This window comes from Magnolia sinica, chromosome 19 (assembly GCF_029962835.1).
Source record: "Magnolia sinica isolate HGM2019 chromosome 19, MsV1, whole genome shotgun sequence".
NCBI classification, from domain to species: Eukaryota; Viridiplantae; Streptophyta; class Magnoliopsida; order Magnoliales; family Magnoliaceae; genus Magnolia; species Magnolia sinica.
The window spans coordinates 1285866-1346813 of record NC_080591.1 but is presented as its reverse complement, the minus strand read 5'-3'; the positions used below and the strand labels follow the sequence as shown (position 1 = coordinate 1346813).

The following is a 60948-nucleotide window of genomic DNA, read 5'->3' as shown; positions in this document are numbered from 1 at the left end:
GGGCCCAGAGCATTTTCCCAGGCGTGCACTGTTTAGCTCCATCCCCAAACAACAATGAAAAACAGCACACGTGTACCAGATCCTGACCGTTCATGATTCGTTGGATGGAGCATGCCCTCATCCAGATATCATGCCAACAAACTCATTGGATGGACCAACATGTATGGGGAAAAAAAAAAAACAAGGTAATAAAGAAACGAGCAGAGGTTTCTATTTAATAAAAACATGTGGCCCACCTGCTAAGCAAACCAGCCCGATCTGTCCCGCACATTGCACAAATCCCCTTAGCTTTCTTCATTGTCTATCAGGTCCGACTAATGTCCACAAATCCATAAAAAGGGGGGCCACAATATTGGGGAATGCCCTGTAATCCGTCCAGAATGTTGTATTTTCTTTTCTTAGCTCTCTGTTTGTAGGTCGATGATTGAAAGATTAGGATCTTTCAATCTAAAGTCATTGTAGGGCATGCCCCATCAACAGATCCTATCAGATCAACAGTCAAACTCGGCGAACAAAGGGCCCCACTTGTACAGACCGGCGCATCAGGAAGCAAAAGAGTATATAGAACTCATGGAAGCCCATTCGAACCGCCAAAATAGGACCCAACGTAGCAGACCTTAATGTTAACAGTACATTAAACTAAGATCTGATGACAGTAAACAAGAAATAGAGATCCAAATTCAACAAACAAGAATAGGGTCCCTTCTACAGCGAGTCCCACTATTTGGGCAGCTCAGTTTCAGCACTCGACTCAACAACTTTCAACCCGATGGGATTTGCTTGCCGACCCCACTCGAGGTATCCCTGATGACCCGACTCTTATGGGGTCCACCATGATGTATGTGCTTTATCCTTGCTGTCCATCCCTTTTGCTGGCTTATTTTAAGGCATGATCCCCAAAATAAAGCAGTTCCAAAGCTAAGTAGACCACACAACTGGAAACAGTGGGGTTGAAACCTTCCCCAGGGCCCACTAAGATGTTTACATGCCATGCAACCTGTTCATAAGGTTACACAGACCGGGATGAATGGAAAAGGAAAACACATCCAAAACTAGTGGTCCTCCTTAAGTTTTCGACAGTAGACATTCAATCCACACAATTTCCTGTGGTGTGGTCCACTTGAATAGTTGCACATGCTTCAATTTTGGGCTCGTTCCCTAAAAGAATCTGGCAAAACAGATGGACGGCTTGGATTAAACACATACATCATGGTGGGCCACACGTCCAGCCACCCCGCAATCTGCGTCCATATTATACACCCCGTCCTCTCTCTCTCTCTCTCTCTCACACACACACACACACAATGGAAATCACAACCATGACCCATGCCATGCAACTCCACGCCCAGATAATCAAAACGGGAAAAAATGACGAAAACACCCCTGCACTTAGCAAGCTCTTTACCTTCTCTGCCCTGTCCATTTCAGGAAACCTCACCTACGCTCGTTCCATCTACAATTCCCTGCACAACCCAAACTCCTATTTCTCCAACACCATGCTCAGAGCCTACTCAAGAAGCCCAGACCCGAACCAGGCCCTGCTCTTCTTCCTGGCATTGCAACAAAACCAGCAGCAACAAGACAAATTCACCTACCCTTTCCTCCTCAAATCCTGCAGCCATCTGCGTGCCGTCCATGAGGGCAAGCAGCTGCATGCGCTCGTCTGCAAGGCCGGCCTCCAAGCCGACTGCTTCATTCAGAATTCCCTCATCCATATGTACTCGAGCTGTGGGGAATTGGATAATGCAACGCGGGTGTTTGACAGAATGGCCAACAGAGATGTCATCTCATGGACTTCAATCATCAACGGCTATGTTGATAGTGACCGATCAGTTGAGGCACTGCATCTGTTTGAACGGATGCAAGATGATGGTGTTGCACCTAATGATGCAACCATGGTTTCCATTTTGAGAGCTTGTGCAGATTCAGGAGCAGTTAGCATCGGGCAGAGAATTCATCAGATCATTGAGCGGAACAAGCTCGATTCAAGGGCTAATGTTGTTACGGCTCTGATAGATATGTATGCCAAATGTGGGTGCATAGAAAATGCTCAACAGTTGTTTGATAAAATTGTTGCAAAAGATGTTTTTGCATGGACAGCAATGATTGCTGCCCTTGCCAGCCATGGGCAGTGTAAAAAGGCAATCGATTTGTTCCATCAAATGCAAGCGCTCAACATACCACCAGATGAGCGGACCATTACTGGGGTTTTATCTGCTTGTCGAAATTCTGGATGGGTCAGCGAGGGCTACTATTTTTTCAACAATATGGAGAAGAACTTTGGGATACAGCCCAGGATTCAACACTATGGTTGCATGGTGGATCTACTTGCACGAACAGGACGTCTAGATGAAGCAGAGGCGTTCATCAAAAGGATGCCAATTGAACCGGATGAAGTTCTATGGCGCATGCTGATCTGGGCATGCAAGATTCATGGAGACACCATTCGTGGTGAACATTTGATGAATCAGCAGCTTCTAAATATGGATTCTAATGATAGTGGGAGCTATGTTCTTCTCGGAAATGTTTATGCATCAGCAGGGAAATGGCATGAGAAGGCAAGAGTAAGGAGGTTGATGACTCAAAGAAGAAAAGAGAAATCACCAGGGTGTAGTATGATTGAGGTAAATGGAATTGTACATGAATTTGTAGCAGGGGATTCAGGTCATCCGGAAGCAGAGAGGATCTACAGAAAATTGGATGATATTGCAGAGAAATTGTGGGTAGAAGGTTACCAACCAAAATTATCAGAGGTCTTGCTTGACATTAAGGAGGATGAGAAAGCTTCCCAACTGTGGCACCACAGCGAGAAACTAGCTGTTGCATTTGGGTTAATCAGCACAAGCCCCGGGACCAAAATCTTGGTTGTAAAGAACTTGCGGTCTTGTGAGGACTGCCACTCCACAATGAAATTCATCTCTAAGATCTTTCAGCGGGAGATAATCATCAGGGATCGAATTCGATTCCACCACTTCAAAGATGGGTTCTGTTCTTGTGGAGATTACTGGTGACGGAAGGATGGTTCTATGCAGAAGGGTTCAAACACTCGAAGAAAATTTGAGAGCTTAGAAGATCTCAATTGCTCAAACAGCAGAGAGGAATTTGCAGCCAAACCAAAAAACAAAACAAAAAAAGAGGAAGAAGAAAAAAACAAAGTGGACTAATCATTCCATATGAAACATGGGATATTTGCCATTTCTCATATATGGTCAATGGATTTCTAATTTTCTATTACCTATCCATGGATGACAACAGTAATCCTTGCATAAAAGAACACGATCGAGGCAATCCTTCCTGTGCTGATTTCAGGGACTCGATCAATTCCTTTATTTGACATTGCATCATGTATGCCTCATCAGCATGATTCTTGGTTGCCCATTCCGCTATTTTCCTGCACCAGTTAATAAGAAACTTATGTGAGATACCCATCAGGTTTGCTGTTTCATGAGAGATGTCATTCGAATCTGATCACTATTCAATAGCAGATCACTGATTGTTTTACACATCCACAGAACAAACAATATATAATCATCCTCCATTCAATAAACATGCAAGTGCAAAGCAAAAACAGAAGCACTCACAAAGTTGACTAACCTTGATTCAGCTTCTGTGGCATTACTACAGTCAGAAAACACCACTTTCACGACAGGGTGAAGATCTATCTTAGAACCAGGTCCGGTTCCATTTTCGGTATCCAAGCAATAGCCAGTGCAGGACCAGGCTTTTGAATTCAGAACAACAATTTGCAGCATCGGGCTCTTGGTTCTCAGATCCCTAACCACTGTTCGGAATGATAATTCATCAGCAGCACTTTCCAGCAGCTGATTCACAAACACCCTTTGCAATGTATGTTTCCTGTTCATAGTCAGATTAGTTCAGAGATTAAATTTTATGTTGGCATCGTAGGGGTAATTCAATCCTTTAACACTTTACATACTAGCCAGTCCAACGAGATATGATGTGAGATACTCAGACACATATTCTATTAGAATTTAGAAACCTAATATGGCAATAATAATAATAATAATAATAAATAAATAAATAAATAAATAACTGCAATCGAGTTCCTCAGAGAATGGATGATACTTGGTTATTGAATAATTAGAAACAAGGAGGCCCTAGTCTCATAAGATGAAGTTATGGCATGCGATTCCTCCAAATGTTATAGAAAAAGTAACAAGACCGGATTCATATTACTGGAATAAGAATCGGGCTGAGCTAAGAAGCTCCAAATTGTGACAGAATGTTGATAGAGCTACTTAAAATCACACTTCATTGTAAGGGAAAGTATCATTTGAATAATTAGACCAAAGCATTTAATGTGGATGCCTACTGTTTTCTGACCTGAATATGTCACCCGGCCCACCAACAGGCAAGCTAGTGGAAATGCAGCACTTGAACAACCGAACGCCACCATCGATTGGGGTGTGACCATCTTTAACAGAGGGATATGATCCAAGGAGAGACGAGCACTGGCAGCACTGAAATTCAACCCACTTTATATCATTTGAAAGATTGGCACTTCTAACCATAAAGCCACTCCCAATAGCACCGATTTGGAGCTGCTTCTGATTTGCCCAGAGCTTGGTACTTTCCGTAGACAAAATGGAAACACCATGAGAATATCTTTCATCAGCATGATTTAATGCAGAATTTATTTCAGCAACACAGTAACAGTCCTTCGTGGAGAGTCCATTGGTGGGTGAGCTTGGACAGGATTTCTCACCGTCACCAGAAGTAAGCTTTGACTCATACTCCAAGAAATTTGCATCATTCACACAACATGTCTTATTTTCCATGAAGCAGTGAATTGTTCCTTGTGCCACCTTTTCAGAGTGATTAGGACTTGAAAAGGGCATGAAAAATGAAGAATTCTGCGATCTTGATCTTTCCTCTTTATGACATGAACTACTCAATGTACCAGAAACATCAGCAATTCCCTCGTGTCCATTCACACAACATACGCCTCCTCTTCCTTTACTCCCAGAATCTATGACAGTATCAGTTAAATCATCTTTGCCAACAAGATTGAGTTCGGAATCATGTCTTGAGTTTCCATCAGAGAAGTCTCGAAATTCGCATTCTGCAAGGTCATCCTTGCAAATAATAACAGATGTGCCATCTAGCAGACATGCACCCTCTGCACAAATATAAGAATTAACATAATCCAATACCAATTTCTCACTTATACCTCCAAATGAGCAGCAGCATGCCCCAAACCAATTATCAGCCACCTCACGCCAGTTCACTGATGGCATTTCTACAAAAGATCTGTAAAGAGAAGTGCTTTCAAAGTTACTTCAGTTGGCTGCATCCAAAATTAACAGATCAAAGTGAAATGAAAAAAAACTCCATAACCAACTTAAATAATAGTCGCATAAAAATCTCAAATTCACATACGCAGCTGTCATGAGCTAACAGAAATAAAAAGCAAAGACACTAGAGCAACTAGAGGAGAAGGGTAACTAGAAGCAAATAAAAGTAACTTGAAGTAAAATAAATTGCAGTAAAAAATAAGACATGTAATTAGAGATCCAAAAGGAAAAGGGCCAATGGCTACCTGAGAGGTTTCCTTGTTAATTTTGTTGAACAAACTCTGCAATAAAATTGCACCCCTTGTCCAGAAGAAAGACTCTTTAAATCTGAACAAATCAAACAACGGAAGCATAAAAATAAAAATCATAAAAAATGCAATTGATCTCTTAATTTAAAGACCCACATCCAAAACCTAGGGTTGTGACTTCAACTCCATAGAAACTAGACTATGGCGCTTGACCTCAATTTATCACTATTTAACCCAGAAACGCCAATACCACGACAATGGAAACTGACTCTAGTTATAGTTAATGAGTTTGGATCCAGTACAAAGTTTTCTGGGTTAACCTTAACCTACGAAGTGCATCCAAGTGTGTCTAAGTCCATCTAAGTTCATCTAAATGCATCCAAGTTCTTCGTTTGCTAATACAAAGCATTGTATTGGGTCCGGGTAGATTTAAAGAACTAGCATGTTGTCCTTGTAAAAATTCAGTAGTTACTAAAGAAGCCACTATTTACACCCATGTTTCTGTTCATGCACACCTATTTCTAGTTTGGTCATACTATGGAAGTACAAAAAATAGAGCAAATTAGGAATATATGCATAAAAGGCAGGGGTGCAAGTAGTAGCATCCATTTTCAAACTGTAATACAAAAAATCAAACAACATTCATTACAATTGATTTCAGTGGCTAATTCAAGTGCACGAATAAAAAAAATTCATCACATAAGATACAATGATCATTAAACTCATGACAATTACACAAACTAAATACACTGATAATCTCATCCTTATCACCGTCATCATCAAAGCCGTATCCCAACTAATTGGGGTCGGCTAAACGAATCCTGTTCCACCTTTCTCACTATTGGCTTAAATAAATCTAACGAACTTTAGATTTCCAATAAAGAAAAGAAAAAACAGGACTGGTTTAGCAGTCCACAGGACCACCCATAAGTTTGGTCTTCATCATCTCCCCCATACATGGAATCCACCCTTGATGATTGCAACCATTAATCTGTCAGGCCACAGTGCAAAAATTGCACCCACCAGACACTCTGATAAGCAGTGGGCATTTGCTCATTGATTATGGGCTACTGGATTTTTTTCATTCCAACCAATGCCCTGTGGGACACTGTGGCTCACTGAATCATCCATCACTGAGATTATATTTTTTCTCTCTTTGCACGGGACCATCCACGGTTTGCCCTCCGAGGATATGGCTTTAAATCACATACGGTTGGTGTGCTGTGGAGGTCTAGAGGACAATGATTTTGCATGGTCCCTGGATTATCCAAAATTTGTAACCAGTGGGGCCCACCAACCAACACCTAGCTACTCTATGTAATTAGAACCATTCATCCAGTGGATCCGACCATGATCGCCTGAATTACCTGACATTATAGCCTGTGGGGTACTGTACTGCACACGGAGCCACTCCACATGATCAGTTTTATAGGATACATGTACATGCTATCTATAGCATGTACATGTATCCTAATTCCTATGCTAACAATCAGAACCATTCATCCAGTGAGTCACACCATAGACGGTGCCAGGTGAAAATTCCCAACCATGTAGCGGGCCCCACTGTGGCCTGCAGCAAACAAAGAGTTAAAAAGCTAAAGAGGCCAATGGCTCACAATCCACAAACAAACGGTCCAAATTTTTGAAGTGGACCAAACACAACGATGCCAATTGCCAAGAGAGGAACACTTCAGGATGGGTCCCTGTAATGTGATTGCCAGCGGACTACAATTTCGTGCCGTCCCGCGGCGTAGCAAAAGACACCCTAGTTCCAGCTCTCACCACTCACCAGAATCTAAAGAAAGCGGCAGCAACCGATCGGAAATACACCTCTGCCTTCCAAAACCCTCGTCTTCACCCAAATCCAATATTGACTCGAAACCCGCAGCAACGAGCGGATGATCGACCGGGAGAAGAAGGGCCAGCTTGACCTCGATATGATCCTCGTTCGCACTGGAATCGACGGGAGAAGCTGGATCGATCAGAACCCTAGGAACAGGGACCCTGAGTAGAAAATCAATGGAGCCGTGACCATCTCCGTCGATTTCTTCGATCCAAGCGACGAAGAGCAGCGATTGCTCGAAATCGAGAGAAGAACTGAAGTTCTTGCATTGGGTTGACGGGTTGAGATAGGGATTGAAGAGGAAGAGACGAAGGGTTGGGATGTGCGTCAGGGTTTCCCAAGTGAAACGCCATTTTCTAGGGTTAGGGTTCTGTGGAGAAGAAGAAGACATTTCCATCTCTCTCCCGCCCAAATGTTAGAGGTTTTCTCGGCGCCGAATAATGAGCAGATCGGAGGGAACGAGGATTTCCTGCGAAAGCCTTTCGCTGGAAGTTCCTACGCTGGGAACCCATGTGGGACCTACTGCGATGTTTGTGCGAAATCCTCCCCGTCCATCCGTTTTTTGAGTTCATTTGAGGACATGAGGCTAAAAATGAACCGTATCCAATGCTCAAGTTAGCCGAAAAAGTGGGGCGCGGATTGGATACTGGTCAGTAGCGAAATCGCTACTAAAGTGACGTCACCCAGCTCTATGGACTCATCATGAATTCATGATGCATGTGTTGTATCCATACCGTCCAACCATTTTTAGAAATCGTTTTATGACATTACAAAGAGAACGAGATGGATCTAAAGTTCAAGTGGACCCCACCATAGAAAATAGTGGGGACAATGACATCCACCGTTCAAAACTTCTTAGAGGCCACAGAAATTACCGACGAAGATGATATATATATATTTTTTCACTTCATTTATCCCTATATTAACTTATGAATAGAATGGATCTCAAAAATACATCACTGCGGCCTTATAAATGTTTCAACTGTGGGTCCACTTGAAATTTAGATCTATCTCATTCTCTTTATAATACCATAAAATGATCTCTAAAAATGGTTGGACAATATGTATACAATGCATCATGGTGGGGTCCACAGAACTTAGTTACGACACTTCAGTAGCAATTTGGCTACTAAACCCTAAACCTTGTCAGTATCCAATCTCCTCCTGAAAAAGTGATAATTGATCGTTGACAGTTGAAATATTCATGGGGCCACAAAAGTTTTGAATCATAATTGTTTTTTCAGTTCATCTAAGTAGGAATGATGTTATTAACAGTATGAATGTCATGTATACAGCATTGACGAACCCTCAGAGGTTTCAACTGTAGGAATTTACCTAACCAACTTTTCCTTTAATACGGCCCACTTAAGTCTTGGATCCTGCTTACTTTTGGTCTAATTTTCTAACATGATCTCAAAAAATGGATGAACAGAGTGGATTCCTGACAAACATCACGGTGGGCCTCACCTGATATCTCAGCACAGCAACTTCATAGGAAATCCGCGTCCGATTAGAGGGTTGTCAACGGGGGAAACAGATTGGTTACTCCCCAGCCACCTGCCACGGGGCTGGTGGTCGGTGCTCCGTGGGCCCACCATGATGTATGTGTTTAATCCATTCCATTCCGTTCATCCATTTTTAAAGATCATTTCAGGGGTTGTTCCCAAAGATGAGAGGGATATAAATCTCAGGTGAACCACACCATAGGAAAACAATAGTGAATGGATATCCACAATTAAAATCCTCCTAAGGCCCAATGTACTGTTTATTTGAAATCCAATATGTTGATTAGGTCATACAGGTCCAGATGAATGGAAAAACCATAGTTCGGATTGATCCAAAACTTTTATGGCCCCCAAAAGGTTTTTAATGGTAGACACTCATTCAACACTGTTTCCTGTAATGTGTTCCACTTGAGATTTGGATATACCTCATTTTTTTGTCTCATACCATAAAATGATATAGAAAAATAGATGGACGGCATGGATGAAACATATACATCATGTTGGGGCCCATAGAGCACCGACCATGAGCCATTGGCTGGTCGCAGGGGAAGTAGCCAATCCGTTCTCGTCAAAGGTCGGGTCCGATAGCGGATTGGCTGATGACCCGATCACCAGGAACACCCTAATGACCTGACTCTGTGAGGCCCAACGTGATTATATATTTTATCCACACCATTCATCCGTCTTTCCATCTCATTTTAAGGCATGAGCCCAAACATTAAGAATATCAAACACACAAGTGGACCACACAAAAGGAAGCAGTGGAGATATTGACACCCACCGTTAAAGCCTTCTAAGGCTTACCATGATTATTATTGGATACCAAACCTACTCATCAGGTCACCCAGACATAGACAAAGCCAAAACACAAACATCAGCTTGATCCAAGACTTCTGTAGCTCCAAGAAGTTTTGGATAGTAATCATTAAAACTCTGTATGATACACTTGAGCTTTGCCTCTGTTAAAATTTTGGATTCATGCCTCAAAATGAACTAGCAAAACACGTAAATAATGTGCATAAAACACATATATTATGGTGGGCCTCACAGGGTTAGGCCACCCATGGTGACCACTTATCAATTAATACATGCATGCCCTCTACTATTTATGCTAAGACTAATCAGATTTGGGTCTTCCTACTTTAATTTTTTTTTGAGTGCGGGTCTAAATCACCTTGGAGGCTTGGACTTGAATCCAATTGGGTTTGTTAACCCGTCGGCTCATTAAATCTAAATTTCTAATTGGGTTTGAAAAAATTACATCAATAGGGCCTATTGATGGATGGATTAATTCACACAAAGTGCTACATTAACATTGCATAGCGTATAAACCCATTAATTATGTTAAAATAATCAATGCCTATAAGTACATAATTTCATATTAAAAGTACCTAGAACCCATCAAAACCCAAGTAGACTAGACCTTCCTTGAGTTTAACCTATGTCCATGTGATGGACTTGACATAACTCCGATATGACCTGATTTTAAACCAAGTCCAAGAGGTGTGACCCCAATACTCAAATCTCTTAACAGGTCTGATAAATGGGACCCGAGCACATTGACAACAAATTAGTTCTTTGGGTACCCATTAACAGCCAGCTTAGGAGGAGTCATTTCACTACCTTATTGATATTTGCATTTGCCTGTACAGGTTTTATAAGTTATAAGTATATTACAACTGCGGAGCTTTTACGAAAAAGTCATATTTCAGATTATAAGAAGAGTTTTTGCAGCTAAAATGATATTATACATATACTCTTGATGTTGTGAGTCTACCAACGAAGCATGAGTAAGGATCCCACAACCCTTGCGTGCATCATCAATCCCGACCGCGCAAATGATTCTCTGCTCAAGGCTACTAATCTCAAAGGCCAAAATGGGCTTGTGGGCTTGATACGTGGGTCCTGATTAGTTAGATTCAAACCTGGGCCATACTGGGCCCATCATGTCAGCGCAATAAACAACACCAACCAAAGATGCGATTCTGTTTTAACGTGGAAAATGCTCAGGGGGAGAGGATTCTTTCAGGCCGTGACTGTGGGGCCCACATTGATGTATCTGTTGTATATCCACATCGTGGACCTGTTTTGCCGGATCATTCTATGGAATGAGCCCAAAATTGAAGAAGACCCAAATTTCAGGTGGACCACACCACAAGAAATAGTGGTGATTGAATGCTTACCATGAAAAACTTCCAAGGGCCGGCCGTAATGTTTATTTCCCACCCAGCCTGTTGATAAGGTCACAAAGATCTGGATGAAAGGAAAACATAAATATCAACTTTATCTAAAAAATTTGTGGCCTTCAATAAGTTTTTAATGGCAGGCGTTCAATCATCACTGTTCCTGTAGTGTGGCCCACCTGAGATTTGGATATGTTTCATTTTTAGTACCATAATATAAAATGAACTGGAAAAACTGATGGATGGCGTGGATATACAACATATACATCAAGGTGGGCCCCACGGTCACAGCCCGACCGAACTCTGTGTTACCCCGACCTGATCGGATCCGCTCCTCCGAGATGGAAAGCTTGTGCAGGACTGCAGCATTCATCAGGTGGGCCCATTTTGATATATAAAAAAAGCCCTGCCCGATAAAGTTAGGTTTCTCCATGAAGTGGTCCACATGCCCAAGTTGGTCATTTCTCTTTCAAGCCATCTGTTTTTCTCGTACATGAGTGGTCCATCAGGTGACTGTGAGGTCCATTCAGACCGTCTATGCTTATTACTGTAAAATGCAATTTCTAGTGTTTTTTTTCTTTCCTCCAACGTTCCTTTATATGGGCCGTTCATTTCCTGTCCATACTTAATCCCAGCCCATCATCAATTGTGTTGTGCTGGCAACATGGAGAGACTTATAAATTGGTAGTATTTTGACACTATCGTACGAAGTGGTTTTGCTGATTGACACGTGGATCTAACACCCATCGACAATTGCCTTGAATGGCCTAGATATGGTGATCAAACTAAATAAATGAAAGTGGATCCAAGAGAAAAGGATGTCTAAGATCAACCAGAGCTGTCAACGGGCCGGGCTTGGGCTGGTTCCCAAGGGCCTATCTCGGGTCCAAAATTCAAGCCCATTTGTTAATGGGCTGAGCTTAAGCTATGTCTGGCCAGTTTATGGTTTAAAGGGTATTTTAGAGTATGTACATGGGCTTACAATTGTGGGCCCGTCTCGTGTGACTAGTCCGAGTTGACTCGGAGTTGTTTGACCAAACCTTCTTGACACAACGAGTCACCCCCGACTCAGGTGAGTGACGACTCAAACAAAAGTCTAGACGAGTTGGTCCGAGTCGATGAGTGTTTTAACCATGCATCACACACACCTTTTTACAAATGGCTGACTTTACACACAAGTGCGTGCATCTGTCGGCATGAACTCGGGCGGCCCATCATAGGGCCAAGCTGGTTCTCAGACCTAGGCTTTACTTTGTGGGCTGGACTTGGACATGACTCTCGTGGGCCCTAGCCCAGCTTGATAACAGCCTAAGTGGTCCAAATCTTATAAAAATGCGTCCAAAATTCTCACTTCATTTAGCATGATAAGATACAGGTAACTTTCTTCTTATGTGTAGCATATATCATATCATCTTGATTTTGTCACAATGCATGCTGTGAGAAGTACCACCTTTTGAACGGTTTAGATCTTTCACAAACTTTCGGCACACATAGGTTATCCATCTCCATGTGCATGGGCACATCCACAAGGTTTACTACTGGTTCAACAAAGATTTATGGTCCACTTATGATCAGCATATAATATTTTATCCTATTATGAAAGATGTCTGTATTTCACATAATCGTACGGTCCAAGTGCTTTTGCACTGTAATGGGAGTTTAGGGGTGGCACTCCTAACTTGAATGGTATGTGACCCGACTCTACTAAAATATGACGTTTTAAATATTTTCATGTATTTGATACAAATATTACTTGCACCGCATGAGGTCGAGGGTGCCTTGACTCAAATGGAATGAAACCTAACTCTGCCAACAGATGATATTTTGAATATTTTCATGTTTGAGATATAAATATTGCTTATGGAGTTGAATTATGGCTACGCAAGAAATTCTTTTCTAATTTTTGAGGTTAGAATATTATTAGGGTTGTAATTATCTTGACAATAGCACATAGTTCAATCAAAGTCTGCCACGTGTTGGGGCACTTTGAACTTTTGTGGTGGTGGGGTCACCATGAAATCCGCCACCTAGCATTAGAATCGAGTGTAGTTGTAAGAGTCGGTGACTTGACTTGAACTCAGCCAAGTAACCTAGGCTCAACAAGATTTTTGAGCTGGGTCAGTGAAAAACAAACTGGCGAGCATGGTTCAATCCTACTCTGAGCATGGTTCTGACCACCTTTCACACACATGCTCATATTTGCTCATGTTTGGAAATATGAACCGTTACCAAAATCTCTATTACAAGTACACATAGCCAGATGAAATTTCATGCCATCTAGATATTTGGGTGGTCCACAATCTTAGGTTTTTATCAATGGCTGGTATGCTTTCAACAAGCGTACAGGGATACTGTTGTCCGTGGCTGTTGGCGTCAAAACACATTTTTAGTGGCATCGAAGCACGCCCTCTCTCCCTCTCTGGTTTCCTTTTTTTTAATCTCTTGGGTAAGGCGCCTGACAGTCCACCCACAGAATCTTCGATACTATAATGGAGTACAATGTTTTCATACACAGGCACTTAAAATTTATGCATGGCTTACTTCTAGTTAAACCGCTCGAAGTAGGTGGCCGACACTAGACGGGCCACGGTCCAAAATTTAGACTGAAATGAACACCCATACTGGCTATTTGATCAACATTGAAAGATGAATTACTACCCATGATCTAAATTCCATAAAAATTGACAAAATCAGAAAACACAAAACAGAATACTACAAACACAAGAAGAATGTTTGTGGTGAATTTTTTTGCCCTCAACTGAGAGCTTTTCTATCCATAATATAGATATTCTACAACAATATAGATCCCCAATTTAGAGGTCAGTTATATCAATCTAGATCCTCAATTTAGGAGTAGTTACAGCAATTGGTCAGTTACAGCAATTTACAGCAATCTATATCCTTTATGTTAGGGGTCATATCGTTGACACCCCCCCGCAAATTGATGCTAGAGAATCAAGGAGCATCAATTTGTTTACGAAGAACTGATGCTGAGCGCGAGGGAGAGGTTTGGTGAGAATATTCACAATTTGAAGATTTGTAAAAATGTGAGGAAGGATAATAATGTTGTTTTCAAAAGCTTCGCGGATTGAGTGACAATCAACCTCTATATACTTGGTATGCTCGTGGAAAACTGAATTTGCTACAATTTGAATAGCACTCATGTTATCAACATGTAGGGGAGTAGGGACAGTTTGTGCAAATCCCAGTTCAGAGAGCAAGCCACGCAGCTAAGTAATTTCGGAACAGGCGGAGGACATAGTACGATATTCAGCCTCAGTAGATGATTTGGATACTCGATCTTGTTTCTTACACTTACAGGAAATCAGTGCATTACTTAGATATATACACCATCCAGTAGTAGAGCGATGCGTATCGGGGTAGCCAGCCCAATCAGCATCACTATAAGCGATAAGTTGAAGAGGAGAACCCGAAGGAAAGAATAGCCTACGAATAGGAGAACCAAGAAGATAGCAGATGATGCGTCGAACTGCAACTATATATAAATAACGCAGTGAAGTCATGAATTGACTCACAAAATGAACAATGTATGAAATATCCGGCCGAGTAATCGATAAGTAGACTAGGCTCCAACTAGTTGTCGATATAATGTAGGGTCGGGAAGAATATCACCATCATCTTGACGAAATTTCACATTAACTTCCATAGGAGTATCAACCGGAACAGTCTTGTAAGCCAGCTAAGATAGTAATATCTTTGATGTACTTCTGCTGATTTAGGAAGAGACCTTTGGCACCTTTATGAACTTCAAGCCACAAGAAATAGGTAAGAGAGCCAAGATCTTTCATGTGAAAGGAGAAACGAAGGGAAGCTTGAAGTTGTTGAATCAATACACTATCACTGCCGGTGATAATAATATCGTCTACGTAGACAAGTAAAAGGATGATACCCAAAGATGTCTTGCGCAGAAATAGAGAATGAGTATACTGGCTTTGCACAAAGGAGAGTCGAAGAAGTATTTGCCGGAACTTCTCAAACCAAGCACGATGGGCTTATTTTAGCCCATACAATGAACGTTTCAAGCGACATACAACGTTACCACTAGAACCAGAAATACCCGGGAGAGGGTGCATATAGATATTCTACAGCAATCTAGATCCCTAATTTAGAGGTCAATTACATCAATTTAGATCCCCAATAATTTACAGCAATTGGTCAGTTATAGCAATTTACAACAATCTAGATCCTTTATGTTAGGGGTCATATTGACAAAAATCACAGACTAAAATCTACCTATCATCTCTATAGCCTACCTAAGCGAGAACTCCAATTCATGGTGGGGTCCATCAGATCAACAGTGTCGATGGCTGAATATTGTCCTCGAATGTTTGGAAATGAACACTTCTACAAACCTCTCTCTCTCTCTCTCTCTCTCTCTCTCTCTCTCTCAAGTACATTTCACTCCCATGTTGAACTCTTTTGGAAGCAATGAACCTCTTTTAAGTGAAAGGAAGCCCCCATCACTCTCACTCACATCATCACCACACCATTCCCACAATCAACGCCTATTTTTTAAAACACAAAGTACTCTGATACTCTGGCTGGCTGTGATAGATGATACACAGCCACTTATAAAATACTTAGAAATTGCATGCATAGCATTTGAGTAATTCAAATTAAACCATCCAAATTACAAGTCCTAACTTAGATGTATCATTTTGCTGAGCATTTATTGGACAGTTAAATATTAACAATATCCAATGATCCTATCTTAACAAACAAGTGTCCATAAATCAAAGGTCAGGATTGCTCTCTCAATCTGATCTTGGAAGTATGAGTAGTGACTGTTGGTTCTACAATTTATTTGATCTTAATGTGAGTTAAAGTAGGCCACTTGTATAATTCCGGAGTGCCTGTGTATCAAGCCTTGTACTCTGACAGAGTATCAAATCCCTTTATAAAACCACCACTTCACATTTTCTTGGCTCATCTCAGCTTTTCTGATGAATGGCTGGTCACATGCTTCCATCATCCTTTAATTACTCTATTAGTTTCCATGATTCTTTTTCTAATACCTAATCAAAAGGCATGACAGGTGATTTCATCATCCTTCCTCTCTGTCAAGACGGTGGAATTTTATATACATCTTACAGGGAAGTTACCTAATACTCTGGACACTTGATACACAGGCACTCTTAAAATTGTACATACATAAACTCGAATTAACAATCCTACCCTTTAATTCACTAAGCATGATTGTTGAAATGAGAGTATTGAATATTTTCATTTTTAACCGTCCACTAAATTTTTATTAATCTAATGTTCACGTGATCAAATAAGCATAATGTTTGGTTTCTTACACATCTAAGCTGGACCATTATTTAGACGGTCAATCTAAACTACTTGTATGACAAGCTGGCAATTTATAAGAACCTGCGTATCATCCATTGCAGCTTCTCAAAGTATCAAAGTTTCTTTCCATGTTCTTTAAGTACTAAACTCTTAGCTGTCTGTTCCACATTGGTTTTTTTTTTTTTAGTACAAGGCCTTTTTAACTATTGGATGCATTAAATGGTTTTTATTTCCCCATTTAATGCATCCAGCGGCAAACCAGGAAGCAGGTTACGTGCGCCCTTCTTAAAGGGCTCACCTTAATGCATGTATCCTAATTTCATTGCTTATCTCCGATTTGTAAAACGCAGGTGGGCCATACCATTGGAAATAGTGGTGATTGACCAAAACTTATCATAGGCCAAAAGAATTTTAGATCAAACTGATATTTTTTACCCCTTCATCTAGGTTTATATAGGGGTGTACATTGAGTCGAACCGATTTGAGTTGGCCTCAACTTACTCGGCTTGGCCACTGGCTGACCTCAGCTCGAACTTTGCTCGGCTCGGTCCTTGAGCTTAATTAACTGGCCAGCTCAACTTGTTTCAGTTAGTAGCTCGGCTGGCTCGGGCCGAGTTCAAGCCAAGATCGAGCCGAGTTCGCCATTGAGGCATTTCCACAAACACCAGACTACACCTTCAAAATCCCTCAGAAGCAATGGTTTTCCAAGTATTTTATCAAATATCTTCTAAACAATATAAAAACCAAGAAAAAAAAATGGTATTTGCTTCATGTATATACCTTCCTTGCCATTAGCCACACTTCGTTGAGTCATTTTATCAACCACTTGGTGAGCAACATTAATGGCAAAGTAACCGAGTCATCGAACTAGTTCGATCTGAGTTCAATTCAAGCTGAATTTAAGCTAGATTCGATTCAAGTCGAGTCAAGTTGGGGCCTGCTCGAACTCGGCTTGAACTCATTTTCGAGCTCAAAAAATTAGCTGGACTTGGCTCGAACTCAACTTCGAACTGAGTCGAATCAAGCTTTTTCGAGTCGAGTCGAGTGAGCTAACCGAGCTAGCTTGGTACGTGTACACTCCTAGGTTTATATAACCTTATTAGCAAATAAAAGTCACGGAAACATTAAGGGGCACTAGGAAGTTTTTAATGGTGAAGCATTTGGTCACCACTATTTCTTATGGTATGGTTCACTTTGAGATTCAAAGCTGCTTCATTTTTGGGATCATGCTAAAAAATAATCTATGAAAACGGATGAATGGTGTGGATATAGAATACATATATCAAGGTGGGCCCCACAGTAAGGGCTGCACTGTCTTGGGGGACATTGGGCTGCACCTAATCCGCTCCTGCTAAAACACCCTGTAACTAGAGTGGTGAGTACACCGGCTGGTTAATTTAAATTACTTGTATGACGTGTACAAATTGGACAATTAGTTTAAACTAGTTGTATGATAGACATGCAATTTATAAGTACCTGTGCATCATCCATCCAGTCTGTCAGAGTATCAAAGTTTATTTCCCTGTTCTTTTAGCACTAATCTTCTCACTATCTGTACCACTTTTCTTGATACAAAACCTTTTTAGCCATCAGCTAAATAATGACCATTTAATACATCCAACGGCTAAACCAGGGAGCGGATTAAGTGAGGCCCTTAATTGTGAGGCCCACCTTGATGCAGGTATTTTATATCCATACCGTCCATCCTCTTTGTCATGTTTTTAGGGCACGAGTTAAAAAATGAAGCAAATTCAAATCTCACATATTTAAACCATACCATAGGAAATGGTGGTAATTGACTATTAAAAACTTATTTTGGGCCACAAGTTTTAGACAAGTTGAATTTATTTTTTTCTTCTCTCATTTGGGTTTATATGACCGCGTCAACAGGTTGGATGGCAAAGAAATATTATGGAAACATTAAGGGGGCCTAACAAAGTTTTTAATGGTGAAGCATTCAATCACTATTGTTTCATATGATATAGTTCACCTAAGATTCAGAGTTGCTTCATCTTTTTTTGACTCATGCCCTAAAATAATCTAGGAAAATGGATGGACAACATGGATATAGAATACATACATCAAAGTGGGCCTCATAGTAAAGGCAGCACCGTCTCAGCTGACAGTGGGTCACACCTAATATGATTTTGCTAAAACTACCCTGTAATTAGAATGGTGTTGTGTTATTAAGTTAATTTAAACTAGTATAATATGTGTTGAAATTAGATTATTAATTAGAATGGTGTTGTGTTATTAAGTTAATTAAAACTAGTATAATATGCGTTGAAAGTAGACTATTATTTTAAACTACTTAGTATGATAGGCATGCAATTTATAAGTACTTTTTTCTTTTTCTTTTTTGGGTTAGCTTGTTAGTACACACTCATGTCAGGACACACACTCCATGGTAGCCACCCTTGCCAGGAATCGATACCAAGACCTCAAGTGTTGAAACGAGGTATCTCCACTCAGTCTGCCAGTCGAGCTATGGATGTGGGTTGCAGTATGTTTAGAGTATCGAAGTTTCTAGATTATTCTTTTAGCACCAGTCTCCTTTGCTGTCTACACCACTTCTTTTGGTACATAGCCTTTTTAGCCATTAGATGTATCAAATGGTTTTTATTTTTTCATTTAATACATCGAACGGCTAAATGGGAGAAGTGGATTAGGTGCGGCCTAGCCTCACCCAGGGGTGGCGTAGCCCTTATTGTGAGGCCCACCTTGATGCATATATTCTATATCCATTATGTCCATTCATTTTTTATGTTATTTTAAGGCATGAGTTAAAAATTTGAAGTAGATCCAAATCTCAAGAGGACCATAATGGTGATTGACCATTAAAATTTTATTACGGGGTACAAAAGTTTTAGATCAAGCTGAATTTTTCCTTCAACTTAGTTTATATAACCTTATCGCTAGGTTAGATGGCAAATAAACATTACCGAAACATTAGCGGGCATAGGAAGCTCCTAATAGTGAAGCATTCAATCACCACTATTTCTCATGGTGTGGTCCCATTAGGATTCTGAGCACCTTCATTTTTTTAATAGCTCAAGCTTAGCTATGTACAGGAACCAAGTTAGCTCAGTTAGCTCACTAGATTCAACTCAAAAAAGCTCAATTCAACTCTGTTTAAAGTTGAGTTCAAGCCAAGTCAAGTTGATTTTTTTGAGCTCGAAAAAATTTCGAATCTAGCTCCAGTTTCTTCGAGCTCGACTTAGACTCAAATTGAACCCCAACTCGAATCCAACTCGGATCAAACTAGTTCGATGACTCAATTACTTGGATATTGATGTTGTTCACCAAGTGTTTGATGAAATGACTTAACGAAGTATCGACTAGTGGCAAGAAAGGTATGTATATGAAACAAATATCATTTTTTCTTGATTTTGATATTACCTACAAGGTGTTTAATGAAATACCTGTAAACAGTTACTGCCAGTTTACATACAATGAGAAATTGAAAGTGCACAGCATGTGTTTGTGAAAATACCATAGAGGCTCAATTTGGATTGAACTCGGTTTAAACTGGCCTAAGCTACTGACTGAACCGAGTGGAGCTGGCCACTCAGACTCGAGGACCAAGCTGAGCTAGTTCGAGTTGGGGTCAGCTAGTGGCCAAGCCAAGTCAAGCTGAGGCCAGCTCGACTCGATGTACACCCCTACTCGAGCCTTAAAATGATTTGCCAAAATGGATGGAGAGCATGGATATAGAACACATACACCAAGGTAAGCCTCATAGTAAAGGCTACACATATCTTTGGCTACTCTAGGTTGCACCTAATCAACTCCTACTAAAAACACCGTGTAACTAGAGTGGTGCATGAGTCGATCAGTTAATTTGGATGGTTAATTTAAACTACTTGTATGATAGGCGTATAAATTGGACGGTTAATTTATATTATTTATATGCTAGGTATGCAATTTATAAATACCTACATGTCATCCATCACAATCTCTATGAGAATCAAAGTTTCCTTGTTTTTTTAGCACTAATCTCCTGACTGTGGTACAAAGCTTTTATTAACCGTGGATGCATTAAATTTCTTATTTGCATTGTTCAATGCATCCAGCGGATAAAGACAACCTGTAAACAGAGTGGCACATTTTTCATTTTTCAGTGCTAGTATCCTAGCTGCCTATACCACTTCTTGTGGTACAGTGATTTTTTAGCCATTGGATGCATTTAATGATTTTAGTTTCCCCATTTAATGCATCCAACGGCTAAAATCACCCTGTAACCAGTGTGGTGGATGGGCTGGTAGGTTACACAACCGCTCCGGTTGTCGCATGCTATTCAATAATCCAAACCATTAATATGATGGGCCTCAACACGGTTGGCACATGAACCAGAAGATCCTCACCATCAAATAATCAGCCTTCGACCATTGATCTATTTCCTTCTTAATCATCAATTAGTGGGCCACTAATTAAAGTGTCAGGGTACTTAAATATTGTGAATTTTTGTGCATTGATCATCCACGTTGAGAACCACCATATCAATGGTTTGGATTGCGGGAAGGAGAGCTTCACCCGTATAAAGTACACGTGAAGCATACTGTATGAATTCTCTGCAACAATAGTATAATATCTCTTGAAAGAATTTCAGGCCCACCTAAATTCGCCCACTTCTGCACTTCTCCCGTTGTTTATCATTCCTTTCCTTTTCAACCTGCAGTACATGGCTCTTTAAGGCGAGTCATTTGATACTCCGAGCTTATGATCTTGATACGCAGGCATTCAGAAACCGTATATTTCATACATCAACTCAAACTAAACGGCTTAAATTGTGGATCCCACTGTAACTAAATCACATCCCGAAAATCATATTGGTTGACCAAATCTAACCGTTGATCTCAGACACTTGCTCTCTGAAGTAGGACCATCAAATATTTTTCATTTTAACCATCCAATAAAGGTCCGCCGATCTATACGTATACAACCAAACAAGTGTGATATATGATTTGTGTGATACATCTAAACTGGGACACACCATTTGGACGGTCCAATTAAAATTACTGTGTGCCACGTGTACATCTCTCTCGGTGCCTGCATACCATCCATCACATTCTTCCAGATTATCAATGTTTTACTTTCCTTTTTTTAAAAAAAATTATTTCTTTTATTAATAAATGTAGAAAAGGGGTTTGAAAGGCATCAGCTTGTGCTTATTGTATTGGACGAATATATAGTTATTCTCTTAGTTATGCAAGTTCGCATAAATGAAAAATGTTCATGCACACTCCTGTACGGAAACTTTAAAATACAACGTTTTCTTTTCCACCAACGTATCACTTGTTTATAAAATCCCAGCCGTACAAGCCGTGGTAGGCAGTATAAAATTTACACTGTATGAAGACCAACATGGTCCATTTATCAGACATCGGACGGTCAGATTGGCTGTACATATATGGCCCACCTAATGAGTTGATTCCGCTGCTTTTTTTAAGCTCCAGTTGATTTTCATGTTATGTCCACCTTTTTTACGGCTCTGATTTCAAATCAAAACAACCACTTAGCAGAAGTAGAAGGTTGTATTTTAAAGTTCGCATACAAAGCTGCATGTGGTTGTCTTTTAAAGTTCACATACAAAGCTGCATGTGAGCATTTCTCACTGACCATTTGATTTCCTTTCCTTTATTTAATCCATGAGGAATAAGACTCCCAATAAAGCAGATCTTGATAATCTAATAATATTTCATGGAAATCTTGATGCCGTATGCTACCCATTCGATCAGTGGGTCCCATCAATCAGTTCCAACGGTTGAGATTGCTTGGATTTTATTTCGCACTGGGTCTACAGAAGCCGTTAACTTATTGGTTTTTAGCCTAGAGAAGTACTCCAGGGCCCTCGGAGCTCTGTAAGTTATAGTGCTCCTAGCTTTTTAACTTCAGTTAGACAGTCCAATCAATCAATCTGAACTGTTCATTGTGTCCAGAACATATATATTACACTACAATTAAAAAATTGCAATGATTGGATGATCCAATCCATCCTTAATTTCGTCTTACTTTCTCTGTCCATCCATGTCCCAAGCCATGGATGTGGAGGGCTACGATTGCCTAACAAAAGTGATTTTTTAGAATCCTAGGTAATCCATGATGTTCTCTAACAAATAGATGGATCAAATTGTTGATTGGACCTAAATTTTTTAAGAAATCCAGACCGTCCATATTAAAGGCCACTGATTGAATGGTTAGTACTCTTGGGATTGGTGTAATTCTTGTATGACTCTTTATGGTATGTGCAACTGGTCTTAATCAACAGTCTAGATCAATAGATTGATCAGTCCCATTGCTCCAATGCAACTAAATGCAACTAGGAGCACTATAACTTAAAGTTTCCATAGGTGCTGTCACGTGTGTTCAAGCACACACGCGTGAATAATTCTAGTCTCCATATGTGCTGTCACGTGTGCTAAGATTGTTCCCGTATCGAATATCAGAGCACTCAATCATCTGGGGCCCACCGTACATAGCAAACCAAATGAATGGATGGATTGGAAAAAAAAGGAATAATTGTAAACACCTCCCCCGCTGATTCGATTATTGTGAGTACCTCCTCTAAGCTGGAGTCCGCTGAGGAATCTGAACAAAATGACAAAAGTACCCTCATGGTAAGAGTTTGTTGGGCCCACCATTAGTATAAATGCAATCCAACCTATCCAGTAGGGTCTCTCCACCAGAAATATTGGATTCCCCAAAAAAGAGGCCAGTCCAACCATCAGGTGGGCCACACTATATTTATGTGGTGGGACACTTGATGGTGGGATCTGCCTGATTTTTTTTGGGTCCCCTTTTCATGGTCAAGTGATTATGATGAACGGTCCAGATGATTTACACGTACTATGGTAGGCCTATAGATCTTCAACTAGTTACTTTAGAGATAGGGGTAAAACCGTAATTACATAAAGACAGTGATGTAATACGCCCGTGCAGGGACGCGGATTGGCTACTCCCCCTGACACCAGCCCGGGGGCTGATGGTCGGTGCTCTGTGGGCCCCATCATGATGTATGTGTTTCATCCATTCCGTTCATCCATTTTTACGGATCATTTTATGGCATTATACCAAAAACGAGAGGTATTTAAATCTCAAGTGAACCACAACACATGAAAAAAATAGTGGTTGGATATCCATCATTAAAATCCTCCTAAGGCCCACTGTAATTCTTATTTGACATCTAGTATTTTGATTAGGTCATACAGGCCCAGATGAAGGGAAAAAACAAAAATCATCTTGATCCGAAACTTTTATGGCCACAAAATGTTTTTTAATGGTCTACGCTCATTCAACACTGTTTCAGTTAATGTGGTCGACTTAAGATTTTGATATACCTCATTTTTGGTCTCATACCGTAGAATGATCCGTAAAAATATATGGACGGCATGGATGAAACATATACATCATGGTGGGTCCCAGGGAGCACCGACCACCAGCCACTGGCTGGTATCAGGGGGAGTAGCCAATCCGCGTCCCCCGTGCAGTGGTGGAACCTGCATCGAATTGGGCGAGGTAATTGCAAATATCCGAATATGAAGGGAGGTGTCTACAATTATTCAAAAAGAGCAGGTTGTTTTTGGCTGCATTGGCTTGTTCTAAACGTTTGGCCTGACTGACCAGCCTCATTTTGGGCCAGAGCCAAGATACGGTGGGACCCATCCGACAATCCCATGTAGAATAGTGTAGATGGGCAGAGTAATTCACACATGTGAGATCCACGGCTCACCCACTAGCTGTAGATGAAGAGGACGTGCATCTAGCAGTTTGTGAGGCCCACTGTGCTGCGTGTATAAGATCCAACCCGTCCAACAGAGTCACACAACAAAAATCAGGCAGGATCAATCATTATGTGGGCCATACCATTAAAAACAACGGAAATCCACCCAAAAAACCTCTAATTTCAGATGGTGCCCCACCTAACGGTTGGATCAGCCTGATTTTTGGGGCAGCCAATTTCATGGTTTGGGTGACCTTGATGGACGGATGAGATGTCATACACGAAGGCAATGGGCATCACACATTGCTAATTGCACGTTTTCTTCATCTACATCTGGGTGCTATCAAGACATTCTTTAAAATAAAAAGCATCGCTGCTTTAAAAAGAAAAAGAAAAAAAAAAGTAACGGCTCTTATAAAATCAGGAATATAGAGAGTAAGTAAACATGAACAGTGTTGGTCTCCTACCATGTTCTCTTTTTTATTCAATGGAAGAGATGTGAGGCATCACTGGGCAAATGAGCGTTGGAGACTCACAAGAATCTTTTTATTTTTTATTTTTTATTTTTTATTTCTTTTTATTTTGTTTAATGAAATGCAGTACACGCTGTTGAGTAGTTCAAGAAATACAGGCCCTTTAAAGCAGTCTTGCACCTCGAACCCATTTTCTCTGTCAACTAGCCTTCCATGGAAAGTGGTGTTATATGCTTCTAAGTATTTGTTTATATAAAAAAGTGTTCTCATACACCATTGCACGTGACCTTTAATGGACAACCATTTATTTTAGGCACAGATTGTCTACTAAGAAAGTTCTGCAGTTAGAAGCTACGTTAGCTGACTATACAATTTGTGAGAAATTCATTTCATCCGTTCATTTTACCAACTCATGTTAGGTTATATCTAAGGGTGTACATCGAGTCGAGCTGGCCTCCCTCAGCTCCACTCGGCTTGGCCACTGGTTGACCTCAGCTTGAACTTGGTTCGGCTTGGTTCAATCAACAGTTTGAGCCGACTTCGCCATTAAGGCATTTCCAAAAACACCTGGACTGCACATTCAAAATCACTCTATATGTGAAAACGAAGCAATGGTTCTACAGGTATTTTATCAAACACCTTTTAAGCAACATAAAAATCAAGAAAAAAAAAATGGTATTTATTTCATGTACATACCTTCCTTGCCACCAACCACACTTTGATGAGTCATTTTATCAAACACTTGGTAAGCAACATCAATGGCAAAGTAACTGAGTACCAAACTGGTTCGATCCGAGTTCAATTCAAGTTGGATTCGATCTGAGTCAAGTTGAGCTGGGCCTGCTCGAACTTATTTTCGAGCTCAAAAAATCAACTCAACTCGACTTGAACTCAGCTTCAAACTGAGTCGAATCGAGCTTTTTCGAGTCAAGTCGAGCGAGCTAACCGAGCTAGCTCGATTCATGTACACCCCTAGTTACAGCTTAAAATGAAGTAAATCGAAAAGTCAAATGAGTCACATGAAATGAACCAGTAGAATTGAATGCATATAATTGAAACAAGTGTTGTGCCACAAAGTTTTCGGTTCATCCCAAGGGAAATAACCTTATAAATTATTTAGATGCTATCCAATCATTAAAGGTTCCAATAACAAGCATTCTTATCTCATCTTTTTCCTGTCATGTGACACACTTGAGTTTTGAATTTGCCGTACATATAATCTCAAGAGCAGGTTAAACGGATGAATAGGGTGGATATCTCACAAACACTTTGATGGGCACCAATTAATATCCTACTAAGCAACTCTGTGGTCAAGAGTCACAAGCAATCTATATCCATTTATTTCCTGTAGACATGCATGTAACTTGTACAATCTGAACCGTAGAAAAGGTGAGCTGCATCCTAAAGCTAGGATGGCACGTTTATCAGGCAGGCTATACAATTGAAATCAATGGATAGTTTGTGTGTGGTCTACCTGATGGGTGGATTGTTCTAATTTTCTCTCTGCGTAACTTTCATGGTCTTGTCAGCTTTTTTCACGGCTTGGATGTTTCACTGAAGTGATGGGTCTATGGAAATTACAAACATTGCATCTGAAGATTAGCATTGGAGGTTGCATGTGAATATTTCTTTAACTCATTGATACATTTAAAATCTAAAATGTTACCATACAAACTTGCACTTGAGCTTTCACATACAGCGCTTTCTTTCCCCCCAAGGACATCTGACCATGCAAAAAGTGGGCCACATCATTCGTGAAAAGCAGACCAACAAACCCATTAGGTTAACCACAACCGTACTTAGAATCAGACCATCAACTCTCTATTGATTTTGATGGCGTAGACCGTTGATGAGTGGATCACCCTGGTTTTTGTACCAAGTTATCTTTTAAGGTGTGGCCCACCTTTTTGCATGGGTGGGATGTTCCACCCAAGCAACAGATTGACAGGAAAGAGAAAGAATAGCTTGTGAAAGTTCACATCCAATGTTGGGTTTGAACATCTCTCTCTTTTGAAATTTGGATTTGTTTATTAATTTACATATTTTATTAATTTGTTAGGCCTTGAACAGTTGAAATGTTCATGAAAGTAGTTGGTGTTCAAAGAACTGAAATGGCCCATTTCTCAGTGGAGATGAACCTGGAACAGACCTATTTGTACGAAGAACTCATATTTAAACCCCACCTTTTTTTTTTAATGAACGCCCCTCATTTTTAATTTTCATAATGTATTGCTACAATTTGTAGTATTATATTACCAAAGGTAGAAAGAAATGGTGCAATTGTCGTAAAGGATGGGCGTGAGCATTCGCACGATTTGTCCATTAAAAAATAAAATAACAAAAGCGAACCTTATAATTTTTCATTTTCACATTTAATCCCTTGGGTTAAAAAAGAAAAGAGAATTAAATAATCGTACATGTAAAAAATGAGTCCCATCTAGTGATATTTTCACATGTTTAGCAATCCGTTGAATGTGATCTGTTCAAGAAAGTGTCTTGTTTTGAAATTTCAGGTCTGGATTATGAGGTGGGCCACAAACTTGCTTCAATCTAAGCCGTACTCTTGGATGGGCATCATATATAATCCCAATTCTCCATTTCTCTTTAGAATAATTTTTGGGAGATTTATTAATTCCAATGTCCTGTTTATTAAAAAAGAGTAAATCTTATTTTAGTTAGTAGTGATTATAAATATAATAAGTGATGATTTCATTTCATTTTTGTTAACAGTGATTATGTATTAGATATTAAGATCTTGATCTTTAATGCTCTATAAATTTATCTCACTTGAGCTACCAGGGATTATGTAATGGAAATTTAGAGATTAAGATTTCTAATACATAATCATCGTTGGCTAAATTGAATTAGTGGGGTTTTAGGTTTTCTTAGGATGTTATTAGGAAAATATCTTAATAAAAGAGTTAAAATATTTTTTTAATAAAGAGAAATGCTGAAATCCAACTAGTTGGATGACAAGTTACTGTCCAACTGATGGATAAGTTCCAACATATCATATGTATGTATGTGTGTGTGTGCGCGCGCGCGTATAAAAAGAATGAATAATTGCTAACATAAAACAAATATGCAAGGCGGCGCACTTGATGAGTGAATTGTCTTATTTTTTAGACAAGGTGACCCCATGGTGGGTCCAACCTTTTGATGGGTTGCTTGTAGCACATATGAGATGTGATGAAATTTATTTTCAGATTGGATCCCATATGAAAATTAGGAGATGTGGTATGCAATATAAGCAAATAGAATAAGGAAGATAAAATAGGAGTGGGACAGGAGAGAAATGTCAACAGCATACACTCATCTTTATTTTTTTTCTAAGGTTGAGACTCATTTAAATTTTAGATTTTTATTTTTTTGGAGTTGAAATTAAAACGTAAGCTAACACAACAAATGTATAAAGAATTGTTAAAAAGTTATTATAGTGGGTCCCACATAACCCTTGTTGAATGGGACCCATACACGTAGTGGGCTAAGTGCACTAAAGAAATAAATGACCAAAATGCCCTCAATTGAATGGCTAAGAAAGAAATAAATGACCAAAATGCCTTCAATTGAATGGCCAACCACATCCCATTTTCCTTTGAAATCAAATGCTAATGTCCATCCTAATTAAACTAATTCAAGGGGTAAAATTAGCCAAATGCTACTTGCCTTATAAACGGTAAATTCTCTACCATGTTATATTGACTCACCCTTTCATGTATCTATCCCTTGAATTATGTCTGAAAAGAGGATAAAGAAGTAGAATTATTGAAATACGACCTGATGATTTTTCTCCCTGGCACAAGTGGGAAGGTCACATATGCTTCAATCACACTCATGTCATATGTTTCTTTGGATAAGTCCTCCCCTCCAACTAGTTGTAAATGCAACTAGCTAAGATGTGAAGCCACGATGGTCTATTGAACTCAGTCTACCAAGATGGGACCCAATGAAAGTAGATTTGCCCTACAAGTCATGCCAATCGAACCATCAAATAAGCCACCATTTGAATTTCAAGGTTTTTTTTTTTTTTTGATAGGGTGATTATCCATTGTTTTTTGTCATGTAGTCAACCTAATAGTTAACTCACCCTTTTATGTATTTATCCCTTGAATTATTTCTGAAAACAAGATAAAGAAGTAGAATTATCGAAACAGGACAAGATGATTTGTCCATGGCACAAGTGGGAAGGTCACAAGGTCACATATGCTTCAATCACACTCATGTCATATGTTTCTTTCGATAAGTTCTCCCCTCCATCTAGTTGTAAATGCAACAAGCTAAGATGTGAAGCCACCATGGTCTATTGAACTCGACGGGTCTACCATGATGGGATCCATTGAAAATGGATTTACCCTAAAAGTCATATGCCAATCCAACCATCAAATAAGACACCATTTGAATTTCAAGAGTTTTTTTCTTCTTCTTCTTCTTCTTCTTGGACAGGGTGGTTATCCATTGTTTTCTGTCATGTAGTCAACCTAATAGTTGAATTATTATGATTTTTGTGCCATCCTACTTGCATAAAAGGCAACCTTCATGTGCGGATAGATGATGTAAATGCACCATAGTGAGTCCCACGTGCAACTAACAGCACGTTTTTTTTAATCTACAACTAGTTGCGTGTGAGACTTTCGTTCACTTTACAACAGTAAATGTTGACCCTTAACTACTTTCAATAATACTTTCGTTCTAAAGGGCCACTGATCGGACGGCTGTGATGCCAGAGTTACAGTACTACCGCATTCTTTCAGCCTTCTCACGCATCTCGCATAATTTCAACCTCTTTTCTCACTAGGTTGCATATAAAAAATGAAATTCCAGATGTTGCCAGAGAGCTGGATAATAACTTTTGTATACACTATTCTTATTTTCCACTGAGGTGTATTTAGTGGATAATCTAAACCGTTAAAAAGGTGGGCCATACTATGAAGACCAACTCAACCAAAAATTAAGAAAATCTATTCATCAGGTAGGCCACATAGATAGATACACTGGGTCAAACCATCTGCTCTGTGTAAAACAGTAAATAGAAGTGATCAACTACCGCCGGTTGTATGCTAACTTATTATGCAGTCAGGTTTTTTCCTTCCAACTTGTCTCATTGGTAGGACATCTGACCCGTGAAATAAATGGGCCCCACCACCACGAGAACGTATCAGCGAACTTTTGATCAATCCACTGATAAGGTGGGCCTCTCTAGCATGTTGAGTCTGCCCATCCATCATCCATTTCCACGGTGTGGCTAGTCAGATTAGTGGTCTGGCCTGATTTTTTATGCCAGGCGATCTTCATTGTGGGGTCCACCATTTCAGTGGTCTGGATATCCTACAGAAGTAACCCCAACTATCATGCAGCCGGCTGCAGGGGAATAATTCTGGTGTGTAAAATGTCAATAGTACTGTAGAGACCCCATGGACTGAAATCATACCAGGAAAATATGGTACATGATACATCCATCACTCTCTCTCCACCACACTTTCATGTATGTCTGCACATCCGACCGTCCATCTAGTTGATCTCACCGTTAGATGCAAAGTGGTTAGAAAACTAAACCAACTGGATGATCCAGTCCACAAATAAGTGGACTTCAAACTGACGGTGGAAAATAAATAAAAAATAAAAACTGATTAGCAGTGAAAAGGACAATAAAAGTAACATCCACGATTGTCCGATAGCTGAGATCTTTTGAGATCCACATAAAGACCATTTAGATGGACGGTCCAAATTAGCAATTAGCCTTGGCGTAGAAAGATGGGTGTAATTTATTCCAGTGCTCTCGAATCTACTATATAATTTACGCTAGATGTGGGATTACCTCAGTTCAATCAAACCAAAGACACTCGAAAGTTAAAACACCAACCCAAGCAATTTTATAATCATTTCAATAAGAGCAATGATGATGTGGCCCACCATGTAGGTCCATGGCTAGACTCCTGTGTTAGTTTTGCACTATTTAAAAGATAGTTGTGGCTCATCCTCCTCACTATGTACAGCTATCCGGACCATCCAATTTATGAGTTTCGCTCTAAAACGACCACACTGAAAAAGCAGGTCCCAAACCATCAAATTAATGGCTATAAATTGATGGTTAAAAGTACAACCATGAGTGATTCACACTCGAAGGGAAAACCAGGTGGTTAATATTAATTTCTCAGTTCAAATTTTGAATTATGGCAAGCAATTCCATTGGATGGCTTGGATTGGATTGCTAATAACCATGTTGTGGATGGGATTGCTGATAAGGATGTCAAGAGTATGATGAAGGGTCGCTATCATTTCTCAAATGGTGTAAAACTAACATAAGAGACTTAAAAATCCCATTAGCTAATCAATCCAATCATAAATGGAACATATCTCTAAAATGAAACTGATCTAGCCATTCAATTAATGGCTGGTTCACATTAAAAGGAAAATTAGATGGTTAAGATTAGCTTCTCAATGCAATTTTTGAATTATGATAAGCCATTTAGATGGATTGAATTGCCATATAACCATCTCATGCTTAACACCATTTCATAAATGGTGCTCAACTAATAAAGAAGTTCAAAACCACATAGATCGGGCAATCTCATTTTGCACTTTAAAACCATTTAATTAATGACTATTAAATAGATGCTGAATAGTTAAATTGCAAGTGGTTTACATTATTACAGAAAAATCAATGGTTGATATTATCCTTTGTAAATTTTGAGTTATTATCAGTGGTTCGAATGGTATAAGCTGGATTGAGTATGGTGTTGGCCGTTTCTTAAACCGTGCAAACTCATACGGGTCGAGCAATCCCATGAATATTGATCAAGCAATTCAAACCATCCAATTAATGGCTATTAAGTGAACCATCAAAATTAAAATTGCATGGTTATTATTATCTTCTCAATGAAATTTTCGAGTTATAGTAAGCAATTTGGATGGTCTTGATTGGATTCCCGTGTAACTATCCTATGTGTACGGTTGAAGATTTACCACCATTTCAAAGCAAAACAAGGATAGGAATGATCTTAGCTATAAAAACAAGAAATGAAAAGAAAAAGAAGAGAGAAAATTAGGAAAGAAGAAAACAGCAATAATGAGACACTTGCATAATCATTTCACCAGCTAGCTCTTTTGTAATTTTCTTGAGAAACTCCAAAGGTGTCTTTTCTGATAGGAGGATATGCACAGTTTTCTGGGTTCTCAGTTTGAAGTGGGGTCCATGTCTATCAGTGATCCAGGCCATTACTCATACCCCCATAAAGCTCTCAGATTGGAATCTTTAACTTTTTTCCCTAACCGTCCGTTTCTTGCAGAACACACCCCATGTGCAGCAATTCTCTTGGGTCATCAGCCATCCATTGATGGGCTTAAATAGACAAATGGTACAGATGACTGAACATGTGTCCCATTTGCACAATAAACAACAGACAAAAATAGTACTAAAATAGAAATAATCAGATGGCCCACCATATAAATTATAAAGATTAAAAAAAAAGATAAAAATTTGCAGTGATTGTGGAAGTTATTATATATTATCATATATTAATAAAAAAAGATCGATTACATTCATAGCCCATGAAATGTATATGCATGTAGATGTTGTCCATATACAGGCAAGAAGTCAATTGACATCATGCCCCCAGCTTTTGTCTTAACACTCCACCACATGTTCTTTTTTATCAAAACCTCAATACAAACAGCCCAACAGCAGCAAGAACCAGACCCTTGTTACACAGTTCATCAAGGCATGGGAAAATCAGTACTGAAACATGTCTGCAGAAGCCATGATGGGTTGTTGATTTAAAAACTGCAAGTCCCAGGGCCTGGTGTAGCTATCACAGGCCAATGTATTGAGGGGCCCACAATCAGGATCATGATCATGATCATGGCTCCCATGCATGTAATGGATGATCTCATTGAGGGAATGCAGCCTGCTGGTCAATTCCATTATCTGTGTCCTCAGCACTGAGTTTTCAGACTCCACACCCAAGTAGTGCTGTGTGGTGATGTTCAAGCTTGTAAGGATCTGGTTATTCTCCTTCCTCAGGTGGGCCACCTGGGCCATCAGATCATCCAGATGCTTCTGCTTGCGCATCCGCGATCGCCGGGCAGATTCACGATTGGATTGCATCCTTTTAAGCTTCCTTTGATCCATAACATGCTGCAGATCTTCTTCTGATCCTGAATTCTGTAGCAAGGTGGACCCAGAACCTGAAGATGTCCCACTAGAAGTAGCCATGATTTCTTTATATATATACACAAAACAGATTTCTTTAAGTGGATTTTTCTAGGATTATAGGCAGTGAAGATGAGAGAGAAAAGACTCAGATCTCGATTATTTCAAGCTAATTGATCGAAAACTAGGATTTGGGTTTTGATTATAGTAGGATTATTGATATAAAAAGCTGAAATATCAGGACCTATATGATCAGATTTCTCGAAGCGAGCTCATGAAAACACATAAAACCAGTAAAGGAAAACAACTGAGAAAGACTGAACTAGATGGGTCCTGCGCCGCAGAGTCGAATTTATCATAAACCCAGAGAGGAGGATTTCGCTGATGATTGGAGACATCAATCAGGAAACATCAAGACTGACAGATCATACATATGAATTTGAAGAGACAGAGAGGATATTTCTACAAAATCTAAAATTGCAGAAAACCTTCAACTTTTTGAAGATTTTCCGGTGATAAAAACAAGATCCACAAAGAAAATTGGCAGAAAGAGGGATTTTGGAAGAAAAGGAGATGGATTTTCAGCCCCAGATGCCTTATAGAAGGTTTGATGAGGGGATTGAAGAGGATATCCAAAACCCAGAAAGGAATCTGTGTAGATATGGAGACTATGAAAGTGGAAAATGGGAAAAACCAGAGCTCAGTACCAGAAAACAGAGGATCAGCCCCTGTTTTTGACTTAAACCTGGGATCTCTGGCGGAAAACGGAAAAAAACCAACAGATTAGATAATGGGTTTTCCGTACTGAATATAAAAATCCAGCAACCCACCTTCAAAGGTAGAAATTCCAACAGAATTTCCACCAAGCTCCCACAGAAAAACAGAAGAAATAGCGTTGCGAATCAGAAAAATGATATATTTCAGCAATAAAAACCAGATTCAGAAAATGGGTTTTGAGATATGGATCTGAAAATCAGAACCCAAGCTCAGAAATCCCAACAACACCCAAAATAAAGATCCACCACCCAGATCACAAAAAGGACCTCAGAAACAGAGCAGAAACTCAAAAAACAGAGTTTCAGAACCTCAAACCCATAGAAAAAAGAGAGAGAGGAGGAAAGACAAAGGACTGGAAAAATCTATATAGGGAGGAAGGAAGGAGAGAGGAAGAGGTTTTTGGGGTTGCAGACGCCGGAATTTATAGAACAGAAAAGCTACCTGATAAAAAAAAAAAAAATCGAGAAAATTCGGAGGAGGGAGGAAGAGAGAGAGAGCGCGCGCGCTTTGGAATGAACGCGCGTGTAACCTGCTACACCGAGTACGTGCACCACAAAACTCTACAGGGCCTAAAATTATGTCCGTGTGAAATCCACTCCGTCCATTTAGTTTCAAAATCTCATTTTAGAATGCTGGTAAAAAATTAGATAAATAAAATACTCAGGTGTGCTACGCCACAAGCAACAGTGAGGATTGAATCCATCATTGAAACGGTTATAGGGCCCACCATAATTTTTATATTCCATCCGACCCGTTCATAAGGTTATTTTCACCAGTATAAATACAAAAGACAAATATCATCCCGATATAAAACTCCAGTGGGCCTCAAAGGTTTGATTTCACTGTTTCTTGTGGTATGGCCCACTTGCATCACATCCTAATATCATCTGCAGAAACTGATGGACGGAGAAGATGTCACACGGACATCTCGGTAGGCCCCACGGAATTTTGCGTTAGATGGGATCAGTGCAAGAGCTTGTTATTACACCTAGCGCGTTTGCCTTTGGGATCTCGTCTAGAAAAGTCGTCGGGCGGGGTGATGAAGCATGTGGGGGTGCAGATGCAATCTTCACAACCGTCCAATTCCAGCTGGGACGCATCTGCAAAGATCACAGATCTTTTCACCACCTGCAGTAAATATCTACCGTTGCATTTCAACCGCGATCCTGCCAAGTGGCAACATGCAGGGATATGGCATCGGAGAAACCGAGTGTCAGGTACTTCGTTTTGCGTCTGTCTGTATTGGGGGCCACCGTTCGTCGCCGCCCACTGGAGCCACGTGCTTACTTTTCCGACGATTGTAACCGTCCATGTTGTGGACCCACCATAACGAAATTATAATAAGTGGTTGATTTTTACCATACCTTACGTAAATGATTGTAAAAACAAAAAATTCAATGGCTAGAATTCAACTCAATAAATCAAAGGTTAGGATCATCAAGGAAGCCTGATTATGGTGTAATAGCTTGTTTGCAGTGGTAGAAAGAGTATAGATGGTTTGAATTAACAGATCGCTTCAGAATGTGGACCCCAGCGGGTGGCGAGGTACAATATATCCCACTCGCGGCGGTGGTAAACGAACACCTCAAGGTGTTTTGGCCAATTTGGGAGGAGAAATGAACTAGTTGGCTATGCATGGTTGGATTTGGACCCGTCGTCAGTCACATAAACTATCTGGTCCGTCCATTATATCTAGTCTAATCTCGTTTCAATACTGTAAAATCATTATAGAAATCAAATATTCCTAAAACATTTTCCACTTTAGTGAATAATCTCATCCATCAATTGTCTGAAAGCCACAGATTGGAAGTTTTCCCTCATCGAAACTTTATAATTTTTCCAGTGTACCAGCTAGGAGTGGAATGGACCTAATGGACAGTCCAGATGCATGAACTAAATGCCAATCCCTCCAAATGCAACTATGTGCATGGTAAGGTTACAAAGCACTCAATACACCTGATGCTTCCTGATCTGGTAGTTGGGAGGGCATTTTGGTTTCGCATGTGAATAGATACTTTGGTAATTTCATAGGCTTGAATTAGCGATTGTGGGAAAAGACAAAGCCCTCAATTTAAATTAAAATTAGACAACTTATCACATGCAAGCCAGGTACCACAACTTACGGTGCCGTACCATGTCTCCTGCCACATGCCACCAAGCCACTTGTGCAACGCACCGGTACTATAATAATGGTAGACCCACCATGGAGATGATCACCTGCACAAAAATTAGTCCCTTCCACCCACCAACTAAGCCACACTGCTGGAATCAATGAACAACGGCTGTGATTCAACATACTTGCGTGGGCTGCGGATTGCCTGCCAAAACATCCTGCAGGAAGTTCCTGCGCTAGGGAGCTAGATGGGGCCCTCGAGATGTTTGGTATAAATCCGACCCATCCATAGATTTTACTGTACCATATTAGGACATGACCCAAAAAATAGGCAGATAAAAAACTCAAGTAAGCCACACAAGGATGAATAGTGGGATTGAACAACAACCGTTGAAACATTCGTTATCATGTGAATGGCATTATAAATGGGATGACATATAAACATCCAGGTGATCCTAGGAAGTGTTCAACAGTTGCATTTCTTTCCGGCTTCTCACTCTCTTATTTGGCTTATTGAAGGTTCCAATGCACCTCAATTTTTTGACTCATGTCCTAAGATGGTTAGGTAAAATGAATAAAAAATGGTAAAATAGATAGGTGCGGTGAATTTCTCACCAACATTAAAGTGGGCCCAAATTAGCTTTCCACCCTAAGAATTTTCTTTGAAAATCTTTTTGGAGGCAATCCACATCCTCATAGAAGCAATATGTTAGAGTAGATTAGGTAATATTATTATATTAGATTTGTTTTTTTTAATTAAGATGTGTAATTAAAATATAGCTAGAAATACAAAAAAGTTTGATGTGCTTGCATATTGCTAAAGCCAAATGGAGGAAATGGTTAAAAAGTTTAATGTATTTATGTATTATTGAAAACAAATCCAGAAAGGGTCTCATTATATGGCTCAGTGGTAAATGCTCTGCATTTCAACACTAAAGTTTTAGGTTTGAATGTCCATGTCGGGTGTGTGCAGGAGTGGGTGTTTGTAAAAAGAAAAGAATCGGAAAAAATTCTAACGAAGGATATGATTGAGAGTGTGAGCAATGGATTCATTGCAATAAGGATTTCATTGAGAAATTCCCTCAAGAACTGATGGTCAGATCTGGATCTGAAGATAGGTAGGTGACCTATAGTTTTGGTTCAATATAGGTGGTTGCCACTAAGATGTGGGTTTGACAGAGGTGCAGTAAAGCAAAATGAGAGAGAGATATGCAATGGTCTAGCAAGTCCAATGATGACAGTGTCGCCACCCGTGGCAAGAAAGGAAAAAAGTTAGGGTCAAGATTTTAATTCTAGTTTTGATTCAATGTTAAACCACAAGAATTCACATTGTGAAAACTGTAAGTTATTTATATTACTAACAATAACAAGAATGTATTAAATATAGAAGAGATTTCCAAAGATCTAGTTGGTTGTTGGAAACCTTAAGGGCACATGACTTCTTCATTAGCAGTTGGGATAAAAGAATTTGTAATTTAAAGAAAGGTTTAGGTAGTTTTTTTTCTTTTTTTTTGGTGATTAAGCATGCTTGAAGCCTAAGGTACTTTCGCCTAAGGATTCATGGACATAGACTTGTTTGCCTTTCAGGGGATAGTGAAAATCGAATATCTTTTTATGGGCTTTTAAGAGTTGTTCTAGATTGGGACAAGTTTTCATGTTTGCAAGTTGTTCACAATATCTGTTTAGGTATGGCAAGTGGCATAATTTCTCTAACCACGGCTCTTAGGATTCGAACACTTGACCATTTGCTAGTAGTTGGGATAAACCTACGATGATTATTACATGAGGGAGATGCCATGTTACAAGCGGCATAAGCATATATTGAATGTGTAACTTTGGAATAATTTTTTAAGCATTTTTGGGATTTGTTAATTCCACATATGTATGGAGTTTTAATAATAACCACTAGTGTTCAAAGAAACTATATGGGTAAGATTTGATCTTTCAACATGTCTAAACACTTATATCTTCTACTTCAAATATAAACTATTTAACGCTTCAAAATAGTTGTAATGTAAAAAAATTGACTCATAATTTTTTTTTTAAAATGTGCTAATGCATTTAATTTGTATTGTGACCTTACCTAAGGTACGAAATGGCCAGACTATTATAGAAAAGACGTTAGACTTTATGCTGGACATCAAATAGGTAGTGACATATGTAAATATTTATGTAATCTATATAAATAGATAGTTATATTGGCCTCCACAATGAGGTGTTGCAAACTTTCATCGATTAAAAGCTTGGTTCGCCTCTACACAACATAGACCATTGAGCAGATATACATAACAAAAGTAATGCATGTTGAGATGTATGTATATATGAGATACACGTCTATCTTAATTTCTGTGCTGATTATGATGTGATTTCACATAGATCAATATGATCGGCTTCGAACACAGTCAGATTGTGTAAGCTTATATATAATAGTGGGATGAATCATTGATTGATCGGATGGATCCCACATGATAATCACATAAATGATGATGTAGGACATAAGGTAAGCATGTGCCTATCACAAATGGACTAGAAGAAGTCCAAGAAAGAAATCAACAAAATTTAGAATAATTTGATCGATTGAGGTCGATCAAGTAGACCAACTGATTCAATCGATCGATCGATGGAAATTCAAATTTAGATGAAAGCTTACTATGCACTTTTTTCCTTAGTTCGATTGATCAACAGATTGGGTCAATTGATCGAAACAAATTCTATTTTATGGATTTAGTTTATAGACATTTTTGCGCCCTTCCGATCGATGGACCGACCGATCGCAGGATGTGAAAATTTGTGCATTTTTCAATTTTTATTACCTTATTTGTTTAAGTCTCTTTTAATTGCATTTTAAAGTTATTTAATGATGCAAACTCGTTTATTTTAATAACCTTTAATAAAATTATCAACTTTTCCATTATTTCTCTTGTGTATTTGAGAAACTCCTTTTATGGATTCAAGGTACTTATCATTTGAGGAAGACGATAATTGACCTCATCATGCCCACCTATACGTCAACGATAAACGATAAACGGTTGATCAATCATGATGTGTGAATTAAGCCACATGTTGTGAGACTAATTACCTTCAAGCGAATATGTTAATCCCATATGTAACTATTGTGTTGTTACTATTCTACACTACGTGATAAGGTCAAAATAAGGTGACACTACTTTGGTGTGCATTCTTAAGCCACATGCATGAAATTGGATTGGTGTAAAGCTTGTTGGGAAAGTGACCAAATCAAAATTCAATCATGTAAATGTGATGGAGTAAGCTTAGGGGTGATCATATGGGATTCATTATGTACGAAAGACTTATACCAAAGTTAGATTGAATGAATGGTTGGAATTGATTATAAACTATTTTTGGATAAAAAAACATATATGTATTAATATTTTTAATGAGTTTTGATCGATCAAGCTTGAAAAGATATTTATATATTTATATATTAATATTTTTAACGAGTTTTGATCAATTAAGTTTGCAAAAATAAAATCTGTTCAATCTCAATAATAAATAAGCATACATCACGATTAATAGTATTAACAATCTATGACAAATCAGTTAAAGATTAGGATAAATTATTTTTGTCTACTGGATTTAATAGAATGTCATCCCCTATGGAGAATTAGACTCTTAAATGTCTCATTTTATATCTATATGAATAGAGGATGTAGATTAGGTTTTCTAGTTAGGTAGGAGCACAATAATTTTTTAAACCTCATTATCACCATAATTTAAGGGAAGTCAAGTTTAGTATTTAATTGAAAATTTTCAATAATAAAAGTTTACAAATATAGGTGTAAGACTTTGATTTAGGATACTTCTCTCCATCTCTCTCATAATTATATAATGAAGTGTATCAGATTTAATTATATAATTATTGAATCATTTAACATTTAATAACTGAAATGAAAAACACGTGCAATAGTCTTATTTCAACAAGCATCCACTATTCCAATATCAGAATTCGGAATACTGACTTAATTAGAATAGCTTCTCCAATTAGGGCTATTCAATTTAAATTAAAATATACCACAAGTATATCGTTTAACTATACATATATGTCACACTGCCAAGTTACTAAAGAAAAAATTTATAAGAGATAAAACAAGCTACATGTACACAGAAAGAGAAAAAATTTAAAAATAAAAGTATTTCTAAAAGAATAGACAAAACATTAAAATTATCTAAATGTTTTTCCTTTATGTATAAAATCTTTTCTAATATCCTTTTAAAACTTGAATGACTCTTCCAAAACTAATTATTATTCAAGTAAAAATATCTATTGATACCATACAATAAAGATATTTTACTTAAAGAATATGCAAAGTACTCGCGAGTCCACCCGATGAGCGGACCAGCTGGAGTTTTGCTTATTTACATAGAGGAAAGGACCACCTTATGTACCTTTATGATGTCCCACCTACCTTTTGGCACATGTGCTGTATAATGTTGGAAGATGAGAGTCATCCAAAAACAACAAAAAGAGAATTGCAGTGGGCATGGCATGGTTGGACCACATCCACATATAGCCTGTTGTACTGCAGCGGACAAAACAACTAAAGTTCTGTGGGGCCCAGTATGTGGCTGAGGGTGACATCCACTCCGTCCATCAGGCTAACCTCGTTTTCAAGTGGCTACACCAGAGAGAACAATGAAAAATCACATGTAGAACCTGTAATCCATGGTTTATTGGCTAACTAAGATTTAGATAAGGTTAATTTTTGGAGTGTCAGGTCATCCTAAAGGGGTGCACCTGATAAGCAGTTTGGATGGGATATATACACCATGGTGGGCCCTACACACAAACCTATGATTGGACGACTGCATTGCTCGCTGTGGTATGGCCCACATGAGTTGTGTATCGAGTTAATTTTTCGTACGAGGCTCCTTGCTCCTTGGCAAATGGTGACCCCAACACCACCTAGGGTGGTGTTGGGTTCTGTGGGCCCACCATGATCTATCTGTTTATCCACACCATCCATCCTAAAAAAATGAAGTACATCAAAAGCTCAAGTGGACCACACCACAGGAAAGAGTGGTGATTAACGCCCAATGTAAAAACCCTATAGAGGCCACAAAAGTTTTGGAACAAGCTGATATTTGTGTTTTCCCTTCAGCACAGTGGGCCGTGGGAAGATTTCAACGGTGGCTGTCATTATCCCTACTGTTTCTTTGGTGTGGTCCACTTCAGCTTGGAATCTACTTCATTTTTGGGCTCACTCCTTAAAATAAGCTGGCAAAACGGATGGACAGTGTGGATATTTAAAATAAAAAAAAAAAATTTAAAACAAAGTGGGCCCCACAGCTCAACGATTAGGATGTTCTACCCAAGTGACCAGTGGGTGGCAAGAAAACATTGTATTCGTGGTGTACATATGCCATCCCATCCATTCATTTGATTTGCCTCATCCGGATGAAAGAAACTACCAAAAATCACAGTATCCTTGGGCCATATCACTTTAATTTAAAAGGTTTTATGTATAATTATTTTGGGTGACCCACTTGAATGTTGAATCATCGTAACTTTTGGAATCAAGGCACTATATGACTGTTCTCTGCATGATGAATGGTGTGGATTGCGTACATGTTAAGTCATTCCACCAACTAAGGCCTTATAAGTTTGTTCTCTCCATGATGGATGGTGTGGATCCCGTGTGAGTTAAGTCATTTATCCCACGTCAGTAAAAGTAATCCAAAAGCACCCAAGTGTTGTCCATCTCCAATCCTCTGGATTACAATATTAATTAAGAGATGAGGATATAATGGATGTGGACAACTATCAAACATCAAGATTTCCCCTTCTAGTGAGATTTGATTGGACAATGGGCCCCGGGTAGAGATAACATTGGTAAAACATGTTTGAAAGTTATTTGGTCAAGCATCTATCCTAAGGTCCATTAATAAGTGGTGATGAAATGTGGATGCAAGACACTTCACCTCGGGACTTGACTCTTTGGGGCCCACCATGATGTATGTATTTGATCCCATCTGTTTTGTCAGCACACATTTTAGAGTGTGAACAAAAATAAATGAGGTATATTAAAATCTTAAGTGGATCTACCAAGACTTCAGTGTTGAAAAGAGGTATCTTTCACTCAGTCTACCACTTAAGCTATGGATCTGGGTATTGAATGACTTACACTTGAAAACTTATAAGGCTTGGATCGGGTTTAGATTTGTGTTTTTCTGTTCATCCCTATCTACATGAGCCTATGAACTGTTCAAAAAATGACGATTGGCCTTAAAAAGTTTTTAATATAGGTGTTGTTATATCTATTGTTTCCTGTAGTGGGGTTCGCTTGAGCCTGAGATCTTCTTATTTTTTAAGCTCATAGTTTAAAATGAGTTGTCAAAATGGATGGACCTCCTGTATAAAATATATAAATCACAGTCGGGTGGATTGCGTAATATCCCCCCGTCTAGGAAAGGGCAGGTGCTGTGAGTGGCCTCCAGTGGGTACCATGATGTATGGGTTTTATCTATACCGTCCATCCATTTTTTTCATTTCATTTTTGGCATGGAAGCAAAACTGAGGTAGAGCTAAGACACAAGTGAACCACACAATAGGTAGGGGTGTACACGAACCGTGCTCGCTTGGTTAGCTCGCTTGACTCGTCTCGAAAAAGCTCAATTCAACTTGGTTGGAAGCTGAGTTTGAGCTGAGTCGAATTGATTTTTTGAGCTCGAAAATTAGTTCGAGCCATGTTCGAGCAGGCCCCAGCTCAGCTCGACTCGGATCGAATCTAGCTTGAATTCAACTTGAATCGAACTCGGATCGAACCAATTTGGTGACTCGGTTACTTTGCCATTGATGTTGCTCACCAAGTGTTTGATAAAATGACTCAACAAAGTGTGGCTGGTGGTAAGGAAGGTATGTACATGAAACAAATACCCGTTTTTGCTTGATTTTTCTTGGTTTTTATGTTGCTTAGAAGGTGTTTGACAAAATACCTGTAAAACCATTGCTTCTATTTCACATACAGAGGGATTTTGTAGGTGCAGTCCAAGTGTTTATGGAAATACCTCAATAGCGAACTCGGCTCGATCTTGGCTTGAACTCAGCCCGAGCTGCTAACTGAACCGAGCTGAGCTGGCCAGTCAGGCTTGAGGACCGAGCCGAACCGAGTCGAGCTGAGCCCAACTAGACTCTGTTTGACTTGATGTACACCCCTAACAATAGGGATTAAACTCGGAACGTTGAAAACTTCCTGGGGACCACGGAAGTTTTGAAATCCCCAAGAAGTTTTGAAAAAAGCTAATATTTGTGTTTTTCCTTCATCTAGGTATATGTGACTTTATAAATAGGTTGAATGGAAAATAAACATCAATCACGGTAGGCCTTAGGAAGGTTTTAACTGTGGGGGTCATTATCACTGCTTCTTGTGGTGTAGTCCACGTGATACTTGGATCTACCTAGTTTTTTGCCTTATTCCACGAGATGGCAAAGAGAAGTAGATGGATGGTGGGGATAAAATCCATACATCATGGTGGCCACTTAGAGCCCCTGCCCGTTCCGAGCTTGTGACGATGTAAGATGAGCACAACTTCGTTGAGACCCTGACAGTATGGCCCACCTTGATGCATGCATTGTATATCCACGTCGTTCATCTGTTTTGCCAGCTTATTTTATATCAGGATTCCAAAAAATGAATCAAATAAAAATTCCAAGTGGACGACAGTACAAGAAACATTGGTCATTGAATTATCACCATCAAAAGCTTCCCACCGTCTATCGTAATGTTTATTGACCATCCAACCTATTGATAAGTCATCCAGATTTAGATGAAAAAATAATAATAATAAATATCAACTTGATCTAAAAAAAATTTAATCCATGAAAAGTATTCAATAGTCATTAACCACTGTTTCCAGTGGTGTGCTCCACCTAAAATTTTTATCTACTTTATTTTTGGAACAATGGCTTAAAATAATATGAAAAAAATAGATAAACGGTGTAGAAATACAATGCATACATTGAGGTGGGCCCTTCGGTCAGGTCTCACCCACATCGTTGGTTCTAGTCTCACCCAAGTTATGCTCGGACAGGATCGTACACGTCGGACAATGCACCTGTTTGGATTGACGGTTCGGATTGGATTGTATTGTATTAAAGGTGGATTAATACATTATTCAATGTTTGAATTGGAGTTCAATTCCTTGGGTTATCATGCGCACGAATACATCATGGAGTCAAAAAATTCAAAAGGCAGTAGTGTGTTTTCAGACGGCACTGCATCATGCAGTGCAGTTTATTCATTACGGAGTATTCGCGTGTGATAGCATAGCTATCTGTTTGCAGGGTTTTCTATCTATGGAGAACGGAAAATTCCTACTCCAGCATCGCCTTAGATCATCTCCCTTCCATTGCATGTGGGCATTCAGCTGCCCTGGTTCTTCTCCGAAGGTTTAAGTTTCGTTATACAGTCGATACTCTTCTCGAGCTGTTGGATCGGATGGAGTAAGAATTTCGTTTACCAGATCGGACACCTGATAGTCAATCATCTAGATCGGATCGACAATCCGATCACATGTTCTGGCTTTAACAAGTTGTTATTTTTTCCCATTTTTTAAACATTTTTTCTTTATTTATCCCCCTATATTCTATGTATTTTTTTCCAAGATATTGTACGGATAAAAAAAAAAGTAGGCCAAATCATGGTGGGTCCCACAACTAGTAGATGCACGGTTCGAATCGGATCTTATGTCCAATTCAAAATTCTAATCAGACAACATCGATTGGCTGTTTGGCCCTAATCGAAACAAAATCTGACAATTAAAATAGATGGACGGTGATGGCTCGCGGACCTCATTGAGGGACTCACATAGACCCCAGAATTAACTCTACTCTAGCATCTATTTGAAAATAGTTGTTGTTGTACAAGTACCGTCAATGTTATATGTATATACAATATGCAGCCCTAATACGTTGTATCCAAACATTAATCAAAGAAAGAATTTGTATACTTGCATGAACAATTCCTCGTATCCAAATATTAATTCATGGCATGTTGATATGGATGTATTCTGAAATTGATTGCACGTATAAATGAACTTAAATGAAGTGTAATGGAATATAATACAATACACCCTTGTCCGTCAGTCCAAACAGCCCAGGCTTGTGCCACATGTGCATGACATACTTTTGGTATCTATGCAAACGGACGGCCGAAAGTGGGCAGAGCTTCTGTGATGTATAAATGCACATGAGCATACCCAGTCTGCATGACCGTACATGCACGAAACATAAAACGGAGGTATTGATACTCTGGCAGAGTATGCTCATTGGTACCCAGTCACTAAGAAAATGTACACGTGGCATACAGTTATTCAGATTAAACTGTCAAAATTGGAGAACAAACCGTAAAACTCGGACACTTTAGCAGCCCCTTCAGTACCAACGTCGATGCTGTAAAAGCTCCGTGGGCCCACCATGCGGTAAAGGCTCTTCAACACCGTTTCTTGTAATGTGGTCCACTTGAGATTTGGATATACCTCTTTTTGGACTTATACTGGAAGGTAAGATGATCCGGAAAAATAGATGGATGGCATGGATGAAATACGTACATCATGGTGGGGCCCATGTAGCACTGACCACCAGCCTTCGGTGGTGTCACGAAACGGATTGGCTACTCCCCGCCACCAGCTCCGGCCCGTGGTTGGTGCTTTGTAGGCTCACCATAATGTATGTGTTTCATCCATTCCGTACATCCATTTTTACATATCATTTTATGATCCCAAAAATGAGAGGGATATAAATCTCAGGTGGACCACACTACATGAAAACAATAGTGAATGGATATCCACCATTAAAATCCTCCTAAGGCCCGCTATACTGTTTGTTTGACATCCAATATGTTGATTAGGTCGTACAGGGCCAGAAGAAGAGAAAAAACAAAGATTAGCTTGATCCAGAACTTTTATGGCCCCAAAATATTTTTAATGGTCAACCCTTATTCAACACTGTTCCTTGTCATGTGGTACACTTTGGATATACTTCGTTTTTAGACTTATACCCTAAGATGATATGTAAAAATAGTTGGTGGAGCCCACGTAGCACCGAACACCAGCCATTGGGTGGTGTAAGTGGAGTAGCCAATCCGTCTCCTTTTTTCATCGTGTCCATATATCGTTCGAGGGCATGAGCACAAAAATAAAAGTTACTGGAGTTGGAAGCTGTATGGGGCCATAGAGATGCCAGTGGCAAATCCCCTCCGATTCATCAGTTTTGCAAGACCACGGTAGGTCAGGAAGCTAAAAATCAGGTAGATCAAAAACTCAAGTGGGCCACACTAAACAATACAGTGGGAATAAAAATGTCCACTGTTGAAACGTTACTGGAGTCTACCCTGATGCTTATATGCCATTCAAACGGTTCACTGGGTTATTATCACTAGATAAACTGTGGGCACAAATATCATTCTCATACACAACTTCTATGGCCTCACAAATATCATTTTGAGGAATCGACATTTTACCAAATAAAAATGAAAGGTGCTTTTGGAAGAGTGAAATTACCAAAAGCGCCTTTATCTTCCTTTTTTTTTTTTGAAAGTAATGAAAATTGAGACTTGTGGGGCCCACATGGTGTGTATGACTTTCAAACCCACGCAGCTCGCCATGGTGATCGCACGCATAAGAGATCAGGCAGAGAAAGTCATCATATGACTACACTTAAATTTGGATGTATTGAGTGATGTTTATTATTTTTAATGGATTGGATGGCCCACCATATGATTATATCCAAAGTATTTTTGGTTTGCTTAATAATTATGTTGGCTTTCAGTCGGTGGATGGATGGGATGTCAGACACATATCATATGGCCCCACAATACTAAATTCTTCACTTTGTAGAAAAAAAAAAAGAATCAAGGAAGCACTATTTGGTAAAATCTCAATTGTAGACGAATCCTGTGGTAAAAATGCTGAAAAGCAAAGTGAACCATCCATTACAATCAGAGTCAAGAGAATGGCAATCATACGGTCATACGGTCATGCTATTTGTGGGACACCTAGATCCACAGCTCAACTGGCAGCCTGAGTGGAGATACCTCGTTTCAACACTTGAGGTCTTGGTATTGATCCCTAGCGGGGGTGGCTAACATGGAGTGTGTGTACGGACATGGGTGTGTACTAACAAGCTAACCCAAAAAAAAATAAAAAGTTCGTGTAACATCCTAACCATGTTGAAATTTGTGGTTTTTTAAAAATATTAAAATTTTCAAAATTTTGATATTTTGTACCAAAATGGTTTTTGGAATTTCAAAATTCATAAGTGTGGTGTATACTTTTAGTCTCACATTGGAAATGGTAGAAAAGTTTTTGGGACTTGTATGTAGATTTGTAGATAGTATTCTTACTTGGATGTTTTGGAGATGGAGATGTTCGGGTTGCGTGTTCCAGTACGTTACACTAGAACGCATGCTCGCGCGCTTGGGCACGAGCATGGGCAAGGGCGTGGACAGTGTGGCTGTAGTGGCACATTTCGCACGTGCGCATTGTGTCGCAGAGTATTCGGTCCCACACGAGACGTTGCGATAGGTCTGCTAAGAGTCTAGGTGCAGTGGGTCTGAAATGGTCAGGGCTTTATAGGTGACTAAGAATGGTCGGATCATAAATTTGAAACATTCAACAGTTTCTGAAAACGACTAGCTGTCTTGACAGCCACAACGGTTTGAAAACGGATGGGCTATGATAATCCGACGACTAGAAACAGTTAGAATTAATGGTCAACGATTGGAAACATTTTTCAAACGTTCTGAACCATTGATAGCCACCTAGCAACGGTCCACTACCTGATGCCTATATAAACTGGACCATTCTAATCCAAAATTGATCATCTCAACACCATCTCAACCATCAGATACACCCCAGATCTCCTCTTTAGAATATTGTGAACATTTCCACTGTCTGATTTTACCAGAACAGATCTACTGCGTTAAATTGTTCCATAGTGAACCCATCATGATTGATGCACGCCGAATCCAGACAAGCTTGTCTTATCATGGAAGCAATTCACTTATAACCCATCAACAATTGATAAGGGGGCGAATCACGCTTTAAGGACAGCGTATCATTTTATGTGTTTTAGCCTAGTGAAACGAATTTCATATTTTATTTTTATTTTTTCTATTTTTGGTGTATCCAACAGATTATTTTCTAACAAACCATGCATCAGGTCACTCCAACCATGGAGATGGGATAATGAGAAAATGGGTTTGATCGAAAACTCGAGTGGACCACACCATAGTAAAACAATTAAAAAATGCATAAACTTCCAAAATTCATGTGTAATCCACCCTTCTTTTGAATCAGTTTGAGTAACTGGTCAGGCACACCTTATGAATGAGCTGGGTGGCATACACACATCATTGTGGGCCCCACACACAGCCTAGCTTTTCTATAGTGAGTACCATATCCCTCTTCATTTCCTGTTTTGTGGCCCACCTGAGTTTTGGATTAGCCTTAATTTTTAGCTTAAGGCTAAATATAGAAGTGCAGCTGATGAACGGAATGAATTTCAAATCCACGTAACCGTAAGACTCACACAACTAACGAAAACCAGCCACTGGACAATTTACATGAGATTGACTCGGTCCGAGTCACCGGACTCTTTCAATTCTAAGGGGATTTTACTGAGTCGCCTCCTGCCTTTGTGTAGAGGTGATGTGGACTGCAACCAACATACCTAAAATCTTGAGAAACAGTTGGTAAAGAATAAAAAAAAAAAATTCCTTGACATAGGAAAACTTGCTAGAGTAGCAAATCCAAAGATGACATATTCTTTCCTTCTCATAAATTCTTCTAGATATTTTTTATTTTTGAGGTTTTTCTTGGAATAATATCTAAAAAATCTAGTTAAAGTATAAGATTCCGGAGATTAAAGGCCGGATAATTTAGGAGAAAAAGAAAGAAAAGAGTGAGTCTCTTACCACGGTGCTCACAAGTGGGCTGATGAAAATCTCTCTCCACATGCCATATATATATATATATATATATATATATAGAGAGAGAGAGAGAGAGAGAGAGAGAGAGAGAGAGAGAGAGATCAGAAATGGTGCTACGAGGTCGGCCTCGTGATAAGCTTCCCATAAGGTTGAGCTTTGGAAACCCCATTGTGATCTATGTTCGAAATCCACCCCATGGATCAAATTCACCCTTCCATGGTGGGCTAAAAGCCTAAAAATCAAGGCAATCTATAACTTAGGTGGGCTAGATCATAAACACACCATAAATACAGTTGAGAGTAGATATCCATCCATTGAAACCTTTAGAAATGTGGATTGGACATCCAGCCCATCAATTGTATGTGTACCTCTTGGATGAGGGGCTGCACTAAGTTTCAACCATATAAAAAACTTAGTGGCCCCACCAAATAATTTTTTATATTTTAGTTACAATTTCACATGATTTCAGATGGTAGCACCCACTTGAGCTCCGAATATGGTTGATTTTTTAAATACTTAATAGCTTAGACGAGACCCAACTAATAACAAATGTATGGTATGAATGTCTGACATAGCCCTTTCATATATATATATATGTGTGTGTGTGTGCACGCGCACGTGCGTGTGTGAAAAATTGGCCAAGATGTTGTTATTTTTTAAGTTAATATGACAATAAAAATACAATATTTTAAAATCTACCAATATTTGAAAAGATCATAATAATAACGGTTGACATCTTTTTCACTAGATAATTAGAAAATTTTCTAAATCTTGGCGTATTTTAGCATACTTACAAGTTGGTGTTTTGATTTGTGATGGCCATGACATGAATGGCAGCCTAACTTTAACTTATTGGCTAGATTCTGTACACAAGAAAAGTAAAGCAATAGATAGGTCCAAAAAATTGTAAAATGCAATGAACAATGAAATGAGGATAAACCTATCTAATAGTTCACCACCATTTAAGAAATGATAGCGAAGCATCATATTCTCGCTAGGCATTCATGTGTAAATCCCAACCATCTGATTGATGGCATCAACAGGATAATTTAAAGAAAAATAGTGAGTGTTAAACATTTCAAGGGCAAAATGAGGCATTTGTTGTAATTTTATTGGCTTATTTTGGATTATAACGACAAAGCCACATAAATATCCCACATGGTTTAGACTTGTATGATAGTTCACCGCCATTTTGAAAATAATGCGCCATGTCAGCTACCCTATGCTTTTTATTTGTTTTTATTTTTGCATTGTATCTGGGCCCATGATTTAACTTTTAATCATCACAATTTGAAAGTTCTCAATGACCTTACATGTGCCCCCCATGAAGGAGGATGAGTCAGACCATTTATAAAATGGTGGTGAACAATCAGCGAGCCCTGTCCTATCTCAGTCATGGTAGTCTCGTCAATTTGCAGGCGCAGAAATTTCAAGGAGATCTTCAAATATTTAGGTTTCTCGTCAATTTCTCGGTACAGAAATTTATGGGAAGATTTTCAAATTTGGAGGTATTATTAAAAAGTTTAAAATTTAAAATTTATATAACAAAATTCTTAATTTCTTTGAAAATTTTTCATGATAATATTTCTATATTTATGTATCTGCTAATATATTAAAAATGTGGATAATATCATTTTATGTATTTTTCAAGATATTTTTAAAATATCAGCTAAGTTTATGGCAGTGATCCCACTTAAACCTAGTCAATCATTTTGAAAGCTAAATCCACTATCTTTTATGTTGGTGATGTGGGGGATATAGTCATTGATTTTTATTAGGATTGTTCCTAGTGAGCTATAAACGACAGATGTGGACCCTTTGTGGTTCAACAACTAACCATGGAAAGGAACCACGTCCACATCCCAGCTAACTAGTGGGCCCCATGTCTTCATGAACCTGCCAACCATGCCCAAAGCTTGACACGTGTACGGCCATTGATGGGCACGACTTATCTAGAGTTTGGTAGATGTTAGTTGGACCACATAGTTCATGTTGGGACCTTTGCGGGTCCCTTAGCAACCCCTTATGGATAACTAGGATGCCTTATCCCTGGATCTCTTGTATGAGTTGGTTCTAGATGGTTAGACTGGTGATGTAGAACATCTTACAGATACACTCCTATCATGGTTGGGCTAAAAGAAGGTGGATTGTAAATTTAATTTATCGTATCTTTTGATCCGGGCATTGTTATGGGGTGCACAACCTATCAATCTTTACTGAAAGAGGTCATCTGAGGTGAACCGACTCACATAGTGGGTCGCATCTGTCCTTTTTGTCAGAAAATGCGTGCTTTCAACTCAAAAATGAATTTTTAGGAAAAAATTATTATTTTTAATAATTTCGATTTTATTTTATTTTTTCTATTTTAGAGTTTTAGATTTTCTTTCTTTTTAGAAATAACTTGTAATTATGCTAGGAAGAGTTTTATTAGAGTTAGAATTTTTTTATTTTTAGTAATTATAATTTTAGTTTATTTTTTTCTTTATATGTTAATAGTGCAATAAAACACATTAGTCGATAATCAATCAAATTACGAATTTTATAAAAAAAAAAAAATTATTTTTCTTACTTTTTTCCTGATGGATTCAAGAAGTCTTTGTGAAGAGTCTAGAGAAGCTCTATAGATTCGGAGTAGTTATCCTTGAGGAAGACGGTGATTGACCTCATCATATTCATCCCTGCATCTACTGGTTTGGACCAAAACCACCACTGAAATGGGCTGGGTCACTAAAAACCAGGTTCAATAGGTGGACATTTAAATCACTATATTGAAAGACATTGCATTAATATTAAGATTTCTATTACAAAATTATTTAGGAATTCAAATTTTACCAAATAAGGCTTCCATGAAAGGGAAATTTCTGAGCAGTGCTTTTCGACGGGTAAAATTACTTTTTATTTAAAAAGTAATTAAGTCAAGAATTGTGGGGCCCACTTGGTATGTGTACGACATCCAGCCCATTTAAGATATTCACCCCATGATGATGATCACTAAAACAAAAAAGCTGGATGATCGAATCATTACATGGGTGATACCTGAATTTGGATGTTTTGGGTGGTGTGTATTGATTTTTATTGTGTGGCCCACCTGATGGGATCTAGAATTATGATGGGGTTCATTGGTTGAATAGATAACTCATGGTGACAGGAGGTCGTGGAAGGCTACGGAGGAGGGAAAGGAGAATCTTTTGTTCCAGCAGCCTAGATATCCATTGATTTGATGGGAATGATCTAAATCCCTTGTACCTTCCTCTGCTAAGACTTTTGTAAGAAGATGGTAGCAAAGCAGATTAATTGCTACCCCTGATTCTTTTAGTTTAGACTATTTGTGATTGGGTTGGTGTATATATAACATAGAAAGTGAGGATTTGGAAGAGAGAAGAGAGGGAATCCACTCGGTTTACCAGATTCTATCACTGCAGGTTCAATCATGCTCAAAATCAAAGTTTGATCTTGAATTAAAACGAACGCCTGCTATATGCTTAACACATGTAAGTTGGATGTTGTATCCGAAGATCAAGAAAAGAGGATCCTAGCTTAAGTTAGCATGTCTCGTCCGTCTTTAAAACGGAAGGGCATGCTCACACATTTGAAGTTTGGAACAGTTGAGAACAAAGTGGCGAACAGGTGCATAACATGTGATACTCTACCAAACAATCTGACCACACCATTTTTTAAAGAAACAAATAAACTAAGACATTTTCATAATTTTGCCTTGGAAAGGCACCATATGGGTGATTTAGATTCATGGAGGCTTTATAGGATAAAATCCAAATTATAGAAGAGTTTTGTGGTAAAATATCATTTCTAGTGATTTTCAAGGAAGGGAATGCTCCAGCAGATTCCTTGGCTCGCTTGGGTAGTGCGAACCAAACTTCCTCGTTTTTTAGCCTTCTTTCATATCCTCATCTTCCTTGATAAGGTGGGCCTGGGGGCGATCAGGGAATCTGCTCGGGTTGGTCCCCTTTCTTGATGGCATCTTTTTGTTGTTTTCAGTAGCATAGTCTTGGTGAGGCCTATGATAGGCTTCCCCAGGTCCCTTTTCTCCTGAGAAGCCCGAATGTAATTTTCTTCATCAATGAATTTTGTCTTTATAAAAAATATATATATATATTATCTTTAAAGGAGAAATTCCGGCACAAAGGTGTTGGGTGGGTCGCGCAAGTGGACTTAACCACCCATGAAAAAATGACCGGATCAGTCTGGGATTTGAAATCTTGATGAAGTGACGGTTTTAATATCAAATACTAGTTTAGGGCCTGTTTGGGTGCACCAAATATCATGAAATTTAGAACAAAATTAGGCTGTTCAATCATGATATTCATGATATTGGTGGAACCAAACACACTCTCTTCTCACTCTTAATGCCTTGTGTTGGATGCTGAAACTGGGTCCAGTAGTGAATGGGACACATAAAAATTAATCTGACTGGATGACCATAAACTTTTAATTGGTGACACAAAAATGGAAACTAAAAGCTAAATTCATATGTTAGAACGGCTGGGATAGTCTGATCAAGGTGATTTTTTATTATTCCGAAATCAATGCCAGAGACCGTGAAATGCATGGTTCAGATTGTCACACCCGTGAGGCATGAAAATAAAATAAAATAATAATCCATCCTGGATTTCTTCCCTTTCAGGAAATTCCACCGTTTGGGTGCCACCCATTGTCTCACATGTCATGTATTTGAAAATCCAAACCGTTCATCACGCTCGGTATTACTGAAAACCCATTGTAGAAATTTTAGGCCTAGTAGTAGGCCACGACCTTAAGCTCATGTCCTTCCATTGGCATGATTCTAATAAAACTCATTCACATCAGCACCAAAAGCTTCATTGCCTATATATCATCCAAAATCTTCTATATTACTTAAAGATATGAACATAACTTTAACGTGCAGATTGAAGACTAGAAACTAAGCACACAAGTCCTGCAGCACTTTAAAAATATTTCAAAACATTAATTTTTCAGGCCAATTTTAAAATACAGTTACTAGTAAGGCTTGTTTGGCAAACACATGAAAAAATGATTTCATTTTATTTAATAGTAATTATGTATTAGAGTGTTGGGAAGCGCGGAAGGTGAGCCCTCAAGATCTGACGGTCTACACGATGTTTGGAACCTTTACAAAGCAGAAGAACGGTACTCCAACGGCCCGCCTATCTACTACTGGAGCAGATGGAACTATTCACACCTCTGATCCTACGGTATATAGTGGTCCCGGATTGCGATCTATGGATCAGATCATCCCAAGGACAAGCTAAGATAGACAGACTCTCGTGCACAATGTTTCTCTCTCCGTATACTCTCAGTATTTTGTATATTTCTATGCGAGAGAGAGCGCATGCCTTTTATAGAAAAGGAGGGGAGTTTGGATGAGACCATATCATCCGGTCTTATCCCTATCTCCTATCATAAATTAAATTCAATTTTGAATTTGAAATATAACTGAAAAGGAGAAAGGCCGGAAGATGCCTAAACATGTGGGACCCACCCACTAGTGATTGCTCACCAGTGGGCCCCACTGGCCTATGTCCAACATCTCCCACTCAATCACATTGTGGGATAGGCACATAAATTTGTCCATTTAACTCGCCTAATAACAATCAAAGATCAAACATCGCGATCAAAAGAATCAGAGGCGTGGGACCAGCTGGATCACCATAATCTTCTCACAGGTGCTTAAGTACTAAGTGACCACCTGACTAGTACTCAATAACCCAAGCTTTGCAATGCCTGTCCTAGTCCGCATGACCACACCGGATGGAGTTAACTCCCGACCTGGAGTACTCGGCCAACATACGCACTTATCCAACTTATCGAGTTATTATGAAAACTTGATTTTTCACAAACTTCGAATAAAATCAATTCAAAGCAATACTTATATATATATGCTTTTTAAGAAAAATACTGTTTGTAAAAGTCTAATAAAAACAACTCGATACTGCCGGCGGATAAGTCTTCAAGTGCGTATTTATAGTTCTAGAAACTTGGTGTAGCTGTCACGGGATCTTCCCCACGCAGATGTGTAATTTGGAATTAATCAAGCTGCTTTCCTAGCGTAACTGAGTCTGGACAATCAAGGACCTTTCATTATAGTACACTAAAGTAGCAACACTCAATCTCATCCTCATATACACAAAAGGAGAGTAGCTAAGGACACAAAGAGTCACTTACGGGACTGGCTACTCGCACGTTGCAATGATTAGATCGAATCAAAGCAATCTGTAGGTAATAGGTCCCAGCACGTAGCTACAATCTACGTCGTAAAGTAGACAATACTAGGTGAATGTCGGGTCTACAATACGCAAGTCATTCTACATAAGGTACGACTCATCTCATAACCTCATAACCTGGCTTTAATTTCAGGCCATAACACTGATCGCATGTAACGGAATGGTGCGATTATGTTATTCGACTTTATCAGTCTCATCTTCAATCTTTATAAGACTGTAAGTGGATACAACTCACTCATATCCTCATCCTTTATTATTCACAATAAAGGGAAGTTCATACCTCAATGTATAAACATAGCCCTAAATGTACCTCTCTTGTACATTCAAGGTTGGTCAACCCGTGCGAGTGGGTGACCGGCCTGCCGACAAAAAAATAGAAATCCTACATGATTTTAAGGTAAATGCTGATGATCTTCATACCTAGTTATATTAGTGTTCAATACTGAATAAAAATGAATATAATATTCACTAATGAAAGATCAAAGGTACTACAAAACAAGTACATCAGTCAAGCTTTCCTCAATCCCATCTGCCTGACGTGAACCTGAAATAGATCTCTAGCTATAGGTTTCGTCATGGGATCAGCCATCATCTCCTTAGTAGGAATGTAGCTGAGGGCGACCTTCTTATCTCTCACTTGATCACGGACGTAATGATACTTGATCTCAATGTGCTTAGATTTCTGGTGGTGTTTAGGGTCCTTTGCCAAGTCACTGTCAGAAGTATTGTCTATCTTCAGCGATATAGGCTGACGAGCACTCGGTACAACACCCAGACTCAATAGAAATCTGTGAACCCATATACACTCCTGAACTGCAGCACAACATGCAATGTACTCGGCCTCCATAGATGAAAGAGCTGTGGATGTCTGTTTCTTACTCGACCATGAGATAGCTCTTCCTCCGAGTAAGAATACATATCCTGAAGTAGACTTTCCCTCGTCGGCGTCATTACCCCAAGCAGCATCTGAATATCCTTTGAGCTCGAGGCTTGTGCCTTCATAACACAATATTAGGTCTTTTGTTCCTCTGAGATAGCGGAATATACGTTTGACGGCTTGCCAATAAGACTGTCCCGGGTTACTCTGATAACGGCTGACTATATCCGGTCTGGTGCAAAGCATAGCATACATTAAGCTCCCTACTGCACTTGCATAAGGTACTGAGGACATAGCCAATTTCTCGGCTTCAGTCTGGGGACACGATTTCCTGTCTAGCTTGGTAGCTTTATCCATAGGGGTTTCAACAGCTTTTGAATTTTCCATCCTAAACCGCTCTAAGATCTTTTGTATATAGGTTGCTTGAGACAAGCCTAAAAATTTCTTAGGACGATCCCTGATGATTTTTACCCCAAGAATAAAGTTGGCTTCACCGAGGTCTTTCATTTCAAAGTTCGAAAATAGCCAATCTTTAGTCAATATTAACAATTGCATGTCATTACCAGCTAACAGGATATCGTCTACATATACAGATAGTATCAGAAAAGATCTTCCAGACCGTTTTATGTATACACAATGATCTTCTTCACTCATTGTGAATCCAAAAGTGGTGATGGCCAAGTGGAACCTCATGTACCACTGTCTTGAAGATTGCTTCAGGCCATTGATAGATTTTAACAACTTGCAGACTTTCTTTGGATGCTTTTTGTCCACATAACCCATGGGCTGTTGCATGTATATCTCTTCATCCAAGTCACCATTTAAGAATGCGGTCTTTACATCCATCTGATATAACTCTAAGTTTAAACTTGCGACAATGGACAAGATCATGCGGATTGAGGAGAACTTTGCAACAGGTGAAAAGGTCTCCTCGTAATCAATGCCTTCTTGTTGTGTAAAACCTTTAGCAACTAATCATGCTTTATACTTGTCCACTGTACCATCTGCCTTTCTTTTGATCTTAAGTACCCATTTATTACCTATCGCTTTGCGATTGGAAGGCAGATCAACAAGTTCCCAGACTTTATTTTTTCTCCATAGAGGCGATCTCTTCGTCCATAGCATTTACCCAATCGGCCGAGTTAGAAGATAATAGTGCATCCTGATATGAATCAGGTTCATCATCATCAACTGCAACGCAAGAGAATGTTTGCCCCTCAATATTGAAGTATCTTCGGGGAATCAATCCTCTTTCGCTTCGACGTAACTCAGGAGCCTGCTGAGATATCCTCCCACTGTCCTAGTGAACTATAGGAGCATCTTCATCTTGAGGAGCAGAATTCCCACTCTCCTGAGATACATTGGGTATTTCAAAAAATTCTATTGGAACCTTTTGCTTCATTCGGCTTGGGTATCTATCTTCAACGAAGGTCACGTCTCGGGATTCTATCTCAATCCATCGTCCATAGTCCTCATAAACTAGAACGTATCCCTTTGAATGCATAGGGTACCTAATGAACACGCATTCAATGGTTTTACTATCAAGTTTACCTCTATGTTAAGTAGGTAGCAAAACATATGCCAATGATCCCCAAGGGCGTAGGTGGGCTAAAGAAGGAGGCCTCCTAGACCACATCTCATATGGAGTCTTAGGAATGAATTTGGATGGGACTTTATTAAGGACATAGACGGCTGTTAACAGTGCATCTCCCCAGAATATGGTAGAGAGATTGGCTTGTGCCATCATCGATCTAACCATGTCCAATAGTGTCCTATTCCTTCTCTCTGCAACACCGTTTTGTTGTGGAGTGTAAGCCATTGTGTACTGCTGAACAATTCCAACATTTTCACAATATAATTTAAATGTTTCAGATGTATACTCGCCACCTCTATCAGATCGAAGGGTTTTAATCCTTTTCTCAAGCTGAGTTTCCACCTCAGCTTTATATTTAAGAAAACAATCAAAAACATCAGATTTGTGTGAGATGAGATACACATATCCATAGCGCGAGTAATCGTCAATGAAAGTGACAAAGTATTGACATCTGTTTCTGGCATGTACATTAAAGGGTCCACAGATATCTGAATGGATTATCTCTAGCGCTTTGAGAAATGGTTTCTTCGATGTCTTTCTGGACACACAATGTTCACAAAATGGCAAAACAACTTCGGATAAGGAGTCTAGCAGACCAGATCGTACTAGTCTTGTCATACGATCCTTTCCGATGTGACCTAACCTCGCATGCCATTTTTGAGATTCAGATACTACATTTTTATTCGACATAGCAGATAAAGCAATATGGGCATTATCACAATCTACGTCTAGAATAAATAAATCTGAAATTAAATTTTCCCATGCAAAGATGAGGCTATTCAGTCTCAAAGAAACTCTAGTCCCAGAAAATCGAATATCAAAACCATCAAATAATAACCTAGAAACAGAAATTAAATTTCGACGCATCCCCGGTGCAAAAAGAGTATCACGAAGGATTATTGTTTGCCCTATGCGCGTACGGAGATAGAGAACGCCAATCCCTAGTACGTCTTCAACAGCGTTATTGCCCATGTACAGCTTGTAACTTCCTTTGGCTACAGGCTGGAATTCCTCGAGTCCTCAACGACTCTGTGTCACGTGCTTTGTTGCGCCTGAATCCAAAATCCACTCGTTAGATATAGTATCAACGGAAAGGATTTCAGAACAAACACCTACATACAAAGTATCTTGTGACTGAGAAATTACCGTCTTTTTGTGGGCACACTGCCAAGCATAATGGCCGAAATTTCCACAGACAAAGCAGATTATTTTTGTCTTTTTCTGCTTCTTCTTTCCATTCCCCTTCTTGAGATTTGGAGCAGCTGTTGTGGTCTTCTGTTCTTGATTCTTCGCCTTCTTGCGAGCTTTGAACCGTTTATTATTTGCTTTTCGCTTATGGGTCTCTGCTACAAGGGCCTTGGCCGAACCTGGCTGAATTGCATTCATATCAACCTCACGTACCAAGTGGCCACAAAAGTCTCTGAACGTAGTGATTGAATCAATATGGTTCAGAATTCTTTTGATTTAGGCCCAAGATTCAGGCAAGGAACGGTGCATGGCTATAATCTTCTGATTTTCAGTCAATTTGCACCCAACATTCCTAAGGGCACCTATCATTTGCTCCATCTTACGAATATGATCTTTGATGGGATAGCCGACAGGCATCCTGTACTCGTGAAATTCCAATTCCATTGCCCTAACTCTCGCATCTGACTTCTGCACATAGGCATCCTGTACTCCTTGACCCCACTTTGACTTTTAAAATCCAACCGGAAGCTGCTGCATCCTGTAACAGCGCACGCCTATTTCGTCTTCAAGCGAACTTCTACTGAAATTCTCCACCGAAATTCAAGGGGCTGAATAGCTGGGGTGTTGTACATTAGCCAATCACGTGTACAATACAGCAACTTTATAGCATGTATGATGTACACCAGCCAATCACTCCTTACATTTTATGGATTCTGACTAGTGGGTCCCACCGTTAGTAAATGCCTAAGAATTCTAGGTCTGTCACTTATATCCATAACATACATCCTTAGAATTTATTTATATGACAAGTGATCTGTTGCACATTGTACTCATAATTCTAAGTATGATTTATATTAATAAAAGGCTCTTATTACTGTAATGGATTAGCTAAGAAAACAATTCATTGTGCACATTGTACACACTGATTGATTTGATACTAAAATCATAGACATGAATCTTGTCCAAAAAAAAATCTGTACCGTCCATTTCCCTCATATGATTTTAGGGGTTGGGCCATAATTCCATTCCTAAAGGAAAAAATGGGCCACTTACCTTTTTACATGATAATAATCGAAGATCCGCCGTTAAATATGCTCTGATACCACTGTTGGGAAGCGCGGAAGGTGAGCCCTCAAGATCTGACGGTCTACACGATGTTTGGAACCTTTACAAAGCAGAAGAACGGTGCTCCAACGGCCCGCCTATCTACTACTGGAGCAGATGGAACTATTCACACCTCTGATCCTACGGTATATAGTGGTCCCGGATTGCAATCTATGGATCAGATCGTCCCAAGGATAAGCTAAGATGGACAGACTCTCGTACACAATGTTTCTCTCTCCGTATACTCTCAGTATTTTGTATATTTCTATGCGAGAGAGAGCGCATGCCTTTTATAGGAAAGGAGGGGAGTTTGGATGAGACCATATCATCCGGTCTTATCCCTATCTCCTATCATAAATCAAATTTAATTTTGAATTTGAAATATAACCGAAAAGGAGAAAGGTCGGAAGATGCCTAAACATGTGGGACCCACCCACTAGTGATTGCTCACCAGTGGGCCCCACTGGCCTACGTCCAACATAGAGATCTTGGTCTTTTTTAAAAGAAAAAATACAAGTTATTTTTAAGTGTGTGCCAAACAAGGTGCGAGATTCACACCAAACTTAAGAAATGGTGAGAGTCACATCATTCCAAAGATAATTGTCTATGGGAATATATAGAGGACCTTTTTCTTTACACACGCACTCACACCACAAGGGATGTTTAAACCTGTGACCTCGTGTTGAAACTCCTAGGCTTTACCACTGAGGCACGGCAAGAGGTGCGTGTACACATCGTACTACCTTACCATCAATGTGTGTGTGTGTGTGTGAGAGAGAGAGAGAGACGAGCTTTTCTTCTTGGTTGGAAAGAGCACCTGAAGTATGAAATGGACTGATTTTTATGGTAGAAGATGTAAAAAGTGCAGTCTACCCGATGGAAAGGTCACATCTCACACATGTGAAGAGGATGGCATTATGACCACACGCATGTGGGATTAGTAAACTATGAGAGAGAGAGAGGGGGGGAGACTTTGATGGATGGATTGATTAGACATCCCTGACATTCAATTAGTGGGCATCTTCTTGTCGGGTTCAGGTCCCACTATTTGGATGGTTCAGATTTTTGGAATATGTCACCTAAACTATATAAACCCCTCACCTATATCCTAGCCATGGTGCATAAAGGGCCCTAACCATGGCTTGAAGACTTGGGCTAGTCAGATGTGACATGTTCCAGTGGAGTTTTGACTCAGCAGGACACGATCAGGCTCAATATATAAGAGTTACACCTGAGTCAAGTCAGTCTGATTCTGCCCTGACTCGAACTTAAGATGTAGAGCGGGCTGCGAACAGTTTCATGGCTAAGATGGATCAAAAAAGGCTTGGTCGACGGCAGAAGTAATTCGGACCATCGGACC

General features: G+C 39.3%; 3 protein-coding genes across 3 annotated transcripts; 1 reads left to right on the top strand and 2 right to left on the bottom strand.

Moving 5' to 3' along the window:
* Positions 1-895: 895 nt before the first annotated feature.
* On the top strand, positions 896-3104 carry LOC131234879 (pentatricopeptide repeat-containing protein At4g21065-like). The gene has a single exon (XM_058231868.1). The coding sequence runs from the start codon at positions 1305-1307 to the stop codon at positions 3009-3011; it is 1707 nt and encodes a 568-aa protein (XP_058087851.1). The 5' UTR covers positions 896-1304; the 3' UTR covers positions 3012-3104.
* Positions 3105-3189: 85 nt separating this feature from the next.
* LOC131234878 (uncharacterized) lies at positions 3190-7827 on the bottom strand. The gene is made up of 5 exons (XM_058231867.1): positions 7353-7827; positions 5561-5642; positions 4345-5271; positions 3595-3855; positions 3190-3391 (listed from the first exon to the last, which is right to left on the bottom strand). Exons 1-5 carry the CDS (start codon positions 7801-7803, stop codon positions 3232-3234), a joined length of 1881 nt encoding a protein of 626 aa, XP_058087850.1. The 5' UTR covers positions 7804-7827; the 3' UTR covers positions 3190-3231.
* A 24259-nt stretch (positions 7828-32086) lies between these two features.
* Positions 32087-33949, bottom strand: LOC131234906 (bZIP transcription factor 11-like). The gene has a single exon (XM_058231901.1). The coding sequence runs from the start codon at positions 32810-32812 to the stop codon at positions 32330-32332; it is 483 nt and encodes a 160-aa protein (XP_058087884.1). The 5' UTR covers positions 32813-33949; the 3' UTR covers positions 32087-32329.
* Between the last annotated feature and the right edge of the window lie 26999 nt (positions 33950-60948).

What these genes read in the sequence shown, in the direction of transcription:
- LOC131234879 (XM_058231868.1), top strand. Translation starts at nt 1,305, where the DNA reads ATGGAAATCACAACCATGACCCATGCCATGCAACTCCACGCCCAGATA.
- LOC131234878 (XM_058231867.1), bottom strand. Translation starts at nt 7,803, where the DNA reads ATGGAAATGTCTTCTTCTTCTCCACAGAACCCTAACCCTAGAAAATGG. An exon ending in TTAACAAGGAAACCTCTCAG is followed by an intron (nt 5,272 to 5,560) that starts GTAGCCATTGGC and finishes TTCTCTTTACAG; the next exon opens with ATCTTTTGTAGAAATGCCAT. An exon ending in GGGCCGGGTGACATATTCAG is followed by an intron (nt 3,856 to 4,344) that starts GTCAGAAAACAG and finishes GACTATGAACAG; the next exon opens with GAAACATACATTGCAAAGGG.
- LOC131234906 (XM_058231901.1), bottom strand. Translation starts at nt 32,812, where the DNA reads ATGGCTACTTCTAGTGGGACATCTTCAGGTTCTGGGTCCACCTTGCTA.